The sequence below is a fragment of the Melitaea cinxia genome, chromosome 18 (assembly GCF_905220565.1).
Source record: "Melitaea cinxia chromosome 18, ilMelCinx1.1, whole genome shotgun sequence".
Classification (NCBI taxonomy): domain Eukaryota; kingdom Metazoa; phylum Arthropoda; class Insecta; order Lepidoptera; family Nymphalidae; genus Melitaea; species Melitaea cinxia.
The window spans coordinates 2,847,991-2,920,079 of NC_059411.1; the positions used below are offsets into that span (position 1 = coordinate 2,847,991).

The 72,089-nt window shown below is 33.4% G+C and overlaps 1 protein-coding gene and 1 long non-coding RNA gene across 2 annotated transcripts; one reads left to right on the forward strand and one right to left on the reverse strand.

Moving 5' to 3' along the window:
* Positions 1-19,582: 19,582 nt before the first annotated feature.
* Positions 19,583-44,063, reverse strand: LOC123662320. Its single transcript, XR_006744480.1, has 3 exons — positions 43,991-44,063; positions 26,843-26,845; positions 19,583-19,594 (listed from the first exon to the last, which is right to left on the reverse strand). It is a non-coding gene; the product is annotated as an uncharacterized LOC123662320 (long non-coding RNA).
* A 19,733-nt stretch (positions 44,064-63,796) lies between these two features.
* On the forward strand, positions 63,797-69,317 carry LOC123662447 (dynein regulatory complex protein 11). Its single transcript, XM_045597289.1, has 11 exons — positions 63,797-64,108; positions 64,734-64,957; positions 65,239-65,452; positions 65,686-65,911; positions 66,577-66,769; positions 67,029-67,239; positions 67,311-67,614; positions 67,722-67,997; positions 68,160-68,384; positions 68,966-69,093; positions 69,198-69,317. The coding sequence occupies exons 1-11, from the start codon at positions 63,797-63,799 to the stop codon at positions 69,315-69,317; spliced, it is 2,433 nt and encodes an 810-aa protein (XP_045453245.1).
* Positions 69,318-72,089: the final 2,772 nt, after the last annotated feature.

A 72,089-nucleotide genomic window follows, 5' to 3' on the forward strand; every position in this document is an offset into this window, starting at 1 on the left:
TACCTCAGACCTTCCCAGGAGCTCTGACCACCTTATTCACAAATATTCAACATTACTAGAGAGCAGTATTATTTAGCTGTGATCTTCTGTAAGGTCGAGGTACCCCAGTCAGGCTGCTCCAGATTTTGAACAGGATATTATTTTTTTTTTTATATTGTAAAACTTTTATTTTTATAAAACATTTAAAAGTAATACTTCAAAATTCATATAGCATATTTGATATCAGTACTAGTAAACTTAAATTTAAATAAACTTAACAGTCCTTAGCTCAGATTTAAACCATTCATTACGATCTTCTAAACAAGCTTATTATAACTTTAATCTGTTGTGAGATTTAACGTGTATCTAATTTAACTTAATAAATACGCTCTTTGTACCGTAAAAGTTTCGACTTTAGGAACCAATAAAAAAGTTATCGACGTCCAAACAAAGGGTGAATTCTTAATCAGGCATAAAATGAATTGTTCCTGATACATTTAATTAGTTAAGTTCCGTTACCTTGAACGACCCCATGTAGCGTCGTTAGGGTTAATTTCATTTTATTGTTACGCTTGAAAACTTTATTTGATTAAATATCTTTATAAATAATAGCCTGTGCGCGATTACCTCTGTACTTAGGAATTTGATGAATTTATCTTATGTTCTGTATAATTGATTGGCAAAGGGTTTTTCTCTGATATAGTTCTGATATATTGAGGTGTTGGTATTGTATGTAGGCGCTCACACACCGGCGATTGGGTGTTCGATTGCCACTAGGGATGGATATTTGTGTTTATATACATTTTTCTTTGTGGTCTGGTTGTCTGGCCTTGTGGGTCTCCCCCAACACTCATCGGAGAGTATAGCAGTTATAGAGTTAAGCAGTCGGTCCAGTTGTTATCATAGATACCTGATAACGATCGTTACTCATAGTAGGGAACATATCCACCAAACCGCAGCGGAGCAGCGTGGTGGATTAAACTCCGATACTTCTCCTACAATATCAAGAAAACCATAATATTTGCGATCTACACTAGAAAGTCTGGATTTCAGTAATGCTGCTAAGTGTTACTAAAGCCGAAGATACAATTACACTTTATATTGTAATTTTGGTACCCCACTGTAGTCGACTTTTTATTCTGAGATGTTCGCATAAAAATTTAATTGCTTCGTCTGTACTCTTCCATAAAAAATAAAGTATCTTTGTTGCTATTTTTGTTATCACAGGGTCAAGGAAACGGGATAACATCTTATATCTTTGTAGTTTTAAATATTAAAGTATAATAAATAAATAAATAAATAAATAAATAAATAAGTTAATTTATTTAAGATACTCGTACGTAGCCATTTTAAAACACAACAGATACAGTTCCGTTTTACGTATTACTGTACTTTTAAATCCGAAAAAAAACTACATCATTTCAAAAATACAATATCAGATAAGTATTTTAACATATAATAAACCCAACAGCGCAATTTCGTATGCATAAACACAATCAGTACTATTCATGTACCCCAACAATTATAATTAACGGCACTCCAGCCAAAGAGTTCTATTATGCGACCCTATCCCTAGGGAATCTGGAACCCTTCTAGTACTGTGTATGGTCTTTTAGAACGTATACTTGTGTTATACATTGCCGTTATGATAGTGCCGTTGAAACGTCAAGGCGATTTAGTTTAATGCGTACCTACGTTATCGTTTTTAAGTCGAATTTTAATTAATTCGATAAGAAAATGATCCTTTTTCGTTTTGGTTGTAACGTTTTGCTTCAAAAAGGCAGAGGTTCTTAGTTAAATCTAAATTAAATATTACAATGAATGGGAAGAATTTTTTGAATTTATTTGAATATCCAAAGCAATAGCATCAAGGAAATGTACCATAAGTCACTGTTTGTGTTTAAAAAGTCCAAATATATATATATTTATGCGATATTTATTAAAGGTCTTTTAAAACTCACGAGATTCTTCAATGTGCTGCTGTTTCACTATTAAATGTTTTTGAATACAAGTAGAATATTATCATTTCAGCCTATTACAGTCCACTGCTGGACATAGGCCTCCACAAGTTCACGTCAAAAATGGAGTGAACTCATGTCTTTTGCCCATAGTCACCACGCTGAGCTGACAAGTTGGTGACCGCAGGCATTGTCGCACCGAAGACGCTGCTGCCCGTCTTCGACCTGCGTATTTCAAAGCCAGCAGTTGGATGGTAATCCCGCCATCGGTCGGCTTTATAAGTTTCAAGGTGGTAGTGGAACTATGTTATACCTTAGTCGCCTCTTACGACACCCACAGGAAGAATATATATATCATCGTTAGAAACCAGATTCAAAGTTACAAATTAATTTCTCACAGTGGTGAAGTACCTCTACAGATAACTCTGAGAAAAAAATATAGTTTCTAATTACTAATTATGTCCATTTCTTTGATTAAGTATTAAAGTATTCAATAAATAAATTTTGTTTAACCTTATAGTCGCCTAAAATCGTACGAAAAACGGATGGTTTTAATGCATTGTAAAATAATCCATTACAGCGCTAATCTGAAAACCATTAACTAGTTGACTGCTTAATATTGAGTCGTAATAATTAATCAGCTTACACGGTAAGGCTTTTACGCTGACTTTGTTTGATATATTTGGATTTTGATTAGAATACGTATTAGCTTTCATTGACAATGACTTACGAATTTAGGTTAAACTAAATAAAATGATTATGATAGTGGACGATTTTGTATCAACCCAATATATATATATGTCTTAAATCTTCTACTTTATATATATCTATAAAGTAGAAGATTTAAGACCTTTTTTGGTAACGACTTTCTTTCGTTGACAATGCAACTCGATAAGAATATTTTTAAAATAATTCTACCTTACTTGATGCTGGACGTAGGCCTCCCAAGGTTGCACGAGCAATACCGGTTTTCCGCAATCCTCACCCAGCCTATAATGGCAACTTTACGTAGATCGTCGGTCTCGACGAAGACATTTGAGTATTAAACAAATATACTAAATATTTTACAAATATCAACAAATAATTCAAAGTTTATATTAAAAGTTATTATATTAAAAGTAGTTATATCTAAAACTTTATTTATTTATTTACACTTTCGCACACTAATACAAGGTTTTAACAGCATAACAAATGAAATATAAAAATAAAGTTTGCATCAGCTGCAACAGGCGGCCTTATCGCTATTACAGCGATCTCTTCCAGGCAACCTTTGGGCAGAGGACTAAATAAGAAGTGTGGGATAGGGCGCAAAAATGTTATGTAACATACATATGTACATAGTCACAAACGTACATGTACACCAAATACATTTACTTACATATACATAATACTTACTTACATATACATACATTCAGATATATACATATACATATATACATACATACACATACATATACATACACATACATACACAAATACATATATATCAATAATAGTAAAAAAAAAAAAAACAAAAAACTTTGTATTGTATAACCATTTATCCAAAGTTTTATTATTGTTTCATTCCGTGACAATTAGAAGTAGTTTCCTTCTAAGTCAAAATTTAAAACGACGATTCAAAGTTACTTTGTAAGATTTTTTTATTAATTTGCTATCTAAAGACGCAATTTCAATTCCTTTTAGATTCTAACAATACCTAATATATTTTTACTAGCCGACCAGATTTATACTAATTCTCGCAGCCATTATGTCTACTCCAGACCATCTAGCACCAAAGATTTATGATAATGTCCCACCTACTAATAAAGTAGATTAGAATTTAAATATAAAATGTTGATTTTTAATATGAAGTTAAATAGTTCGAAGTTAAGTTTTCGATATGTGTTTGTAATAAAAAGTTATCTAGATATTGTTTTTTAAGTGCAAAAATTACTCGATTTGCTTAAATAATTTTTTATTGATGTGTTTTTAACTTTGAGTTGATTTTAATTGCAATTTTGATTGAATTTTAATACTCAGTGATTCGATTTTAATTTTAATTTTGATTATAATTGTAATACACACAAAAAAAAAAAAACATTTACACAAAATAAAAATCACACGTGTTACAGTGTGTCATACTAACAGTAAGTTTTTAAGCTATAACATTGTTACTAACTGTTGGATTTTGATTTTGAAGTATTACTTTTAACTATGGATATAAATTTGAATTAAATAAATTATTATTATCATTTTTATTTAATAAAAGACTTATAAAAAATTTGTAGTAAGTAATACGTAGTTTGTCTCTTAAAATAGGATCAATAGACATACTAAATATTTTGCATACAGATCTTTGCCGTGGTCTGGGTGTTTGTGCAGACCTTGTGGGTACCCCCATCTTACCTCGGAGAGCACGTTAAGCCGTCGGTCCCGGTTGTTATTGTACACCTGATAACGATATTTACTCATAGTAGGGAATATGTCCGCCAACCTGCATTGAAGAGTTGTGGATTAAGCTCTGATCCTTCTCCTACATGGGGAAAGAGGCCTATGCCCAGTAGTGGGATATTACAGGTTGCAGCGTAGTATTTACGTAGTAAGTAATGATTTGATGATGCATTATTAGCATTACTATGCAAGGTTTTACCTTAAACACACTAAAAATAAGGAGTTGTTATGGGAAATTAATGGGAAAAGAGGCATATACCCAGCAGTGGGACATTACAGGCTGAAGCGCGCGCGTCAAATATCACAAAAACAATTCAAGCACAATTGCCAGTGACCTCAGTCATTTCAAAAACAACATCACAACAAAAATAGAACATTCCAGTAATGACGAAACTGTTACTCGTTTACGAAATTATCATAAAACAAATAACTTTGTATAATAACTCCGGAATAACGTCAAAAACGGCTCGATCTCAAATTGCCCTGTTAATCGTCTATTCGCAGCGAATTGCATTATACTGGCATAAAACGTGTCACCTGAACTGTTGAAGGATTTTTCATACTTAAGACGGTCTTAAAATGTCTTTTATTCAATAAAATATACGTTAGCAGTTTATCGTAACAATGATGTTTATTTTGTTTCTGTCATAATTTTGTTAGTGATGTTACAATTTGGTATCCTATTAGTAACTAGCGACCCAACCCGGCTTTGTACGAATGCAACGCTGATGCTATTAACAACAAAATATACATTAGAAACCTCCAAATTTATCAGTGTTTCTCTACCATATTATGCATGTATTACCTGACTCTAGAATCACTCATCACCATCATCTTTAAATAAAAAAGAGTGCGTGAAAAAAGAAAACTTCTTTGGCAAACTAATTTTTAAGTCTCGTTTATATTTATACAAATCTAAAGCTTTAGATTTCCGTTACAGCGCCATCGGCAAAAACGTTGCAGTTTCATCAAAACGTTGCCGTTTCATCTGTAAAAATTTTACCCTCATGCGCCTAAAAAAGTTTAACTTCGAAAACCGCATCAAAGTCCGTAGTTATAAAGATCTAGGGACAGACAGCGAGAAGCGACTTTTTTTTATACTATGTAGTGATTACAAATAGTGTTGGATATAAATTGAAGGAACTATTACTACAAGTATATATCTGTACAATGATATTTATTATCAACTCGTAAAATCGATTCACTCAATCTGCTATTATTATTTTTTAAATATAATATTTTGAGAAAATTCATACACCTACATAGCTACACTATTTTTTAAAGTGTGTTTTCTTTATTAAGGAGTGTGCTTTAGATCACACGGCTGAAGTAAGATTTAACTAACGTAATTCTCTCTCTTTCTATCTTCACTAACTTACATCTCCCTCTCAACTTTCGTTCCCCTCACCCGATCAAAGTTTTCGTAACGCTCTCGTCACGCATTCACCAGCTTACTTCCCAAGTCAAGCGTACGTAAAGAAGTTTTACTTCATAAATATATAGTTAAGGTTAATTACATTTAATGTAACATATAAGTTAGCTTATCTTATTTAAACAAAAATTAATTTCGACAGGTTAGAATAATACTCGTATATATAACAACGAAATTGCAGTTAATTTTATAGATTAAATTAGCAACCCAAACTAGACATGTTCCTCTACTATATTGGGCATGTATAATACATATAAACTTTCCTCTGGAATCAATCTATTTACTAAAGAAAACCACATCAAAATCCGTTGCGTAGTTTTAAAGATCTAAGCATACATACAGCGGAAAGCGACTTGGTTTTATAGTATGTAATGATAACACTCTGCTTATAACCAAAAATGAAAAGTAGACTAAGTAAAAATATATGAAGATTTACGTAATACCAATAATTATTAAGTCACGTCACCTTAAAGCATTAACATGCATTTTAAGTTCATCTACAATGGTTCTAATCAAACACTCCACACCTCTGTCGAGGCGTTTGAATCTGTTTGATCTCACGACGGTCTTGACTTAAATTTGTACACAACCTTATACAAACGAGGATGGCAATAAATATGTAAATTTAGCACGCTTACCCGTAAATACGCGATTTTAGTATCTATTCGCATAAGTTTATGTCCAATTTCCCATGAAGCATGGTACACTATTGTTATTCTTGGTGAGTTTTCGTTTTCACGTTTTCATAACTCCTTGATCAATGTTATTGATGTTTTTTGATCAAATGACGTTTGTTAGCTTCGAGTGAATTGTAAGATATACTTCGTGTTCTTTTTTAAGTTTTTAGCAGAATTGGTAAGAATAATGTGTACGGATACCAAATGATATGTACTAATGGAAATATTGGGATCAATCTCTCTGCTTTTGTTTCAGAACAAAATCCTGAGATTTACGACTATTCTTTTATGAACACTCTTAAAATTATCGCTTCAGCCTGTAATATCCCACTACTGGACATAGGCCTCTTTCCCCATGTAGGAGAAGGACCAGAGCTTAATCCACCACGCTGCTCCACTGCGGGTTGGCGGATATATTCCCTACTATGAGTAACGATCGCTATCAGGTGTACATGATAACAACCGGGACCGACGGCTTAACGCGCTTTCCGAGGCACGGTGGGGAGACCCACAAGGACTGCACAAACACCCAGACCACGGCAAACACCTGTATGACCAATACGAATGTTTGTCATTTGCGGGGATCGAACCCGCAACCGCCAGCGCAACAGGTACAATCCATGGCTGTGACCGTTGCGCCAACGCGGCATCTTAAAATTATGGCAATTTAAAAAGTAATAAATATTTTATATATATTTACTAGTTGACCCCGCAAACGTTGTTTTGCCATTTATGTTATTAACACCTTTAATCACCTCTCCCTTATAGCTTAGCGGTATAAAAGTAGATATTGGCCGATCCTCAGATCTATCCGATATGCACACAAATTGCATAAAAATCGGGCCAGCCGTATCGGAGAAGTTTGTTAACTAGCACTGTGACACGAGAATTTTATATATATAAATATAAGACTAGCTGTGCCCGCGACTTCGTCCGCGTGGACTTTAACATAAATAAATAAATAAATATCTACACAATACACACACGGTCGTCTATTCCTAAAGTAAGCCAATGCTTGTGTTATAACTTATAGGTAACAGCCGACTGGTATATAACTACATGTATTTTTTTTCGATAAATACACTTATAAATAATACATAATTATATAACTGAGGTAGGGCACAGTAGGAATTTCCTGCTCAAAATATGGAGCAGCCCGACTGTGATAGTACCTCCTTACAGAAGATCACAGCAAAATAATACTGTTTTCAAGCAGTACTGTGTTCCTATTGGTGAGTAAGGGGACCAGAGCTCCTGGGGGGGTTGGGGATTGGGTCGGTAACGCGCTTGCGATGCTTCTGGTGTTGCAGGCGTCTATAAGCTACGGTAATCGCTTACCATCAGGTGAGCCGTACGCTTGTTTGCCGACCTAGTGACATAAAAAAAAACATATATAAATATATAAATAAATATGTATATTACACCCAGACTCGGGATGGGAATCGAACCCACAACCCTCGGAGCAAAAAGCAACAGAGAAAACTACAAACTGCGCCAACGGGCTAGAATAACAAGAAAGTTATTGTTTAGTTCGCAGAATAATGAAAAAAATCTAAAATAAAAGTAGACTAAGTTACTCCTTGTTTCATCAGCTATCTGCCAGTCAAAGTCCCGTTAAAATCCGTCCAGCTGATTCAGAGATTAGCCGGAACAAACAAACAAACAGACAGACAGACAAAAATTGTAAAAAATGTTATTTTGCTATATGTACCGTGTATATCCCATCAGATCCATGTGCATTTAGTAAAAAGCGATTATTTTAATATAGCAAACAGACGCTCCAATTTTATTTATTTGTACAGATAATGAAATTCCTATAAAATCTCTTTAGTTTAATTATGCCAAGGATGTCAATAACTTTTAAATTGAGATGGATAAAACGATGTCAGACGGAATGTTGTAAAATTTATTTAGTTATTTTTAACCGACTTCAAAAAGAAGGAGGTTATTCAATTCAACCGTATATATAGGTACATATATATTGTATATTAATATATGTTCGGGGATAACTTCGTCGCTTTTGAACCGATTTTGATTAATGATAATTCTTTTTTTGTTGGAAAAGAGATATCCCAAGGGCGGTACCATGATAAGGAAATCAGGATCTGATGATGGAATCCCAGAGAAATCGAGGGAAACCCTCGAAAATCGCAATGACGACTAGTGTGTTTGTTAATTTTTTTCGTCCACGTACGTTGTATTATAGATATGTATGTCTATGTAATTGAAGTCGGTTTTTTCGTTTGCGAGCAAAAACAACTATTAATTATTTTTAGCATATGTGAAGAAGAGTAAAATCACGCAAGTTTGTTTATTTGTACTTTCACAACAATATACAAGTAAAATCTTATATATTTATTAATGAGTTCTTTTGATAAAAAGAAACATTTAAAATTTTAATACACGGAACGAGGTGCAAACAAAGTGTGACGATATAGAATTAAAATTCCCATAAGTACTGAAAAATCTCTTAAAATTATTCGCCTCAAAAGACGCAAATTCCAAAACTTCGACATACCGAACTTTCCAAAGTACGTCCCACCATACCTCTTTAGTTTATTGTACACGATTTCACCCAGTATATTTATATTGTTACACCCTATTCAAAAACTTTGTATTCTGTATTGTTCCCCCTAATTTACACGACATCGCTTGCCAAACTTTGTGTGTAAGCGTTTCCCGTCTAATATTTGACTGTTGACGAAAGACAATTTCAAATATATTTAGATTATCATTTAATTTTGTTATACTTCAATGAAGTTAAAGTGTTTATGTTAGATGAGATTACACTTCAAAGGTTACGTTAGATCAAATTGTTTTAACGAACTTTACTTAGCGAACCTCGAATGTTCTAGATATAGAACACTTACAAATATTTTGAAGATATATGCCGAATGTTTTATGGTAGAGTCTAAATTTTTTTATATACTAGCTAGTATAGTGCCTTCGACTTTGTCTGTGTGGAATTTAACAAAATAATTATTGTCACAAAGTTATAAAATAAATTTAAAAAATCTAAAATTAAAGTAGCCTAAGTTACTCCTTATTACATCAGCTATCTGATAGTGAAAGTCCCGTTAAAATCGGTTCAGCCGTTTTAGAGATTAGCCGGAACAAACAGACAGACAGACAGACACACACACAGACATTTTGTCTGTCTTTTTAAAACAAAGACAAATTAAGCATTTGAAAACTTAGCACTACTAATTCCTATTTTTACCTAGTCTACAAACTGGGCTATATTACAGCTGAATTACAAATTACAAATCGTCTACTTTCATATAGTCTTAAATAATTGTTAATTGTCTTATATGTGTGAATACCCTTAAAAGACTCTCGTTTCACACTTTCGTTAAGTAATTGGTAAGAAGATTCAGCTGCAACTTCTCAATTATGGTTATTAGACCGGAGCATGTTTTCAGTCTTGGAACTTAAGACAAATTCACCCACAATATATACAAACACTTTTCAAACGTGTATTTGCACATACATAGAACATTTATAAGTTTCATTGACTTTATAACGACTGTATGAGTGATTGGTTTATGACATTAAATATGTGTAAACATATTCTTTATTGTATTTGAAATATAAGCAGTTTATGAGTGTTTATGTGTGTGTATATGTGTATAAGTTGTTGGACTCAACATGTATTGAATCTTTTATCTAATAAAATCATAGAGTTCAATTTTATTCACCACATGGGATGTCATACACACACACACACACACACTATTCTACTAGTGTAGGAATTTCTTTCGAAACTTGCATGACACCCTAAAATGTTTTCGTTACTTTTATTTTTTTTAGTTCAGAATAAAGAAATATTTAAGTTAACCCAACCTAACATTATATGTCGAGCACCAAGAACTAACTATGGTGCAAAAAATATCTTGTTTGAAGGCATGAAATTATATTATAATAAATTTACTAGTGATGTAAAGAACTCACAATCATTACAAACATATAAAAAACGTTTAAAAAATTATATAATAAACAATTGCTGAATAAAATAAAATTATTAGAAATTTTAATTATAATATTATATAAAATAACAAATTAACTTAAGTGCCTTGAAATGCCATGTCACTTCTGGTCTGTGTTTGATCTATGTATATTCCACGCATTCGATCGCTGTGTAAACTGAGTGTTGGATTTCTACCCACTTTAGTTTTTTTCTTTTGTGTTGGACTCGCAGTAATACCACGAAATACTATGTTATAAATTACAAATTGTTTATATAGTTAAATTTCTAATGTAATTGAATTTATTGTATTCTTTATGGAAATAAAGCTTATTTAACCATAAGTTATTCGAATTTGGTTCTGTTAACAAAATTTTAATAACCGACGTAGCTCGGAGAATAAGCAGTGAGCTGCTCACTTCTGTCACAGGACCGATGGCCGTTGGAGTCGACGTGTCCTGGAATAGAGACTGCGTGTTGGCAAACGCAGTGTAAGACTTCCTTCGGCTCGCTGGACTGACAATCTAGGAAAGATTGCCAGTGGAGACTGGATAAGGATTGCAGAAGACCGGGATGTTTGATGTGAACTTCGTGAGGCCTATGTCCAGCAGTGGACTGCGATAGGCTAAAGTGAACAAATTTGAACTTATGACCGGTTTCGGTTAAGACCTAAATTTTATCACGTATCTTTCTTGGATATAACATAAATAATATAACTGATAGAGTTAGTTTTTTTAGTATAGCGATAAATATAGTTGTATTATCAATGTGTACAATCATTCATGTGTTTACACATTTACAAAGTAAAGTCCTAGGCAATAAAGTTTATTGCTAACTTCGCTGTGTCTATTTCTTCAGTATTTCTCAGTCACCGTGAAATACGGTTCGTTGCCTCACGTAGAAACAGTATTGTATTGTAGACATTGATCGCAGATATTACGTAACGAGAACTGAGAGAAAATAATGACTGGCTGTCCTGGAAAATTATTGCCTCTGACTATTTACTAGGAAAAATAAGTGATGTCTTAATTTTTTTTTCATGTTTACCGTACAGTTTAAAGGATGATTATATTAATTTTTAACTTAAGATCGAAATTTGTAAAATAAGACGCTTTTTAAAGCTTTTTTAAGTTTGTTTAGCCGAATGTCTGTGCCTCCTGTGATTAGTGATATAATTTGAGTTATACTCTTTTTGTGGTGTGATCATGGGCATTATTAGAATCACATCAGCCTTTTGCAGTCATCTACTGGACATAGGCCTCCACAAGTTCACGCCAAAAATGGCGTGAACTCATGTGTTTTGCTCATAGTCACCGCGCTGGGCAGGCGGGTTGGTGACCGCAGGGCTGGCTTTGTCGCACCGAAGACGCTTTTGCCCGTCTTCGGCTTGTATATTTTAAAGCCAGCAGTTGGATGGTTATCCCGCCATCGGTCGGCTTTTTAAGTTCCAAGGTAGTAGTTGAACTGTGCTATTATTAGAATAAAATAAACATTTTTTTTTGCCTATCACACGTTCTATCTGCTATAGTTATGGTAATAATTTTTAATTTTTCATATGGGAATAATTTTAATATTTTTTTTATTTATCGATATTTGTCAAATAGTCTGAGCATCAGTCTTCAATTACATTGACTAGTAATACAACGTAAGTAGACGAAAAAAATGAACAAACGTACTAGTCGTCACAACGATTGTCGAGAATTCGCCTCGATTTCTCTGGGATTCCATCATCAAATCCTGGTTTCCTTATCACGGTACAACCCTTAGGATATCTCCTTTCCAACAAAAAAAAAAGAATAGTAAAATCGGTTCATAAACGGTCCTCCTTTTTTTAAGTCGGTTAAAAAGGTTCTAAGCTTAAAAAAGTACTCACAACTGAGTTTAATTTTTTTTACTGAAAACTTTTTAATAATAATAATAATACACTTTATTGTACACCAAAAACAGAAACAATACATATCAAAGAAAGAAAGAAAATATTGACAATATATTCATTAGGTACAAAGGGCGGCCTTATCGCTAAAAAGCGATCTCTTCCAGGCAACCTTAGGGCAAAGGAAATGGTCTAGCGTCAGCATAGGTGTACAAGTTACAACAAATTTATTATAAATATTCAAATAATTAAACATATACATACATACATACATACATACATACATACATACATACATAAATACATACATTCTACATACTATAATAGATACATAAATACATACATACATACATACATACTTTGGGATATACCAATAGTTCACAATAATCATATAAGTTTGATGCAAAATCTTACAAGTGACAAAAACCGTGCCAGGCTTCTAGCTGTGTCAAATAAAGAGTCAGGTCACTGGTTACACGCAATGCCGTCAAAAAATCTTGGGACACTTTTAGACAATGAAAGTTTTAGAATTGCTCTCGGTCTCCGGTTGGGAGCTCCACTGTGCTTTGAACACAGATGTCCGTGCGGAAAAGAGGTCGATTCTTTCGGACTACACGGCCTTTCCTGTAACAAGAGTTCAGGTAGGTTTTCCCGCCACGGTTCCCTAAACGATACCATAAAAAGAGCTCTTGCCACCATCGACGTTCCTGCTCTTATCGAGCCAACTGGAAAGGGGACGGGCGCTTTTGTGGGACGCAACCTGCGTTGACACACTTGCTCCGTCTCATGTCAGGGAAACAGCCTTAAAAGCGGGAGCTGCAGCGGAAAAAGCTGAAACGACTAAACGGCACAAATATTCGTCACTAATTCCAAATTACATCTTTGTGCCGTTTGCAGTCGAAACACTTGGACCTTGGAGTAGCAGTGCTAAAAAATTTTTAAATGAGATAACACCTCGCCTTATTGCCTCCACTGGTGACAAGAGGGCTGGTGCATTTTTTGCCCAGAGAATCGGCATAGCGATTCAACGGGGAAATGCTGCCAGCATTCTTGGCACCATTCCACGCGGACATGATTTATACCAAAACTATCTGTAAATATTTAGTTCTTAAGTTCTTAAGTTGTGAATTGTAAATATGTATAATGTTTTGTATAAATTTTATATATATATATATATATATATATATATATATATATATATATATATATATATATACATTTGATTAATATAATATAATAAACTAATAAATGTTATTTAACAACATACATATATACCCACGTACATGCATACATACATATAAATACATATATGTATACATTATAATTATGAATTACTTGTTTATTGTTGAGTTTGAAGAAAAACAGTCTTTTTAAAAAGTGCAGGTGTTTGTACACGTCTGATATTCAAGGGCAAGGTATTCCATAAGCGAGAGGCTTGAACTGTAAAAGATTTGTCATAAAAGGAAGAGGAGTGAGAAGGAATTTCTAGAAGAAAATTACTGTCAGAACGAAGACAGCGTTCGTGAGAATCACCAAGGAATTTGAAACGTTCTTTCAGATAGGAAGGGGTAAAGGGATTAAATAAAATGGAGTTTTTAAACTCAGTTGTACTAAAATATATAATATATTATTATAATTTTAATAAGATATTCTAAGAAATAATAATTAAAAATGAGTGCACTTTAGACCGCGCGATTGAAGTAAAAGTTATGAAACGTAACTCTCTCTTTCTGTCTCCCCAAGTCAAGCGTGCGTAAAGAAGTTTTACTGCGAAAACTGTCTTTTATTGAATTTTTCGATCAAATCCAGTGATTTGACCTCTGTGCCTACGCGTCGTCAACTTACTTATATGAAAAGAAGATTCAAATATAAATTTTACATTTTATGTAATTACATAACAATAAATACAATAATATGACGTTATTACTGTATTTTTTTAAATTACTATTTTGCATTTTTCTTTGCCCGGTCGACTGGAAGAAATCTCTTTTAGAGATAAGTTCGCTCTTGCCTACTTTTTATTTGTAATCAAAACCTGTAAATACATTTTTAAGTGCAACAAAGAAAATTTATAACAAAAAATAATAAACTCATCCCAAATTATTTAAACGAGTAACACAGTATTACACACAATAAAAATGTTTTATTCATAAGCAAATTGCCAGCGAGATCAGACAAGACAATAAACTGTTACAGCTGTCTAAAACTTACATCCCAGCGGAAAACCTTCGTACATGCAAATAACTGGAAATAACTGGAATATTCTGGAAGTTGGAGACAAAAGACTAGTTCATACAAGTATTTGTATATTTTCTCTGACAATGATTATTTTATAGACTTATTCATAGAATTCATTTAGTACTTTATAGCTAACGTCATAGAAAGATTTGAGTTTTAAATGATGATAGTAAAAGTCCCAGTGATTTTAAGCTATCTTTATTTTTTTCTATTGGTCAATAGGTTTTTGCAATTTTTGTTTGTGATTAAAATATGTAATCAATTTGTGTTTGCTAAAAATAATAATTTACCTAAAAAAGTATCGAATTAAAAATATATTTATGCATCGTTCAATCTCCTTTCTTATGCGTAATATGTGACTTTGACGAATTATTTTGCCAGTATTGGAGCCTAATTAGCTTAATCTAAATAAATAAATGAAAATAACTTCTTTTTATGTAATTTTTGTTTTTAATTATTTTTATTACCTATCTAAGAATTTGTTATTAGGAGTTTTTAGTTGTTTGGTTTTTACATTAATATAAATTTAAAATAAATAAAATAATTACTTCTTAGATAAAACTGTCCTTAACCACACCGTGGCAACTTGTAAATAAAACAACTCTCAGCAAATAATTGTAAACATTTTTGTAAAATCTGTATTAGTGTTTAAGTTGTCCTACAAATAAATAAATATTAAATAAATAAATAAGATAGTGACAGTTCTAATATTCTAATAAAGCTAGCTCTGTATATTTCATCCTATACTCTGTAGTATATTATAATTATTTACATTAAAACATTATCATAAGATGCGTAAAAGATTTCTAAAATTCTACTCTGAAAAGCAATGAGCTACATAAATAGAGATGAATTTCAAAAATATTCTGTACCTAACTTTTCGATACTCTGTCAAATAAAGTTACCAATTCCTTCTTTCTAAATTCCTTTTTCATAAGTTGCTCACAATATACTATTAATACCTATTAGCATAATCACACGTTTAACGAAACCGAAATTTTCTTTAATTCGACATCAAACGTATTGAAATCAAATAGCCATAATCGCACCCCTATTTCCTCTAAAGAGGGTAGAAAAATAATACTACACAGTTATCCCCTAACGAGTGCCAATTTCACGCAAAAGATTTGTGTACACCTTAATAATCAGCCGTAGGGGTCTTTTGAGGGTCCTTCTAGCCTCAGTATTGCGTTGGGCTTATCAAAGAAGTTAGGTGTGATGAATGAAGGTTTATATTTATCGTGGAAAATGGTCTAAAAGTTGTTTTAGACCTTTGAATGGATGAGTTAATAATTTTTAAATTAAGATATCTAATTGTCATTATAAGACAGTTGGTTACCACCCAAGTTCTAAGAAAAGGGTAATTTTAGAGAGAAACAATAGTTTTATAACTTGACAGTTTATTTTCAGGCACAATAATTTATTTACAGACTTTTAGGTGTATTGATAGTCTTCAAAATATTTAACCATGATTGGATATTGTATAAAATATATCATAATCACCATCACTTCAGACCACCAACCGGTCACCAACCCGCCTGCCCAGCGTGGTGACTATGGGCAAAACACATGAGTTCACGTTATTTTTGGCGTAAACTTGTGGAGGCCTATGTCCAGCAGTGGACTGTATAGGCTGTAATGATGATCACTTCAGCCTATCACAGTCCACTGCTAGACATAGGCACCCACAAGTTTGCGCCAAAAATTGCATGAACTAATCACGCACTTTCATTCACTTCGGCCTATTGCAGTCCACTGTTGAACATAGGTCTCCACAAGTTCGTGCCAAAAATGGCGTGAGCTCGTGTGTTTTGCCAATTGTCACCACGCTGGGCAGGCGGGTTGGTGACCGCAGGGCTGGCTGGCTTTGTCATACCGAAGACGCTGTTGCCCGTCTTCGGCCTGTGTATTTCAAAGCCAGCAGTTAGATGGTTATCCCGCCATCGGTCGGCTATGAAAGTACGTTATAAAATACAAATTATTAATAATTACCTTCAAAATAGGAAAAGATAGACAGGACACTGGAAGCAATGTTAAACAGTAGGTAAGCAGAAAGCTCAACCAAATGGAGGTTCGTAAAGGTTTGTCAAAAGCAAGCACTAACAAATTTCAAATATATTTGATCATAAAGGGTTCCTCAAAACCTTAATCCGACCTTTTGGTCACCAAGTCTAACAATACTGTTCACTGTACCGTGCACGTTGCCTGCAGGAAGCGACCTCAAAACAAATGTTACACTGGCCTTACTGCTTTACATAATTCCCGCATCTATATGCCAATTTTCGGCAGACGTACAACACGGGTACATCAAGATTCACCCTTGTAACTGAATGAAATGGTACAAGCGACTTTGAATATTATACTGTTGGAAATAAAAGTGAAAATTGAATCTTACTTTAGATATGGTTGGTAATACTTCCTCGTTTGCCGTTCGTTTAGAGCTTGACTGTGATTCCGTATGCGTTTGCATCGTATGTTTCGTCGAGACTTTAAATGCGCCAAATCGTTCAAGTTGTTGCTATTTATTTAGGTTTCAGTCGCAATAAGAGAATTTGAAATTTTATATTTTCAAATAAATTTCGGACGATATTTATATTAAAATTAAAATTAAAGTAAAACTTTATTAAATGTCTATATAAATAAAAATTAAACGCTGAAATGTATGTGGACGTTTAACGTTCGAACGAATGCACCATCATTACATAGTATAAAACAAAGTCGCTTCCCGCTCTCTGTATGCTTAGATCTTTCAAACTACGCAATGGATTTTGATGCGGTTTTCTTTAGTAAATAGAGTTATTTCAGAGAAATGTTTATATGTATAATACATGCATAATATAATAGAGGAACACTGAAGCCGTGGCAGGTCGCTATTCGCTAGTATTGGATAGATAATTCATGTTTTGTTTTGTTCGTTATTGTGATAAGTAGGTTTAAATATGGTATTAAAGAAAATAAAAAAGTGACATATTCATAAGAAAAACTGATTGCCTGTCCGGGGATGTAACTTAACTTTCTCAGCTAAATAATACTGCTTTCAAGTAGTATTGTATTCCCGTGGTGAGTATGGTGACCAGAGCTCCTGGAGATGATTGGGGGTAAGGTCAACAGCGCACTTGCGATGCTTCTGATATTGCAGGCGTCATTACTAATTGCTTACAGTCAGTCGGGCTGTACGCTTGTTTGCCGCCCTAGTTGTATAAAAAAAAATATAGTTGTATATGTCGTGCCATCTAATATTAACAATTTCGGATGATCTTCAGTTAATTAGATTTTTATTTTCGCCAAAAACTGAACTATGAGTAATAATAGAATAATATTATATTCAATACTACACCATAAAAAAATAATAATAATAAACTTACAAAAAAATAGAATTATTTCGAAATGACTGACATCCACGATCTCTTTTGGATATTGACACAGCTTCTGTTATTGACACAACGTATGCGGCACATCATTTTATATTCTTCGTATTTTATTATTTACCTACATTTCCTTCATTTTCCTCGCTCTTGTTTTAACGTCAAGTAGTACTAACCGAACATTGAAGATATTTAATAATTAAAAAGAGTAACTGCGCAGTTTCTTGCCGATTTTTCTTTTGCTTACGCTTCAGCCTATAATATCCCACTGCTGGGCAGGCCTCTTTCCCTATGTAGGAGAAGGGTCAGAGCTTAATTCATCACGCTGCTCCAATGTGGGTTATTCCTTACTATGAGTAACGATCGCTATCAGGATTTTCTTTTTCTTGAAATCAGTATTTAGCTGTGATCTTCTGTAAGGTTGAGGTACTTCCCCCGTCATGCTGCTCCAGAATTTTACCAGGATATTTCCTGCTCGTGTCATACCTCAATTAGTTCAGTAGTTTTTATGGTAGTAATCTTAATTGCATCGCCCGATCATCTTCGTTTCATGATCATTGACATCATTTGACGAAATCGACCGTGTCGTTTATGTGCTATTGGTATCTATGCAAATAAATAAAATTGGAGTGTCTGTTTGTAATATTAAAATAACCGCTTTTTACTAAATTCATACTTATTTATACAGGGAACATATCGCACCTTTAATAAAACAAAGATGTAACTCAAAATTTGTGGATTTGGAGATTTTACAAGAAAACCCGTCTTCGTCGCGTAAAGAATAGGTAGACTTCGACTCCGGCGTTTTAACTATAAGATACAGAGAGATACGCGACTGTTGCTCTCTTTTCTATGAACTGGAACTGACAAGTCAGTTCTTATAAAGTGGCGTGATTTAGAGATGCACCGGCAGTGAGCGGAGATTAAAGTGCTGCCGTTTTGAGTAACATCAAATAATTCGATATTAGATTAAAAGGGATTTAAAATAAAAAGATGATTTTTGTTATACTTCATTCTCTCAGAAAACGCATTTGATAATGATGTGTAACATTTGGATTTACTTCGGTTTTGTTTTAAAAATTGACAAATTTTACAAAGTTAACGCCTAACACTTCAGTTTTATATTGAAATATATGCCTTAGTTGTTGGAGTAATTGGTTAAGTATCACTTTATTGTAATAAATAAGGCTATTTATAAAAGTCACTTTTGTTTACTTCTTTTTATTATTTAGAATGACGAAAGATAAATAAAAACTTTCAACATTAATTCCCTTTTCGTGTAAAAGTTAAGAATAACTTGTAACTGTTGTGCTTATTTTTATAGGTTTTGAAAACGGAGTCGTCTTAGAGCTCACAATTTTTGTTAAGTTTCAGCGTATCGAGCGTCAAAGTTATAAGATAAACATAATAGTGTATCATTACAACCTATACAGTCCACTGCTGGACATAGGCCTCCATAAGCTTTCGCTAAAAATAGCGTGAACTTATGTGTTTTGCCCATAGTCACCACGCTGGGCAGGCGGGTTGGTGACCGCAGGGCTGGCTTTGTCGCTCCGAAGACGCTGCTGCCCGTCTTCGGCCTGTGTATTTCAAAGCCAGCAGTTGGATGGTTATCCCGCCACCGGTCGGCTTTTTAAGTAATATAATAATAGTGTAATAAGTTATAATTTTTTTTCATCTGATTACTGTAATAAATGTGAAAGTTTATGAGGATGACGTATGGATGGATGATTGTTACTCTTTTATGGCAAAACGACTGAATAGATCATTGTCATTCAACAATGCTGCTATTTTGACGTTAAATAATTATGATTATTATTCATCTTTAAAATATACTACAGTGTTATGAATTATTGTTATTTTAGACTAAAGAAGTTATGCAGGTTGAAGAGGAAAATCAACAAAATACATATATCTCCAGAGCCCAAAAATGTAACTGCAGAGCTGACGAAAATGATGACACCGACTCAATATTTTACTGTCACTTATGAGTTGACGAGAAAAATGACACCTAAATAATACTAGCCATTTACAGTCCTCTAGTTCATCTTCAAGATCATCTTCATCTAGTTCCGATTCATCTAGCTCATCATCGTCAAGCTCTTCTAGCTCATCTTCATCCAGTTTTTCAAGCTCCAATAGTTCAATGCCTACCCAAAACCCTGCCCCACAAAACGTTACAACGAATTGTGAAGAAAAGACGTCTTACACCAATTCACCACAAGATACTGAGCAAAATATGAGCAAATTCAGCTGAGAGAGCGACGAAATTACAATAGTGTGGCCAGTTACAATATTTCTCCAGTATAATACACAGATCTAAGTGACGTCGACCTGAGTGACGACGATGCACTGTAGATTTTAATACGTTGTTTAATAAGCTTGTCAACAGAAGAAATTTTATGTTTGAAAATCAAAGTTCTTCTGACTCTGACTGCAATAATAAACCAAATATTTGTCAGTCAGTTCAGCCTATTGCAATGCACTGCTGGACATAGGCCTCCCCAAGTTCGCGCTAGACATCCCGGTTTTCCGCAATCCTCATCCAGCTTACACCGGCAATCTTAGGTAGATCGTCGGTCCAACGGGCCAGAGGACGTCACAAACTGTGTTTGCCAAGACGCGATCTCTTCTCCAGGACGCGTCTGCTCCAACAGCCACCGGTCCTGCGCCACAGATGACCAGCACACTGCCACTTCAACTTGCTAATTCTGTGGGCTATATCGGTTACTTTCGTTCTCTCGCGGTAGTCTCGTTTCTAATCCTATCTTTGAGGGAAACCCCAAGCATGGCCAGTTCCATTGCACGTTGAGGGACTTTATATTTGTGGACCAGTCCCTTCGTCAGTGTCCATGTCTCGGCTCGGTAATGTTAACACAGGCAGGACGTATTGCTCGAAGATTTTTGTCTTCAAGCATTGCGGAATCTTCGAAGTGAAGACTCGACGAAGCCTGCCAAATGCCGCCCAGCCCCACCGAATTCTCCTATCGGCCTCCTTCTCAAAGTTGTTGCGGCCTAGTTGGATAGTATGGCCTAAGTAAATATAATCCTGAACAACATAGAGAAGGGTACCATCGACCGATACCTGTCTCGGTATGACTTGGTTGTTAGACATAACTTTCGTTTTGTCCAAGTTCATACAGAGAACGACACGTCGGGAGGACTCGTTTAGACCGGCTAGCATTTGGCCTAACTCATCTAACGTGTCCGCAAAGATGACGATATCGTCGGCAAAAAGAAGGTGAGATGTATTCACCGTTGACATTGATGCCTTGTTCAAGGTCTTAAAAATATCCTCTAGCGCAGTGGTAAACAGTTTCGGTGATATTACATCTTGCTGTCTTACCCCACGCCGCAGAGAAATAGGTCTTGTTCTCTGGTCCTGGACATGAACGGTCATCGTCGTTGCGTCGTACATACATCTCAGTACCACGATATATCGCCAGTCGATATGACATCTCTGCAGAGAGTCCAGGACAGCCCAGGTCTCGACACAGTTGAAGGCTTTCTCGCAGTCCACAAATTCCATACACAGCGGCTGATTATATGTCTCTGTCTTTTGAATAATCTGTCGAACAGTATGGATGTGGTCTACGGTGTTGTAGTCATTTCGAAACCCAACCTGCTCTGGTGGTTGGAATTCGTCGAGTCTTATGGCGAGACGATTCAAATGTGCAGAAAATATTGATTCCGACGGTATTTAACTTAGGGTTTCACCAACCAAAAAAAGGTCAGTGTGATATATGTGTATCATATGATAATTCAAACAATGAGCAAAAACAAGATGATAGACAATATAAGAAAGAAGAGACTGCTGATTTTTATACTATTTACTAGCTGACCCCGCAAACGTTGTTTTGCCATATATGATAACTTAGGGGTATGAAAAATAGATGTTGTTCGATTCTCAGACCTACCCGATATGCACACAAAATTTCGTGTGAATCGGTCTAGCCGTTTCGGAGGAGTTTAACTACAAACACCGCGACACGAGAATTTTATATATTAGATTATTTGTGGTTAGTAATTATTTGTGATTTTAGGAGATATTTACTAGAGACTCATCATCATCATTACAGCCTATACGGTCCACTGCTGGACATAGGCCTCCACAAGTTTACGCCAAAAATAGCGTGAACTCATGTGTTTTGCCCATAGTCACCACGCTGGGCAGGCGGCTCGGTGACCGCAGTACTGGCTTTGTCGCACCGAAGACGCTGCTGCCCGTCTTCGGCCTGTGTATTTCAAAGCCAGCAGTTGGGTGGTTATCCCGCCACCGGTCGGCTTTTTAAGTTCCAAGGTGGTAGTGGAACTGTGTTATCCCTTAGTCGCCTCTTACGACACCCACGGGAAGAGAGGGGGTGGCTATATTCTTTGGTACCGTAGCCACACAGTACCCGTAGCCACACAGTACTAGAGACTAATTGTACCTAATTCTTATAATAGTGTATAGTTTTTGTTTTGTTTAAAAAACAATATTTGTAGCCATAAAGAGATATATAAATATCGGATGATTAATAAAAATTTGTTTAATTTAAAAAAAAGGTGATAAATTTCAGTTTTCGTTTTATAAAAAAATGATGCATTAGTACATACAACATCATAATTACAATTAAATAATCATAAAACGAAACATTGTGATTTATTTTTAAAACTTTTTGTTATGTTTTAATACTAAAGAGAATTTTTTTGAAATACTACCTAAAATATTAAGTAATTTTTGGCATAAAGAGATTTAAGTCGGAACTTTTTTTTCATCTCCATTTTACAGCTATTATAGATTTTAACACAGTTGTTTTTCTATTATTCTATTAATCTCTGTACTTTAAACTACTGATATCAATAATAAAAGTCATTAAAAGCATTACAAATAATTGGTAATTTTTAATCAAACACAATGCGGAAAAAGTGCTAAACTTCAAACGCCAATTCCCACAAATTGCGATTTTTGAGTTACATCTTTATTTTATTAAGGGTGCGATATATCAAAATAGCATTTTTTATAATTTTTGTCTGTCTGTCTGTATGCCTGTCTGTTTTCCTCCGGCTAATAGTTGAAACGGCTGGACCGATTTTGACGTTACTTTCACTGTTAGATAGCTGATGTATTGAGGAGTAACTTACGCTACTTTTATTTTAGATTTTTTTTTTTATAATTCTGCGAACTAAACAATAACTTATTTTGTTAAATTCCGCGCGAACGAAGTCTCGGGCATAGCTAGTTCATTAATAAAAATGTATAAATAATTGATTTATTTTATTTTTGTTTATATTGTACTGTTAGGGTCTAGATATCTTATAGACCGATTTTAATCAATAATTCAATTACTCTTAGATTTAAATGTTTCTTCATAGACCCAAAAAAAATTAGTCAAAATTTGCTTTAGTTTTACTAAGGGTAAGCGTTTTTAAGTAATAAAATAGTGGGCGATATAAAAAATAAATCCACAGTATACATCCATTGTAACAGCCTACTATTCAAACGTTGAAGATATCAAACAATATTACAGACATTCTGTTTATAGGTAACGTCAAATAATATCCTAGTTTTTCTAATATCAAGAGCTTAAAGGAGGTTAATATAGTAACAATATATTTATATTATAATAATAAAAAAAAGCATTACAATATAAAACAGTTTAGAAGAATGAATTAAGAAAGATAATTTTAGAGCTATTACAAAAAAATCCGCCATCGTTACATCTAAGTAATTTTAGGACGAATAAATTTGGTAAAGATTTTGTGTTTCAAAATATTTTCCTTTCGAGTTCTATAGTTCCCTATTTCCCGAAAATGGCACTAAGCTTTGAATTCATCTATACTAATACTGTAAAGCCGAAAAGTTGTTTGTTTAAGCGCTCTTATTTCAGGAACTACTTGTTCGAATGAAAAGTTATTTTTGTATTGGATATCCTACGTACGGAGGAAGGCTATAGGCATTTTTTTTGAATGTGCATAAAACCGCAGGGCACTGCTAGTATGAAATATTTATTTAATAATTATTATAGTATAAAGTATATGTCGCCGCGGACGCTAATCGGACTTCAATATTACAATTTACAAGCTTTGACTGAAATTATAAAATTATGTTTGTAATTTATTGGGTTAAGATTGAATGTTTAATGTTTGTAATTAACGAACGACATCTAAGCGAATTGATTGTCTGTTTTGTAACTTCTTGAAGTAAGTACCTGTTTAGTTACTATTTCTTTGTATGTAATACTTTTACTGTTTAAATTGCTGAATGATTAACGTTAAAATATTATTGTAATTTTAGGAGTCAATTTTATGTATTTGTACTTTGATTTATTCGTCTAATAATTTAATTTAATATTTTAACGATCCTAATGCGTGTACTCCTTCCACCAATAGGAACGCAGTATGACAATGTCTTCATATTGGCGGGAAATCGAGTTGTTGTAAGCATTTTCGGATGATCGGATCGGTAAAGGAGGCAGATTCCTTTTGGTATTAGCTAGCAAAAGATAGCCTTTGTATAGTAGCGGAAACTCTGTACATTTTCTGCCTTACATCTTAAAATTTTGAAATAATTCCTAGCTCCTGTTAAAATTTAAGGAATTACGTTTAATTTTCATACTATTTTAGTTAATTATTTTTAAGTGACGGTAGTTTAAAATAAATTATAAATCTACCATTGCAGTCTACTTTTTTAGTAAATTATAATTAAAATTATATCATATTTAAATCTTTATTTTTCATTTTGCTTTCGCTTTTAATTTCGAGTGATGGATAGTGATAGTAGAACCGTAGACCTAGCTGTGGTCGACGGTTTTGCCATTTTTAAAAATATTAATGACCCAGCAAGTCTGATATATATGTAAATATGTGTTTAGGCAAAAGTTTCACGTTTGCAAAGTCTAATCATAAAATCATCCTTTTGCTTCTATTGTCTTTTGTGGTTTCAGAAAGGATTTGCTTCAATTAAATAAGATCTGAAATAATTTGGTTGTTATTCGTTTACCGTTATGTATTGTTTAGCTGTAACTCAATTACAACAATCTACGAAAATGTGAGTCAACTCAGATGAATTAGTACCCTCAAAAAGTACTCATTAAAAGGAATTTTATATTATAAAAGGAATTCGACACACGATACGACACAGTTGATAGACAGATAAAAATAAATATTATATATAGACGTTTGTAAAGTATATCTATAATCTCCGAAACTACTCGATCGATTATGAAATTTACGACGGTTAAAAAAATATGGTTGTACGAAGTTCGCCAGGTCAGCTAGTACTTTTGTCAAATAATGTATGGAAGTTTTCAATAATGCTAACTGATAGAGGAAATCAATAACAGTTAAATCAAACGTGCGCCAGTTAACTTATCATCTGATAAATCATGAAAGGAATCTGTAATGGTAATGTACAATAAGTCTTTCCTTAAAGTAAATATATTTTCAACCGTCTAAGTCTTTCATTTCTATCAGGCACAGCCAGGGTTGCCATACTTAGAAACATTATTAAAGCATATTGTAACATCGCTTGGCAGATGTTTCGTATTAATAAAAAAATTGAAAGCCTTTTTAACCGACTTCCAAAAAAGGAGGAGGTTCTCAATTCGACTGTATTTATTTTTATTTTTGTTTATGTATGTTACATCAGAACTTTTGACCGGGTGGACCGATTTCGACAATTTTTTTTTAATCGAAAGGTGGTGTGTGTCAATTGATCCCATTTAAATTTATTTGAGATCTAACAACTACTTTTCGAGCTATATCTAATAAGGCGTTTTTACTTGACGCTTTTTTCGTCGACCTACGTTGTATTATACCGCATAACTTTCTACTGGATGTACCGATTTTGATAATTCTTTTTTGTTGGAAAAGGGATATCCCTAGTTTGGTACCATGATAAGGAAACCAGGATCTGATGATGGGATCCCAGAGAAATCGAAGGAAACTCTCGAAAATCCGCAATAACCTTTTACTGGGTGTACCGATTTTGATAATTCTTTTTTTGTTGGAAAGAAGATATCCCTAGTTTAATACCATGATAAGGAAACTAGGATCTGATGATGGAATCCCAGAGAAATCGAGGGAAACTCTTGAAAATCCGCAATAACTTTTTACTGGGTGTACCGATTTTAATAATTTTTAATTTAATCGAAAGCTGATATTTGTCATGTGGTCACATATAAATTTTATTGAGATCTGATAACTACTTTTTGAGTAATCTTTGATAATGCGTAGTTACTTGACTATTTTTTCGTCGATCTACGTTGTATTACTCGTCGATGTAATGGAAGTCGGTTTTTTTTCGTTTGCGAGCAAACACAATTATTTCAGTTAGCGGTTACTGTAAGTTAGCATTGATATGTGCTATGCTTGGTTTTTGATAAGTATCCAAATTAAATTGAAACGCTTCTAAACTTCGTTATGTTTGTCTACAAGATTGCTCCTTTTGGTTACGACAACCTTAGTCTAGAGGATTCGCCCAAATAGGCTTCTTCTCAAATTGTTTTTTTGAAATATTACATATCTGTGTTATGGCAACCCTGAGTGCAGCACAATGCGGCATCAACTCACCTGCAATCCATTAAAATGAAATAGAACGAAATCCTTAAATAATAGACTGTAAGCTCCTTATTGGGACATTGAATGAATTTTCAAGGACTATTGCTTCTGCTTTGGAGACTTGCTTTATTGTGTTATTTGAAAGTAAAAGTAATATAAGATTTTATTAGATAAATTCAATTTGGGATGATAGAAATTATAGCAATTGATATGTACATGATAACAGTTCCGACTTAATGGCGTGATTATTCAAGTAAGTATAATAGTAATTGTGTGGTCTTAATACAGTATTATTTTTATTACTAAATTAATTGAATGGATATACATATATAGAGTATGATGATAGGTTGGCAAACAAGCGTAAGAACCACCTGTAGGTAAGCACAGGCTGCAACACCAGAAGCATCGCAAGCGTGTCGTTGACCTACCCCCAAGGACTCACTCACAGGAGCTTTGGTCACCTTATTTACCATAGGAACACAACACTGATTGAAAGCAATATTATTTAGCCGTGACCTTCTTATCGAGATACTTCTCCAGATTTTTTCTCCCTGAGGTACAGTTGTAATTATTTTACACATTGCAGAAATATTAGTTAATCTGAATATTCAATATATTACAACGAGCTTAGAATATTTATTATATGTTTATAAACAGGGAGACAATAGAATTAATCCCACAAAACAGCATCACAAATCATTCTCTATCACAGGTAATCAAAATTAGCTAATTAACATGGCCGATAATTGGAACTCAAGCAAAATATACCTTATCATGTCTTCCTATTAAAATAAAAGCTGGTGACATTCCACTCAAGGTACTCGAAATAATTAAGGAAAATGCGAAGGAGACATCCTTGACAATACTGCAAAAATAGTTAAAAAAATGTATATTTTTTCAATAAATAACAATAACAAAAATAAATGTAATAGATACAATTTTTTTTTCAAATCTAATGACATTGCATTAAATTATCTTCATCTGTTGTATTTATTATAATTTTTCAAAACATTTAGATGAAATAATATTATTTGTCTTCTATTTTTTTTTTAAATATATAGACTAGCGTTTGACTGCGATTTCACCTGAAGGCAAGTGAAGATGCAGCCTAAGGTGGTGCGCGCTTGCCTAGAAGATGCCTATTCACTCTTGATTTAAAGATACCCAAGTTATAGTTCGTTGGAAAAACGGAAGCCGGAAGGGCATTCCAAATTTTTGCGGTGCGTATTAGGAACGAGGAAGCAAATCGTTTAGTGCGAGATCGTGGGATTTCAACCACATAGCGGTGCAGATTCTTGCGATGCCTTGCGGTTCGGTGGTAGAAAGGTGATGGTGGAACCAAATTGTATAGTTCTAGAGCACACTCTCCGAAATATAACCTGTAAAATACCGACAAACAGGCAACCTTGCGTCGATGTTCGAGACTTTGAAGTCTAGAGCGAACCAGTGATTTATCACCGATGAGTCTTCTGGCGCGTCGATCCACAGAATCCAAAGCAGCGAGCTGGTACTTGGCAGAGCCATCCCATAAGTGGCTGCAGTACTCCATACACGATCGAACTTGTGCTTGGTAGAGAGTAAGAAGCTGTTCCGGTGTGAAGTACTGCCTGACTTTATTGAGGATACCAAGTTTCTTACCAGCAATTTTATTAATCAATACTTCAAATCATACTTCTATGCATTATTTTAAACAAAAAAAAACCATGTGTAATATAAACTTAATAAAATATAGTATAATAAAATCTATTTTAAATTTAAGCACTTTTAAACGAAAGACGTCAATAAAGATCCATTATAACAAATTGACGCGGGCTTTTACCAGTAGTACTTAGAATTACTTTAACGTCACTATGAAGATTGTGAAATGACAGGCATTTATGCAAAAAGCAGCCCGATACTGTCGACACTTAAAGATTTAATACAAATGTTCCATCAAGCGGAAAGGAAGCGAACTATTGAACCCTAACTGAGGTACGGGACAGCAGGAAATTTCCTGGGCAAAATATGGAGCAGCCTAACTGGGGTAGTACCTCGACCTTACAGAAGATCACAGCTAAATAATACTATTTTTAAGCAGTGTTGTGTTCCTGTTGGTGAGTACGGTGACTAGAACTCCTGGGGGGGAATTGGGGATAGGGTCGGTAACGCGTCTGCTACTCGTGTTGCACACGTCTAGAACTTACGATAATCAGAGCCGTACGCTTGTTTGCCAATTCAGTTGTATATAAAAAAAGAAACCCAACTGCAACCATATGAACTACCCAGAGACACACATATACACACAACGGTAACAATTACATTGTAAAAGTTACACGCAAATTTTTTTTACTAAAAATTTCTTTGTGTGACTTTATAATTTTATACTTTTAGATTTGGTGTGATGTATAAGTTACAATTGAATCAAAAGTAGGTACTGTGGCATACTATAAATATCCTTTGCTGTGTATAGGAATCTTTATCCTTAAAAGCGAAAATCCCCCAGACAACATAGAATTACAGATAAATTTTAGTCACACACTGTAATTTCGATAAAAGGATAAGAAAAACTGTTCTTGGTATTGTCTTGACACGTTATAAATAATATCACACAATAAATGCACTTTCTTATGTAAATATAATAAAAATATTTTTTTTTAAATCTCGCATACATTTCAAAATTGAAGTTCCGTCCGGATACTTTTTATAATCTTAGTTACTTTTTAGTATTTTCTATGCAGAATTTTGCAACGCTCAACTAAAACTTCTTAAACAAATTTTAAAATAAAGATAAAATTAAGGATACCAAAAAAGACATAAACCCTTATTACTTCAAGAAGTTACAACTCTTTGAACATATTTTAATACATGAATATTCTCAGACGTAAGTCGAAGTTAATTCAACGCGACGAGTCTTGAACCTAAATTTGAGGTTAATTAAAATGTTACTATAATTAAATGTAAATTAAACTTAGCAGGTGCAAAGCTTAACAGCGCTCCCGCGGCTCTTAACTAGAAACGTCTGATCACTTTGAGTAAACTGTGTTCATTTTGCTATTTTTTATTTTGTTCTTGACGTTTTTAACGTTTAAAACAGTGTGTGCTTTCGTCTTAGAGCGAAATTAGAGATGTAATTAGTATACGGAGCTTTTTATGTTATATTGAACTAAAATGTCTATTAAATTCACGTATTATTGGCGAATCGTTTGTTGTATCAGTTATTTTGGATTTAACCGATTGCTACTCATTTGAAGATTTGATGAGTAAAGTCGATATTTTTCTATTCTATTTCTATTCCATTTCTATTCTATTTCTATTCTATTTCTATTCTATTTCTATTCTATTTCTATTCTATTTCTATTCCATTTCTATTCTATTTCTATTCTATTTCTATTCTATTTCTATTCCATTTCTATTCTATTTCTATTCTATTTCTATTTCTATTCTATTTCTATTCCATTTTTATTCTATTTCTATTCTATTTCTATTCTATTTCTATTCCATTTCTATTCCATTTCTATTCCATTTCTATTCCATTTCTATTCTATTTCTATTCCATTTCCATTCCATTTCTATTCCATTTCTATTCCATTTCTATTCCATTTCTATTCCATTTCTATTCCATTTCTATTCTATTTCTATTCTATTTCTATTCTATTTCTATTCTATTTCTATTCCATTTCTATTCTATTTCTATTCTATTTCTATTCTATTTCTATTCTATTTCTATTCTATTTCTATTCTATTTCTATTCTATTTCTATTCTATTTCTATTCCATTTCTATTCCATTTCTATTCCATTTCTATTCCATTTCTATTCTATTTCTATTCTATTTCTATTCTATTTCTATTCCATTTCTATTCCATTTCTATTCTATTTCTATTCCATTTCCATTCCATTTCTATTCCATTTCTATTCCATTTCTATTCCATTTCTATTCCATTTCTATTCTATTTCTATTCCATTTCTATTCCATTTCTATTCTATTTCTATTCTATTTCTATTCTATTTCTATTCCATTTCTATTCTATTTCTATTCTATTTCTATTCCATTTCTATTCTACTTCTATTCTATTTCTATTCTATTTCTATTCTATTTCTATTCTATTTCTATTCTATTTCTATTCTATTTCTATTCTATTTCTGTTCTGTTTCTATTCTTTTTCTATTATATTTTTATTCTATTTCTGTTCTATTCTAGCGTACAGGATGCCTCAATCGACGGGGAAGCTGCAACGACTGCTCTCGTCTCTGCGGTTTGCCTTCAGATAAAAAGAGCCATCAGCTGTTGTCGAAGCTGGCGCATAAGCGCTGCCATAAAAGAGAGGAAGCCTCGTGCGAAAAGGAGAGAATTTAGTGAAGTGAAGAAGTGAAGAATTTAGTGTTCATAATATTTATGGCACAAAATATTCTTTCTACGGCGGCGCTTCAAGTAAGCACAAAAGTTTCTCCAGCAATTCACACAAAGGTTTAACATTTGTGAATACTTAAAATGTTTTAAAATATCCGAAAAATATGTTTTGGAGAATTTTTGCATGGTTAATTTTGTACAAATTTTGTACATAATTTCCCGTATATAAAATATGAATACCAATCATATAAGACTGGTCGGGGGATTCCCTTCTAATCGCTATAAGAGTAGATCCTGCCATCTGGTATCATTGTGTATTATTATTTAGTGGTCATCAAAACATGTCACACAGTGATAACGCTGAACGATAATTGAAAAACAGTAAAAATTAGGAATGAAACAGAAAACAGGGTCGTCAATGTAAAAACAGCAAATCTACTGTCAAAACAGTAGGGTTGGTAGCACTGCTAGCGATCGTAATTCGACCGTAATTAAAAATTTAAATTACCAAAAACCAAAAACTAATGAAAATAAAGAACATTTTAAAATTCTTTTCAATTTGACTACAGACTGACAATCAACAAAATAGAATAATATGCGTGTGTGTGTTAAATACATGATAGTGTGTGTAATTAAATGTTAAGTAAACAAAAAAAAAAAACGTTAAAAAAATATTAGCATCCCGCACTCCTCTATATAAACTATAAGTGTATGAAATGTCATACTCCTCGGTCTTTGCAATTTTCATAAAAAATGGGTACAAAGTTTTTTCTTTACGTATTAATATGATTAATGATTGCTTGTAATGTAAATTTTCTTCTTTATTTAAATGTGCAATGAAGTATATTATTATTATTTAATTTTATAGATTTTTGATAATTTTTGGTAATTTCATTAAAATTTGAAGTAGATGTTAATTTAGCCGTACAATAGTTAGTACAGTACTATCACAGAGGCAATATTATTGAAATCATAATTATTTTGACAATTTTAATTCAAACGCAAAATTATAAATCTATAATATTAGCTTTGAATTTCAAGATTTTGCGTGTTCCGTTTTCTTCCGTTAAAATATTGCCTGTTTCTCATTGATCATAATCTTGTCGTAAAACTATTCTTAAAATCAGTACACTAGTGTTTGATTTAAAAATAAGCTATTGTTTTATCTATCCTCCATGGCTATAGATAAAATAAAACACAATCGCTTTAAAGCTAGTTTATTGATAAGACTGGAAAGGCACCGGATCACTTCCCAAACCAATTCTGTTTTATAATTGATCGCAGCGGTCGATTCGCCATTTGTATTGGACCTACACATTTGTGTCTCTGCTAAAAGGGTACATTCCTATTTGATCTGATATCATGTTCTACGTAAAATAATGTGTCTGAAACAATATTGTTTATGTTGTGGTTAAAAAATATATTGTTTTTTCAGACTAAATATACAAATGGATTTTTTTTTTATTACTTACTGATACACGTTTATACATTTTTAAATGTCTATTGTTGCTGTTTATGTGCTAGGAAACCTATTCGTTGATTTAAATATGATTTTTGATATCTCATAATTATGTGTGTCTTAGATGAGCATGTAGCTTCAAATATTTTAAATGACATAATTATATAGATGAATATATGTATTGTAGTAAGTAAATAATTCAAGTAAAAATAGAAAGAATCTTCACACTGAATTCAAAAGAATAGTCAATCCATTGAAGTCATCCAATACTTTAGTTCCGAAGAGAAACTGAAACTATAACAAACTGTCGTCGAACTATACTTAATCTATTCGTTACTGCAGTTCTTCGACGTTTGTCTTATCGACTGAAGTTCACCTAAATTTTTAGAACTTTTTAGTCTCGGGGGAACTAATAAACTGTCACGTGTTTTCCATTTGATATTTTAGTACGAGTATACTAGTATTTAATATGAGTAATATGCATAGTAGATAATGCATAAAAAGTTTAACATTTTGGGTTAAACATCCAGTGTTGGTTAGGAATCCAGTAAGCACCTTAGCAGCGCTGTATATTGAACACTCTCCATTTTCCATTCCTTTACTTAATAATTTTTATGAATTGTAAATATGCTTCATCTATAAGTAGGGTACATAATAATCTCAAATTAATACTAATTCAATGTCTTATACCAAGACTAGAATAAAAACTCAAAAGGTACAAAGTGAAAGATATCCACGGTACTGCGTCTGGAGGCGACCGCAGACCGCTCTGAAATTAATTGTAACCCCAATTCTCCCGCTAAGATATTGTACTGAATGAGTTTTTAACGAGAACGACTGTTTGAGTTATACCGTTGGTTTTATTATTCTTAACGTATAATCCCGTTCAATTGAATGGAATAACAGTTCTATTTGAATGAAGTTAAATCAGACATTGGTTTTTTGATCTATTAATAGTTCTATTCGTACATGTGTTTAGTGTCGATTGTCTAGTTGATTAAAGTAAGTAGTTCCAAGTAAACGCACATGACTTTACATCTTAACTGGGAGGTACATTGAGTTCTATAGTATTGTCTCAAAGTACTTTTGTCTTCAAGTCGTGTCAAGAAACAGTACATACTCTAGTTGAATTCAGGCTTGCTGGATGTATTTATTTATTAATCTATGATTGAGTTGAGAAAGCGAGGCGAGTTAGTCATAATAGAAGGAAAGGATTGTCCAATGGTGTGAAATTTACAGGATGTACGAGTAAATACAGGATATTGAGTTTACACTTTAAAGTTCAACTACAACTTATAAATTTATTGTAACTTGTAAACCTATGCTGACGCTAGACCTTGCCTTGCTTGTCTTTGCCTTGAGGTTGCCTGAAAAAGACTGCTTTTTAGCTATAAGGTCGCCCTTTGTACCTAATGAATATATTATTAAAATCTTTCTTTCTTTGCGGGCGCCAGAGGGTTATGTCAGACTCCTACTGATTAAAAAACCACTACGTGTAAGCAGTCGTCCGCCTGGGTGGGGCGAGATTGGGTCGCGCTAGCATTCGCCACCTCGCCCCGGCACGTAGGTAGACACCTAGTCTAGATATTGATCCTGTGGTCCAATGATGGTGATCCTGTCCTTTCGCACTTTGAATGGCACATAAAGCTGTAGAACTTAATTGTTATCGCAAGAACTAATATCGTTTCTCTAGTTACAATGTTGTAGTCTCCACGACAATCATTAAATCAAAGATAGACTGAAGACTTCAGATTATAATTCGTAACTCCAATAAAATAAATTTTGGTTACATCGAAGTTGTGACAAAACTATTTGTGTAATTATTATTGGAACAAGTAGAAGTTCCAAGCATTCATTCATGTCGTTTATTTTTGCACGCACCATAATACACATCGTATTTTTTTTTTATATAAATAGATCGACAAACAAGCGTACGGCTCATCCGTGGTATGCAATTATCGTAGCTTATGGACGCCTGCAGCACCAGACGCATTGCAAGCGCGTTACTGACCCAATCCCCATCCCCCCCAGGAGCTCTGGTCACCTTACTCACCAACAGGAACACAATACTGCTTGAAAACAGTATTATTTTGCTGTGATCTTCTGTAAGGTCGAGGTACTACCCCAGTCGGGCTGCTCCATATTTTGAGCAGGAAATTCCTGTTGCACGCTATTTCAGTTTTTATTACAAATTACGAAATTTTTTAAGTTATAACTTGGAATCGAATCCGAAATAAAAATATCGATTCGATTTGATTCAGGCTGTAACAACCTACTGCTGAGCATAGGTCTCTTTCTTCATGTACCGCTCTGGTGTAATGGTGCGTGTGCCATGTACGCGTCTAAACAATGACGGTTTGCGAGTTCGATTCTCACTCGGCATAGATATATGTGTTTGTGCACATATATATCTTTCCGTTTTGGATATTTGTCCTTGTGGGTCTCCCCACCGTACCTCGAAAATCATTTTTAGCTGTCGGTCCTAGTTCTTATCATATACAACGGATAGCTATCGTTACTCATAGTAGGGAATATATCCGCCAATCCGCGGTGTAGTAGCATGGTGGATTAAGGTCCAATTCTTCTCTTGCATGGACAGTTGTCCATATACTCCACTATACTTCAACTATAAATATGCAGAAAATGAAAGATAACATAATTAAGGAGCGGTCTCCTATTAGAGAGTGTGCTAAAAAATGAATAACTCACTATAAGTACTAAATTCAATTTAAATCAATTACAAAGGCTTTGTGGCTGGCATATTCAAATATAATAAAATAACTCGGTCCTGTAGTTTGAGTTCCTAACAAAATCACCTTTGTCCGTACTTTCCAGACAGTGTCGTTTGAACCACTAGCTTTTTAGTTGGTTCAAGTTACGGCATTTGTAATTATAAGTTATTTAACAACAGTGAACACTTTATAGTAAATTTAATAGTTAAGTAATTAGGCTCAAAGGAGTTTTATATATATATTGTTTTATATATACATTAGCAACGTAGCGGAGTTAAGACGAAAATTGAGACAGGCAGAAGAAACAATTAAAAACAAAAGAATAGCATTCGTAAGAGTTAATTAGTCTGTTAACCAACCAAAAGATTGTAAGAAAACTAAGATCGAAGATTTATTAAACACTAGCTGACCCGGCGAACTTCGTATCGCCTAACACAAACTTTATCGTATGGTATTAAAGTTCAAATTGACTTTTAAGTATTATCACAAATCTTTTGTATGGGAGTATAGAAAAGTGTTGTTTTTAGACTTTTTTAGGAAATTTAAATTTTTTTTTTTAGAATTTTTCTCTCCGTAAGAACCATCCTCGTACTTCAAGAAATATTTTAAAAAAAGAATTAGCGAAATCGGTCCAACCGTTCTCGAGTTTTGCGCTTAGCAACACATTCAGCGACTCATTTTTAAACGGTTTTATTTAGCTCACCCCGTTTGTTTTTTTATTTTTTTATTTTTTATTTATTATTTATTCTTGGGTCAAATTTAGTAATTCAAATTTCACCCTCTTCCTGTCAACCGATTAATCTGAAATTTTGTATACACTTTGGATTTTGGTGACAATACAATTATGTTTATTCATTATCATTATAAATTCAAGATGGCCGCCGCTACAAAATGGCGGATAACGTAGGTTTTATCAATCCCATCAATATGGGTATCAAATGAAAGGGCTCAACAAGCAGAATATAATATACTATAAAAAATTGAAATCCAAGATGGCGGCCGCTACAAAATGGCGGATAACGTAGGTTTTATCAATCCCATCAATATGGGTATCAAATGAAAGGGCTCAACAAGCAGAATACAATATACTATAAAAAATTGAAATACAAGATGGCGGCCGCTACAAAATGGCGGATAACGTAGGTTTTATCGATCCCATCAATATGGGTATCAAATGAAAGTGCTCAACCAGTATAATCAATGCACTATATAAAATTAAAATCCAAGATGGCGGCCTCTACAAAATGGCGGATAACTTAGGTTTTATCAATCCCATCAACATGGGTATCAAATGAAAGGTCTCAACAAGTAGAATACAATTTACTATGCAAAATTGAAATCTAAGCTGGCCGCCGCTACCAAATGTCTGATAACAATTTTTTATCAATCCCACCAATATGGGTATCAAATAAAAGGGCTTGACAAGAAGAATACAGTGCACTATACAACCTCAATATTTAAGATGGGCCTTGCAATAATGAAGCACTAAATGAATTAAACAGAATGCGAAATAAAAACTAAAAACTAGAAAATAAAAATAGGTAAAAAAACTTTTTAAGTTAAACGGTTTTATGTTAAACATACATTGCAATGTTTAAGATAAATGTACTGAAAACCAAAAAATAATAAAATAGATACAGTCGTGGGAATTATAAACATATGCATAGACTAGACTAAAATAAAACCGTGGGGCACGTCAATTGTCTACAAATTATCGACTTAATGTGCGATAGAAGAATCGTTTAATTCGTCGTTAAAATAGGCAGTTGGCCCGCAGACGGTGAGGAAATTACTTACTATTTTCTTGCTCATGGAAATTCCAATAGTTATACACTCCATGTAAATAAAAGAGATGTTTCAACTAGTTTATCGTTGGACATTCACACTGCTGGCTGGCGAGGAATCGTTTCACTGCTCGTAGTTTGTCTTTAATCGACAAAACATATGATAAAAGTACTACTCGCTCACCACTATGAAACCCTAAAACTCGCTTATAATCGAGCTTGCTAGCTTGTTTCCACATTCTAGCCCTACTTATCACACGTCCATCTTTGTCGGTTGAACAACTGCCGAATTATAGTGTAACATTACAAAACAAACATTTTAATCAACGATTGTAGACAATTGACGTGCCCCACGGTTTTATTTTAGTCTAGTCTATGCATATGTTTATAATTCCCACGACTGTATCTATTTTATTATTTTTTGGTTTTCAGTACATTTATCTTAAACATTGCAATGTATGTTTAACATAAAACCGTTTAACTTAAAAAGTTTTTTTACCTATTTTTATTTATATTATAGATTGATATTTTATCAATATCAGCATTTAATATTTTACTTTACCGTTAAAATTTTTCTACCGAAAATATTAAACTAAATTATTTTATGCTAGTAGAAAGCAGATTTGTATTTTTTATAATTCATCAGTTTTAAGCGAACAAGCCCACGATACATGTATTTGTAAAGTGGACTATATACCGCTCATATCTATTTATACTGAGTACATCTAGCAAAGCCAGCCCTGCGGTCACCAACCCGCCTTGAACTTGTTTGGAGGCCTTTGTCCAACAGTTGACTGTGATAGGCTGAAATGATATCTAATGATGATAATGACATGTAACCAAAACAAATCAGAATAGTTTTCTTTATAACAAATAAAACATAACTATTCAGTGTTTTTTTACGACTTTTATAATGATAATAATAATAATATTCTTTATTGCACACCATTAAAAGATAGAAACTAAAGTAGTATAATTAAAGATGAACAAAGGCGGTCTTATCGCTAAAAGAGCAATTTCTTCCAGACAACCTTTGGGTGTAGGACAGGACATACAAAAGCGGATAGGAAGTGTACAAATAGTTGTTATAGAAATAACTTTTACACTTCTGACAATTATTTAACTAAATTCTTAGTATTTTTTTCGTATGAATTTAAAAGTGATTATATTTAGCTGTTTTCAGCACAATGGACACAGTTGTTAGATCTAATAAATATATACAGTTACTATGTCCAGAGTGGTTTTACATTCCCTAAACCCTAACCGCTCCGTGGGGAGACTTTAGACCCCACAACACGGTAAAGTTCATCAGTCTCTGACGGTAACATCGTTACAGAGCTCAATCAGCGCCCATTGACGGCACAACGTAAGCACAACTCGATTATTTCACATTATTCTCGCCTTACTCATGCTGGGGTGCTTTAGACTGTGCTTATTAAATGTTCTTAAAATTGAACATGTGCTGTGTCAAGGGGTTATAGTTATACCTGCATTTTGGTGCAATATGTATTAAAATCATCTCCATCGTAAAATCGTTTTCTTAATACTACGAGTAAGTGAAGAAGCTGTCATCGCTACGAAATCTAATTTATTTGTTTATGACATAATTAGTAAAACTGAAATAATTAAAAATCAAGGTACTCTTCTTACTTTATTCAGTTTATCTATTTACGTTTGTTATAGTTGATAAACAGTGAACTTTCGAGGAATGCCCAAAATTTGTCACTAACTAAAAGGATAAATTTGGATAGAAAGGATTTGTCCTTGTGAAGAGAGATGGGTGATTGTTTATCATACAATATTAAGTTGTAGTAGCTTATTCAAAGTAAATTTTTAGTATGTCTAGAAGATATACATCCTTCTTTCGATTTTTATTCATTGTCATTCATTAAATATTCAAGATGAAAAAGTTTTACGATATGACGAACATTAAAATTAACAAAATTTGCAACAGAAATATTGGTTGGAATATATCAGGTTGTCAAACAGAGCAATAACATACATGGACCAACTAAACTTGATACGCACTAGAACATTTCCAATCGTCGGAAAGCAAATCATTCGAAGTTTGAGATTGGGGACGAAGGACCACTATTAAATGGTTCGTTCAGACTACAAACATTAAACTGGTCAATACATAGAGCCCTGAATAATTTAGATGCCACTAAATAGAGGGAACTCGGTTAATATTCAGTATGAGGACAATATTTTGCTACACGATAAAGAAAGGGTTGGGACAAAGAGAATCCTTGATTGGAACTTCTTGCTTGTATTGTGCATGTTGCAGACAAGTGATTAAAATAGGCTTTCAATATGGCTAGACATTTTATTGTAGAAAGTCCGCATATATTAATATCAAGTAACTTTATGCATTGATCTAAATCTCATTTAGCTACCGTAAGTGAAGTTTGGCTGGCTAATTAAATGGTAAATACGAACGATTTTTAACCGACTTCAAAAAAGAAGGAAGGTTACTCAATTCGACCGTATATATTTTTATTATTTTTTTTATGTATGTTCGGGGATAACTTCGTCGTTTATGAACCGATTTTGATAATTCTTTTGTTTGTTGGAAAGGAGATATCCCTGGTGTGGTACCATGATAAGGAAACCAGGATCTGATGATGGGGCGCTAGAAACATTGAGGAAAACTCGAAAATCCCCATAACTTCTTACTGGGTGTACCGATTTTGATCATTTTTAATTTAATCGAAAGCCGATGTTTATCATGTGGTCACATTTAATTTTCATCGAGATCTGATTTCAACTTTTGGAGTAATCTTTGATAATGCGTATTTACTTGACTAATTTTTCGTTTACCTACGTCGTATTATTTGTCGATATAATTGAAGTCAGTTTTTTTCGTTTGCCTGGAAACACAATTATTCAGCCTACGAAATTCATCTGATATTTTTGAGAACAGTATTGTGGGTAATATACAAATATTTTATGGAATATGACTTTCAAACAAGAGATGTACTAAGTAAGATTAGTATTAAGTACTAAAAGTTTCAGGTGTACTTATACATATGTAAGCATTTTTGACCAAAGATAAATCTAAACAAATGTAGTTTATTTTGGGTACATTATTACAGCCTATACAGTCCACTGCTGGACATAGGCCTCCACAAGTTGACGCCAAAAATAACGTGAACTTATGTGTTTTGCCCATAGTCACCACGCTGGGCAGGCGGGTTGGTGACCGCAGTACTGGCTTTGTCGCACCGAAGACGCTGCTGCCCGTCTTCGGCCTGTGTATTTCAAAGCCAGCAGTTGGATGGTTATCCCGCCATCGGTCGGCTTCTTAAGTTCCAAGGTGGTTGTGGAACCTTGTTATCCCTTAGTCGCCTCTTACGACACCCACGGGAAGAGAGGGGGTGGCTAAATTCTTTAGTGCCGTAGCCACACAGCACAGGGTTTTGGGTACAGTAACATATTTATTATTTACGGTGACATTGAAGTAAAACCTGATGCTAGAAGTGCTAACTGTTATACAATCAAAAAGCTAAGCGTAGGGTTGAGCAGCGTTATTAAATAAAAGGGCTAGCTATCCTGTTGAACGACTGTCCCACCAATCAGCTGCAACGCTCGTGCGTTGATTTTAACATTAATTTAGGTATGACGGTATAGAGTTTGACCACTTTATCAGAAATTTTTTTTTGACTTGTCTTTTATTTCCTGTTTGCTAAATAGGGGGTCATTCAAGTATTACGTAATCAGAATTTCAGTAATTTTAACCCTCTCCTCCTCCTTGTCAGCAAAAGTCAGCAAAACCCTACCCTCCCCCCATTCTCCTATGTTTACGTAAACATTGTTATATATATTTTTAATCTATTCAGAAATAATACTATTGCTGAAGTAGCCACCCGGCCCCCATGTCATCAAAAATCAGCAAATCAAAGACCCCTCTCCCCCCTCGGTGTTATAGTTATCTAGTTTTAATTGAAATGAATTTATCCTGACATTAGAAAAGAGGTTTTGTGATAAGTTTTTTTTTGTGAGTACTTAGCTAAAAAACATAGTTTTGGTTAAATCAAATATCAAGGTATCATTTAAAGGAGCATGACAATAACGATAACTATCGACACATAATAGGTGACTGCAAAGAAAAATTTGTAACATTTTTTAAATATTTTTTTTAGATTATAGTCAGTTTCGGGGTAGATAATTTGCAGTATTAGAGTAGGACCACTACCTATTGGTATAGCGAGAGGCATCATGTCCAGGTATGATTTTCGAATGAGGGGAGGGGTGGATTCGCTAAAACGGTATTGTGTCCCGGGTGCGAGTTAAGCTCGCTACGTCATTGTCACTAACAATTGGGCCGATAGTCCAATCGTATATCGTATTATAGTCGATGGACTTATAAGTAATTTTTGATACCTAAAAAGAAAAGATATAATTATTAGTTATGACTCTTCTCTCAAATTGTCGTTTCAATTTCGTTTGATCTTTAAACACGTATGAAGGGCTGTTTCTAAGACCCAATCAATACAGAACGTATAATATTTCGAAGGGTTAGATCCCTACGCGTGTTGTAACTCGTTTATAGGTTCCCTCATCAAGACTAATGAAAACATTGCATGTTTCGAATACGTAAAATATTTATTTTCAAATGGGAATATTGATTTTGCTTAGAATTATCATTAATCAAAATACATATTCACATATCTGATACGCGTTTGTTAGGTACAAATATAAAACATTACTTTATGTGTAGGTACAATATTACGAAACAATTTATTTTATTTAAGCGCCTCGTAAAAAATCATAGCAATATCATTAATCATAATAATCGTTTTCATTGCTAACAGGCGTTATCTTTCGAGAAATGAAAGTGGATTATTTTTAACTAACTTAAAAAGAAGAAGAAGATTTTTAATTTAACTGTATTTTTTATGTGTGTTATCTCATAACTTTGTACTGGGTGTGACGATATTGATGATTTTTTTTTTTACCGAAGCTGGTACCTGCTTATCATTCTGATCCAAATCTAACGAGCCTATAAGCGATAAGGCTGCCTTTGCGTACACTATTTATTTTTGTGTCTAATGGTTCTAAAATATATTTTCTTTTTTGTAGATAATGTTTAGTAAATAAATAAATAAAATACTTCTTGAGTTATCTTTAATAGTACCTCCATATTTATTTAACTGTTTTTTCGAATAGTGAATACGTTATATTAATTAAATTTCGATATGATTTCGAAAAATTGTCAATAAAAATCGAAGTTGGTTTTTTTTCGTTTCCGAGCTTACACATTTATGTAAACCTACAATAGGAATTAAGTATTCTGATTGAAGATTAAAAGTAATTAGAGTTGTACGTCAACACGTTTACAAGCAAAGTTTTGATAACGCTCACTCCCACGTTACAGGGATAGAGTAATGGGGTGTCATGGGGTGTAATTTACAAAATTTTCCCTTTCATTGTAAGATGATTTTAGTTGGAGTGTGGAGTAAGGGACCGATCGTCGTGACTTGCCGAAGGGGAAGCGCTGGATGTATTTAGTAATTGATGTGACACTTAATTTTTTAAAGGCTAGCGTTTGTAAGCATGCGCATTCTAATGTTAGATCACCATCAAAACAGCTAAAGTACAAAACGTTTGTATTCATAGCATTAGTTTTCTTAAATTGAAAAGTAATCGCTCAAGAAACTGTAGATTTATAAAAACGCACTTCAGCCCGTAATATCCCACTACTAGGCATAGGCCTCTTTCCCCATGTAGGAGAAGGATTAGAGCTTAATCCACCACGCTAATCCAATGCGGGTTGGCGGATACATTCCCTACTATGAGTAACGATCGCTATCAGGTGAACATGATAACAACCGGGACCGACGGCTTAACGTGCTCTCCGAGGCGCGGTCCCACAAGGATTGCACAAACACCCAGACCACGGCAAACACCTGTATTGCCAATACAAATGTTCGTCATGTGCGGGGATCGAACCCGCAACCGCCAGAGCAACAGGTACAATCCATGGCTGCAACCGTTGCGCCAACGCGGTGTCTGAATATAAAAAACAATACCAATAAAAAAACATCTTTTAACTTTATTACATACTATATTGTGTTATGAAAAAAAACTTCTTTTTGAGTAACAGAATAAAATAAAATAATCTTTCGTCATCTTATCTTCTTTCTAAAATAGGTTAAAAGAGCTTTAAAACAAAGAACATTCAGAATGAAAATTACCGAAACGTACAATAAACTGTTATGGTGTATGTAAATTACTATTCTGTGTAGAGAATTTAGGAAAAGATTTCCGAGAACAAGTGTTCAACAAAAGTAACTTTGGTGGCAAAAGTTACCTAAGCCTTAGGTATTCGAGTTTGGAAAGACTAGAATTATCCGAAAGTTCGTATAAGCAATAACAACATGTTTATGAAAGGATTAGACTTTAACAGGGCTGACTACGTTCGGCTTAGTCCTATACACATTGTATAAATTTTAATTAAATTTCCGAAGGCTGAATTGTATATATAATAATTTTATTATTTACGAAATTAAATCTAAAGATATAATGAAATGTTGCAGCTCATTGCTTTAGAATTGATTTAATTGGACTGTTTTTTTAATGTTTACGCGAATTTCACCCATTACAATGAAATAACTTTTTCGTATTTTATCACGGCTTATTAGGTTTCAAAGAGAATGTCTTATATCAAGAGGAGATAAGGCGGTAAGTATTATGTTTAAAGTAATATTTTTTTTGGTAATATATGGTAATAATTAATTGAATAATGTAAAAATTAAAAATATCGTAAGGAAAACGACACATTTAACTGTTATCTGAAAGAAGCAATAAATATTTTATATAGTTAATTACTTTTAAAGGTGTCATAGATTATTTTTATAAAAGAATACCTTATCCGAAATTTCTGAACTCCCAAGCGTCGAGTTAGGGAGTAAGCTTAATAATACTCAAGGATAAACTGATTTATTGTCGTAAAAGCGGATAACATTCGCACCTTTGAGAAAAGATTTCATAACAATATTGAATTATCGGCGTCTTGAAAAGAACTCGTATTTTTGCATATCTAAAGTTGATTATTTCGACTCTTCGCTATCTTATAAAATATACGCTCGCGGGTCTGATTCTCTCATAGAGTGTGGGTGTATCTAATATTTACTATGGCTACACTCATTAAGCATGTGTATGTATACGTATGTAACTTGGTTTTGATTAATATAGGCATATCTATGTATTAATACGTGAAGCAAAAACTTTGTACCTCTTTTTACGAAACTTGCGCTGACGGAGGAGTTTGAAATTTCGCATACTTATAGCTTATGTAGAGAAGGAGTGCAAATTGTAAATTGTTGTTGAAATTAAAATTAAAATGTTGCATAAAAAATACATTAAATGAATAAAAAACATCACACGCACTACGATGTATTTGACACACGTATAAAAAAAAAAACCTGTCATTGTATAAAAAAAAATTATTTCGTTTTTCAAAAATTATTTTTCATTTTTTTTTTATATTTTAAGCATAGTTTGTAGTTGGATTAAGTTAAGAGAATGTCATATTTTGCCTATTTACAATGTCGTTATGTGTTAAATAAGAGCGTGTCTCGCCGTCAAACAGCAAAGTTTGGCGAGGACAATCAAGCTGTAAGACCATTGTAATTATTTTTGAAATAAAAAAAAAAAAAAATATACTTTTTTGTTTATCATTATAAAATATAGTCTTTGACAACGAAACGTTGATAACGTTCAAACTTATAATTCAAATTTTTTTTTAACGATTCACACTCAACGGCCCCCAGTAGGATTTTCTCCTGTGTCGGGGGTCCGGAAACACACAATGCACAAGCACAAACGCCCAGACCATGACAAACATCTATATGGCCAATACAAATATATGTCGTGAGCGGGGATCGAACCCGCGACCGCCAGCGCAACAGTTAGTACTGTGGCTGCTGCGCCAACGCGTCGTCATTATGACATAAGTACTAAACATACTGTCTATGTGATATGTGCATTTAACTCATTATTTATTCTTTTATAAGTTTTCCAAGCCTTCAAGTAACGGAGGTCATTGACACTGGATGTTGTCTTTTGATATTTGTATTTTGTTACACAGATAATTATTATCTTCTTAAGCCGCACTACACCTGGTAATTATTTGTGTTATTGAATCCCACGACACGGGCATTGCCTAGTGCGGGAATCACTGTTCCTTCCAATATTTAACGTGTCTTTATACTAATTAAATAAACTATTTTGATTTTTGATTTTTTTTTTTTTTTGATGAAATTCAGGACTGACCGCTGATAACCTGATAACAATCTTTACTCTTATTAAGAAAATTATTCTAGTCTAAAGGTTATTGGGATGCCGTCATGTATTGCGGAGGTCAGATGGCGATAGCTCAGCGTTAAAAAACCAATAGTCGCTCAAACTCGAGTTAGAATTTTTATCTATAAATTATTATCTATTTTGTTTCAATATATTTCAATACTACTAACGGATAACGCTACGCTACACTACAGCATCACAAACAAAATAGATTGCTCGAAGCATTCGCAATATAACAAAATTCGTTTTCACATTTTGATTGGATCCATTCAAACAACGCATTATCACGAACACGAATAGAACTGTACAAAATTTTCCGAAACATGGGTTATTAAACGCAAAAACATTTATCCGGATAGACCGCAAGTCAATTATACGGAAATGGAAAAAACAATTACATATATGTCGGTTCCGAACCGCGAGCGGAAAAAGAAATACGAATTTCAACTGTTCCAATACAAAACTTTATCACGCTAGTTCCCTAAAAGCTATTGAAAAACGTCGAAACGTACTTTTGTTATTCACTTTGCAAATATTGTGAATGCGGTTGCGGTAAAAACTAAAATTAGATTGAAAAGCTTGTAGACCATATTTTTATGCGTTGTGTAATTTGTGTTTGAAGATTTGAAACGTTCAAATTTTTGGCATATAGGATGTCGTTCTGAAGTAAAATTTTAGCTTTGGGCTTTAACGGTAACGTTTTTAGTTTTATTTAATCAGAACAAATTTGCAATGATTTATTTTTTGCAAATTGAAATTTTTCCATTCGTGTAATGTTTTAGAGTAAAATTTGGCAAAATTTATGGTCTATAAGAAATAGCTTCTCTAGTCAATATAAGAACATTTTTTGTTAGAAAATTGACTAGATATCTGCGAAAATGCAATTTATTACTAGGTATTTGGTATTCCCATAAGACATAATATTACATTTATCAGCCCTCTTAGAACGAGGATTGATAGGGTTGAAAAATGTTGTATAAAATACAAAATTAATCACAAAATTAATCACAAAAATTTTTCAATGAAAACAATTGTGTTAATATATATTTCAATTTGAATTATTCTATCAAGAGAAACATATATGTTTTTATCACATTTCAAATTCATTTTTTTTTGTCTTTCAGGATTATAAATCTGTTTAAAGTGTTGGTATTCCTATTATTTTATTCACACTTTGTCACTGCTCTATTTGCTTGTTTGATATAAAAAACTTAACAAACAAGTTACTGTCAAACTTCCTTTTCTAATAAAAAAATTCCAAAATGGATACAAGAAATAAATAATTAAATGCTTAGTTTCAATAAACCTATAAGAATGAAACTCTAAGTTTGTAGTTCGGCAACTCGCACAACACAATTACAATAGTTTATAAAAACATAGTAGTCATTACTATAAAATACTTACTGCATCCATACGCTTAGTAGGTACTTGGAAATCTAATCTCCAGGTGTAAATCGACAACTACTTGTTCATGCCAATGTTCGTTGACGAGTGACCGACGTTGCAATTTGGGTTTTTAATTTCGACTATTGACAACCGGCAACAATCTACGAGTATTCGTTACATTTTTTATGTTAACCTAAAGTTAAAAATATATCCAGTTGCAAAAACGGTAAACAAGCCAACTTTTGTTCCGTCAATTTAAATTGCTATACGCATCACCTGAGAATCGTATCATCAGGAATAGTAACATAAAAAGCAATTTCTCTTTTTAAACGACTTCCAAAAAAGGAGGAGGTTCTCAATTCGATTGTATTTTTTTAATGTATCTTACTTCAGAACTTTTAACTGGGTGGACCAATTTCGATAAACATTATATTAATCTAAAGGTGGTGCGTGTCATTTGGTCCCATTTAAATTTGTTTGAGATCTAACAACTTCTTTTCGAGTTATATCTAATAATGCGTTTTTCCTTGACTATTTTTTTCGTCGACCTACGTTGTATTATACCGCATATTTTTTTACTGGGTGTACTGGGTGTACTGGGGGATTTTTAATTTAATCGAAAGGTGATATTTATCATGTGGTTACTTTTAAATTTCATCGAGATCTGATTCGACCCTTACTCCTTAAGGAAGGATTCTCTTCTCCTTAAGGAGAAGGATTTCTCGGGGCCGTTGAGTGTGAAGCGTCTATTTATTTCTTTTCAAATACCAATAATGTATACGAAACAAAATACTTACTTAACTCGTATCCTAATCGCGTATTTTACAATTCACGAAACAAAATTATGAATGAAAATAAACAATGGCACTTAACAATCCCAATTTATTGACTTAAAACTAAAACATTCCTGTTACCATTTCGAGGTGTAAATGCAAAGTGGTAGCTATAATTTTACATTGTTCTCGATTGTGCCGGTTAAGGCAGTATACTGTATTTATTAGTGTTCAACAATGGGATCGAGACCAACATCTGTTTTGCTACCAGTAATATAGAATGGGTACGTGATAAGGCATTATTGCTTAGTTACTATAAATTTAAGATATGGAATAATTTCTGGAATAATAAAAATATTCTAATTTAAGGTATAAAATACATGTTTATGTTTAGTTTAAAATTTGCAAGACGACAGCCTTTAAAAATCTAAATCAAAAATAACTTTATTTAAAATAGGATTCAAACTATCTTGGAATCGTCATCTTGTAATATAAATAAATGTTATAAATTAAATTTTTAACTATAATTAAAAGTGAACCATCAATTTGGAATTTAGATTCTACAGAGAAAAAACGGCAAGAAACTCTGCAGTTACCCTTTAAAAAAGTAATTAAGTAATTACAATTTATTATTTTAATGATATACTTTTTCCGTGGCAATTTCTCAAATTTAAGTCTTAAGTCCGAATAGTTCATGTTTCTAGATAAAACTTAGTTTGTAGTTATAGTTAATTGTAAAAGAAAGCTACAGTGAAAAATTGAACGAATAAAAAAGATATAAAATGAAATGCTAATGATAATGGTACTAGTATTCATAAAGATGTTAAAAAAGCGTGCTTTTTTACTACGAAAGAAAAAGCTTAAAAGTCTTACAAAAAAGTGCTTTTCTATTTTCACAAGAATCTTCAATCATAAAAAAACTTATTTCGAAAGCTTAGACCTACTAATCCTAAGAGATGAAAAATTTAAAAACATCATTAAATGATAAAGCATGTTCGTAGAAACAGGCAGTTAGTTATAACTGTTTCTATCCTAGAACACCAGTAATAAATACCATAGCAATATACCATATTTTGCCACACAATAGCATCGCATCCAATGATATATAGAAGCTAGATACAGAACAGTTTATTTAAGTTGGCACGAATTATTGTCATCGTAATCTAATATTTAAAATTCTCGTGTCGCAGTGTTTGTAGCTAAACTCCTCCGAAACGGCTTGACCGATTCTCATAAAATTTTGTGTGCATATCAGGTAGGTCTGAGAATCGAACAATATCTATTTTTCATGCCCTTAAGTTATAAGGGGGGGGGGGTTAAGATGGTTAATAAAATATTATGAAATTTTGTGTGTACATCGGGTAGGTCTGGGATTCGGCCAACATCTATTTTTAATTCCCCTAAGTTATAAGGGGGGGTTGTACTGTGTGGCTACGGTACTAAAGAATATAGCTACCCCCTCTCTTCCCTTGGGTGTCGTAAGAGGCGACTAAGGGATAACACATTTCCGCTACCACCTTGGAACTTAAAAGCCGACCGATGGCGGGATAACCATCCAACTGCTGGCTTTGAAATGCACAGGCCGAAGACGGGCAGCAGCGTCTTCGGTGCGACAAAGCCAGTACTGCGGTCACCAACCCGCCTGCCCAGCGTGGTGACTACGGGCAAAACACATGATTTCACGTTATTTTTGGCGTGAACTTGTGGAGGCCTATGTCCAGCAGTGGACTGTATAGGCTGTAATGATAATGATGATAAGGGGGGGGGGGTTGAGAAGGTAAATAAAAAATATGGCAAAACAACGTTTGCGGGGTCAGCTAGTTGTCATATAAAACTAATGTTGTCTGTGATATGGTTCTATTGAATTTAGTAGCAATTAATGTTTAATGTACTTCTTAAAATGTGTTTTATAAGACTAAGAACGCAAATAATGTAGTGATTGGGCGAGAGAATGTAAGTAACCGACATAGCCCACAGAATTAGCAGGTTGAAGTGGCAGTGGGCTGGTCACCTGTGTCACAAGAGCAATGGTAAGTATGGGACGCTCTCCGGCTCACTGGACCGACGATCTAAATAAGATTTCCTGTGGAGGCTGGATGAGGATTGCGGAAAAGCGGGATGTTTGGCGCGAACTTGTGAGGCCTATATCCAGGCAGTGAACTGCGATAGGCTGAAGTGTTATTTACAAGAGAGAACACATTTACTATTATTAGAGAGAACATATTACAAAGAAATGAGTAGACATAAATTTCAATATTAACGTAATATAAAATAACCAAGGAAAAATGTTGTAATTTCTGAAGGACAAATAAATTTTAACTAGAAAATCATATGTGGCACTGGATAAATGCATCCTTCCTTTGATCTTTAAAAGGTGCATTTAAAAGACATTTCTTGTGAAAGCTTTCAATGTAAAGAGCCTGAAACAGACGCTTTGAGCCGAAGATGGCACCTCAAGATCAGAAAAGAGCAAATAAAAAGTGTTTTAATTCCTCGCCATTGCTGTGAACTTCTTTGCAGGCGTTTAAAGAAAGTCTTTAGTTCATTCATATTTCGATAAAATAATTTTATCCTTAGAAACATTTTCTCTTTTAATAAAGTTGGTTTACTTTATAGAGAATTTATTATAACGGAATGGTCTAACATCAAGGGATTTTTTTCCATTTACTTATGTCTACAGTTACTTAGTTAATGTAAGTGAAATATATTCTTATATATAAAATTCTCGTGTCATAATGTTAGTTACCATACTTCTCCGAGACGGCTGGACCGATTTTTATGAAATGCTGTTTATGGTAATGGTAGGTCTGAGAATCGGCCAACATCTAATTTTTATACCCCTAAGTTATAACGGGAAGGGATTAAGGGGGATTAATAACATATATGGCAAAACAACGTTTGCGGATTCAGTTAGTTTTATATATAAAGAGATAAAATAATCGAGTTTTTTTTATTTGGTTAAATTTATTTTATATGTTTGCGTTTTGAATAAATATGAACTTGTAAGCGTAACAAATCTGTATGAGTGGTTCGTCCATGTGCTCACTGTTTGTTGCTATACATGTAATATCTTAATACCTAAACGATTTTGGGTGTCTGAGAATAAATTTAAAGTTCGTATTAAAAAGAAATTAATAGCTAGAGCTTATTTATCGGTTAAGAATTACATAAATGATAAAGATGTGTAGATGAAGTGACATTGTATTTCATGCAAGACATTACCAATTTTGTATTAAAATAATAGTTTTTTATTTTTTTTCAAAAGAGCTCTGGAGTTTCTTGCTAGTTCTTCCCTGTAGAATCTACATTCCGAATTAGTGGTAACTTCACTTTTAACAATAATAAAAAATTTAATTGTTAAAGATGCTTTTGAAGCCTATTTGAATAGGGCTATTTTGATTTTGCTACAGCCGACATTACTACTACTTAACTACGTTAACACTATTAATCTGTAGAAGTATTTTCTTTTAACCTTACTCTAGAGGTAAAGTTATAATCAAATATTTCAACAGATGCGATATATCACTGATTTCCTCACAAAAAATTTCAAAAATTTCATACGGTATGACAATAATTTTACAACACAAGCGACCTAAAAGTCAGATTTTACACAAAAAAATTCGAGGCCGCGATTATCAATTTCAATCAACGTATTTATTAATCACAATGAATCAACAAATTGTGTATAAATTCTCTGAAAACAAGCTAAAAGTTATATTGTTCCCATCCCCCTAGAATACAATATCCACACGATCACTCGGTAATTATAAAGTCATTTTTCAGCCCATTGTTTTAAGTGTCTACAAAATAAAGTCGTCTTAAAGCCTACATAAAATAATCAAGAAACCATTCAAGATTTCAGTAAAGTTTAGCATCAACGGAATTTCATTAATGGCCCGTCGCGTCGTGAAGACGTTGAAACGATCAAACTCAGTCTTATTTCGTTAATACTTTGTCTTTTGAGGTCTGAACTCGAAATTTAGGCCAATGTACCGAACTATAGACCGAACGCTGGCTGTACTTTACAACTAATATCGATGTTAAAAGGCTGTCTGAGTTTATTTATTCAAGTTGTATAATCTTGATAGAAATGCACTTAAATATTTAAAAGAGTAGAGTGCTCATCTAGAATTAATTTTTACTGACATAGGAAAACAGGACAATAGGAAATATTCTGCTCAAAATCTGGAGCAGCCCGACTGGGGAAGTACTTCGACCTTACACACCACAGCTAAATAATACTGCTTTTGAGCAGTGTTGTGTTCCTGTGATGAGTAAGGTAACCATAGTTCTTGGGGAGGGTCGTGGGTACGGTCAACAAAAGGGTTACGTCTACAAGCTACGGAAATCGCTTACGGTCAGGTGAGCTGTATGCTTGCTTGTATTAAAAACAATTCTTGTAATACATACTTGATACCAAAAAATTACTTTTTTTAATATACTACACGGACTATTTTCAATCATAATATATACAAAAAAATAAAATTGGAGTGTCTGTTTGTAATATTAAAATAAAATAAATTTACTAAATTCATGTGGATGTATACACGGTACATATACCAAAATAACATTTTTTACAATTTTTGTCTGTCTGTCTTCCTGTCTGTCTGTTTTTTCCAACTTTGATGGGACCGATTGGATGGACCAATTTTGATGGGACTGGCAGATAGCTGATGTAATAAGGAGTAACTTAGGCTACTTTTATTTTAAACATTCATTTATTTTATAACTCTAAGAACTGAAAGATAACTTTTTTTTGTAAATTCCACACGGACAAATCGCGGGCACAGCTAGTAAAGAATGAGATCTCAATAGAATCACAAAAATTTTACTGACATTTACTTTTACTTTTGCAGTTTTTTTTTTTCATATCGTCACAGATTTTTTTTTACATTATTTATTCTACCTTATTTAAATTTTAGTAAAATTTACTGCAATTATAGTTAACTGTCCAGGAGCTCTGTACGCTTTAGTATAAGGTAAAAAAAGTTCTGGCAGACACAAAGTGTCACAAAAACTTTGAACTTTACTTCAAGATTTTTTCATTCAAGTTACTTTCTCAGAAGACGTTCAGTGTGTTGAAAGCCTTAACAAACTCTTAACCAAGTTTAAGTCTGTTACCGCAGCCTGTAATGCCTGTGTTAATTCCTAACAGGCTCCGCCGAAAGACATTCAAGAAGTTATTTTATTGGGTATTTTTAGGCTTTCATTGCGAAAAGGGTCCGATTCATTATTTATAATTAGGGTATACAATTTCTTAGAGACGATAACTCGATAAAATTCATTAGTAACTTTAAGAAAAAGATTTTATTCAGAGAAAAATGAACTTTAATTGACTCAAAAAGGAGGAGGTTTTCAATATGACTTTATATTTTTAATATGCATTATTTCATCGCTTATTATTTTTTAATCGACAGCTGGCACTTATCGTGTGATCCCATTTAAATTTGATTGAGATCTGGTGAGAAATTTTTGAGCTATCTGCAAAATAATAATTCGTTTTCAATTGACTTTTTTTTTTTTTTTCTGTTTTGGGTTTTTTTTCGTTTGCGGACCAGCACAATTACATTTGATTTCAATAGTTGACACAACAAATTTATACAATAGAGTGAAGTGATAACGGGAGTCATATAGTTCAAAGTTTCCATGGTATTTAAATACTGAAGTTGCCGGAATGACGACTATGTACCAAGAAACACAGAGTAGGCTTCCAGGTGGCCAAAAGATTTAAGAAGAGTCATGACAAGTTTCATACTCGTACTATACAAAACTTAAATTCCCTAAATCATTAAATTCGTATATACCAACAATCACAGTTTCGAGCTTAACCTGTTACACGAAAAATCATACTAATATTATAACAGTGAAGGGGTGTTCGTTTGTTTGTTTGCTCCACTTTCGCAGCTCAACGGCTTGACCGATCAACGTGAAATTTTGCATAGACATAGCCAAGGGAGCCGGAACGGAACCTTTCATCCTGGAAAAATGCGTACTTCCCGACGGATAGTGAAAAAACATCACGAGCGCAATCATCACTCTAAAATTAACGATGATTTAAAATATTTTTAAAAGACTATAGAAACTTAATGAGAATATTTGGCAAATGTACGAATTTATGTACATATTTATTTATTTAATTTTTTAATATTTTCTATTAACTTAACAAATTTTAGCAATTATTTTTAAGCTGACCTTGATTCTTAGAACCTTATGATTTATTGTCTCCAGATAGATCTAGATATTCTTCGCTTTTAAACCCAGACCGTCGCGGGCGAAGCCGCGATAAAAGCTAGTAAAAAATTAAAAGAAGTTGCGCGTTTAACATCTATACAAATTAATAAAATTGGAGTCTGTTTGTAATATAAAAAAAGAACACTTTTTACTAAATGCATATGGATCTATACATGGTACATATATCAAAATAACATTTTTTACAATTTTTGCCTGTCTGTTTGTTCTGGCTAATCTCTGACACAGCTAGACTGATTTTGACGGGAATTTCACTGGCAGATAGCTGATATGATAAGGAGTAACTTAGGCTACTTTTATTTTAGAAATTTATTTATTTTATAACTCTGCAAACTGAAAAATACCTAATTATTTTTAAATTCCACGCGGACGAGGTCGCGGGCACAGCTGCTAGTTTAATAATAAAATTTTAAAAAGAATTTTCAAAAGAAATCTGCTACGCTGTAAAAGTGTAATATTCATAAATCCTCGGCTCCTTTACAACACCTCACATGTGGTCCTTTGTTTCATTGAATTTATGTCCTGCGGGAAAACTAAACTCGTTCTACAATATTACAAGACACACTAAAAGAATTCTACAAGAACGTTTCGACGCTATGTGAATAGAAAAATTCGTTCTGTAATTAATTTTGTTCATGAATTCTTTATATTGCTGACTTTAATATAACTTTAATATTTTTATAGCTTACATACAGTAAATAATAAGCGCTTTACATTCAACGGCCCCTAGTAGGATTTTCTTCTGTGTCGGGGGTCCGGAAACACACAATACACAAGCAAAAACGCCCAGACCACGACCAACATCAATATGGCTAATACTGGAGATCACGACCAGATCACGACCAACATCAATATGGCCAATATGGTCTGGAGTGAGCGGGGATCAAACACGCGACCGCCAGCGCAACAGCCAGTGCTGTGACCGCTGTGCTCACGTATCGTCGAATGTATTATGTATAATTATAACCTTGTTAGATTATCTCGATGATACTTCAAAACATTCTTTTACAATCTTACATAATACTAGAATACTTTGTTTCGTACATCATTCTACAGCAAAGGTCAATAAAATTAGTTTTTAGTTTTAGGAATACGTCATTCCTAGTTAACATAAATATCAAGTACCAACTTTTCTTAAAGAACTTTAAGTATAATACAGTCAATTTAAAGTTTTGAATTTGCGCATGACGCTTCCTAGTAACTGTACCAAATTGCATTTTTAATGTTTGTTATCGTCAGAACAAGATACCTATTATGCATAAAAGAAAAGAAAAAAAAAAAAAAACGATATATTCACAAAAAAAAAGCATCGATTTCTGGGTGCCTTTAAAATAGGTTGTAAGTGCCTTCCAAGAGAGATAATAATAAAGCTGTTAACATTGAAATAATTATAAAATATAATTTCCAAGACAAGTTCGACGCGAATGTATAATTTAAAAAATTGCCAACTAGTCTATAATTGAAACATAAAAATAGAATATAATTCTTATGATTTTGCGTTCGGTACATCCCACCCATCTCGATGGAATGTAAGATACTTCGGACCGGTGGAATTATCTCAAATGAAGACATTATCCTGTCTGCGCGCGCGCATGAGCGCCGCCATATTGAAAACGAGTTCGAAGTTGAAGGTCACGTACGCTCGTCGGTTTAATAATGTGTTATTACTGATGTACTTTGGTGTATTGTGTGATTACTTCTTTCGATTTTGCTTTATCGATTAGGTGTTTAAGTTTTTATTATGTCCGTTTAATCTTTTCTTAACTGTCTCATTTATATAAATTTTCGTTACCAACTTTGTCATTAATACTGTACGGTTCAGCCGCACATACATATCGCCCGATCAGCACTTTACGTTAGTTGAAGGATTCATTAGCTAGATACATCAGTTCACGTTCACATATCATCATCGTACAGCGCGTTCGTGAGCCCATTCATAGCAATTAAATAGTAAAAAATATATTTACATTTTAACTTTTATTTTTATATCTTTTATCTACTATAATCAGCAGCAGCAAGTCAGGTATAACATTTTGTATGTTATATATATATATATACCTATTTATTAAAATACAAAATTTAATTTTTCTGTACTATTATTATTTACTAGAAGCCACTTTTGATACATATGAGTTTGTCATCGTCACGTAGAATGGAAAAGACGTGATAAAATGGTCTTTGTTTTCGAAGACTGAAAAAATTTTGGGTATTTTTTTTACCCATAACTTATGGTTATTTCCCAAAAAATTTTTCGTTATCTGTTTTTTTTCGGACGACTTAATAGCTCCTAATTCACATTTATGATAATTATTCGTTTTTACATTTCTGAATAAACTAATCTATAAAGTCATGAATAATTTCACTATCAAATTTTATAATTACTGCATTCGAAAGATACCTTTAGTTTGTGCCACAGTTAGTAGATGTGGTCGTAATTCATAACAAATATTATAGACAATGCAAATATTTTACATGATCTGATTGTTTGGGTTGTGTCTTTTTCTTGACTCTCCAACAGAAGATTCTTATCCTGCTGGATGTCGATTAAAAGGTGTTTATTTATCTATCTCCAAAAAACAACAGAGAACTAGATAATTTTATTACCATACTATTTGTATCACCAAGTTGGCAAAAAAGGTGGCCTATAGATATGTAGTATCAGGCGTCAAAATCTCATTCAAACACCAGTCTTGTGCTTGCATTAAACAGATTAAGAAAATCAATTTCTGAGTATAACTTTCAACTGATTCTACCAAACACTTATAAAACCTCGATTCCCACTTGTGACAAGTATAACTCCAATATCTTAAGCTCAAGCTTTAAGCCCGGTGCTAAGATTTCATTGAGAAAACTTCAAATACATCAAGACGCTATATCAAGACGGCGTGGTTTATTCACATCTCTTTTTATATATTTTTTACTTAAAATAAAGCCGATTCCATTGGAAGTATTGGATTTGTATTTCTCGAGTTTTCATATTTTGATATTCTTTTATCGTATAGGCAGAATTGAGTAAGATTTGGCGTTCCACTTGGTTTGGTGGTAATATAATGTTTCACAATAATCAAACGTATGTTATTGTTACTATTTTATTTATAATTATATTCTTGGTATAATCATCATTACAGCCTATACACCACTGCTGGACATAGGCCTCCACAAGTTTACGCCAAAAATAACGCGAATGTGTGTTGCCCATAGTCACCACGTTGGGCAGTTGCGAAACGCAGGGCTGGCTTTGTCGCACCGAAGACGCTGCTGCCCGTCTTCGGCCTGTGTATTTCAAAGGCAGCAGTTGGATGGTTGTCCCGCCATTGGTCGGATTTTTAAGTTCTAAGGTATACTGTGTGGTTACGGCACTAAATAGCAATAAATAATATAGCCACCTCCTCTCTTCCCGTGGGTGTCGTAAGAGGCGACTAAGGGATAACACAGTTCCGCTACCACCTTGATATAATATTACTATTTTATTTATAATTATATATATCAAGACTGATATAGTATTTTCTTCAAATGTTTGCATGTTATTGTACCTTTTCGGGTGCGCTGGAAGAAATCTCTTCTAGAAATAAGAATACAATAATACATGAGTGTGATTGACGTATATCAAGTACACATATCTAATATAATAAAAATGAATGTATAAATAATAATTGTGTTTGCTCGCAAACGAAAAAAAAAACCAACTTCAATGACATCGACGAGTAATACAACGTAGATCGACGAAAAAATAGTCAAGTAACTACGCGTTATCAAAGATTACTCAAAAAGTAGTTATCAGATCTCGATAAAATTTAAATGTGACCACATGATAAACATCCGCTTTCGATAAAATTAAAAATTATCAAAATCGGTACACCCAGTAAAAAGTTATTGCGGATTTTCGAGAGTTTCCCTCGATTTCTCTGGGATCCCATCATCAGATCCTGGTTTCCTTATCATGGTACCAAACTAGGGATATCTCCTTTCCATATCAAAATCGGTATATCCAGTAGAAAGTTATGTGGTATAATACAACGTAAGTCGACGAAAAAAGCGTCAAGTAAAAACGCATAATTAGATATAGCTCGAAAAGTAGTTGTTAGATCTCAAATAAATTTAAATGGGACCAATTGACACACATTTCGATTAAAAAAAAAAATTGTCGAAATCGGTCCACCCGGTCAAAAGTTCTGATGTAACATACATAAAAAAATAAATAAAAAAAACAGTCGAATTGAGAACCTCCTCCTTTTTTGGAAGTCGGTTAAAAATGAATATCGGTTCATAAACGACGAAGTTATCCCCGAACATAAATAAAATATATATACGGTCGAATTGAGTAATCTCCTTCTTTTTTGAAGTCGGTAAAAAGAAACACTTTGATAATATAAAAAAAAACTCAAAATACTGTAACTCAGCATTACCTATGTCTATTATTTAATTTAGCTTCGTGTTTAAAAACTATAACGGCGTGTAATACAGCGTTTCGCATCATTATTATATAATTATGTATGTATGAGTAACGATCGCTATCATGTGTACATGATAAAAACCGCTACCGATGACTTAACGTGCTCTCAAAGGCACCAAGGACTGCAAAAACACCCAGACCACGGCAAACATCCGTATGGCCAATACAAATTTTTGTCATGTGCGGGGATCGAACCCGCAACCGCCAGTACAACAGCCACAAACCAGTGCTGTGACCATTGCGCCACCACGTCAACGTCGTACAAGTGTGATATCAATTAATACCAAGGGCGAAACTTGAAATATCTTGCATGTCATCGTAAATTTTATATTAAGGCAACAAGCGAAGTCTTATCAGGTTAATGTAATAAGGTTCTATAATCCAGTGAAGTATATATTACATGGCTGAGAAAGGCACAATAAACTATTAAGGCGTTCAAAAACAAAACCAATGCACCCAACTGTTATCGAAAGCACACAGATGTATAGACACTGGATGTGACAACGGGTAATATCTATTTTGCGACTATTCGACCTATTAACTGACGAAATATGACTCAAATGATTCATTTTGAAAAATATATGATGTATGTGTGTATGTTGGTGTGTGTATGTGGGCGTTACAAAAAAAGAGTGTGCTTTAGACCACACGATTTAAGTAAAAGTTTTTTAGTTGCCCTTACAGTAACATATATGTATGAAAGGTAACCCTCTCTCTCTTTCTGTCTTCACTAACTTATATCTCACTTTCAACTTCCGTTCACCTCGCCCGATCACACTCTTTAGTAACGCTGTCATCACTACTTTTAATAGTCATTTATTTTGTTTATTAAATTTTGTCTAGGGTATTATTTATGTTTTTATTTGAAAAATTATCTTCGATGTTTCATCCAGTACATTTTGATCATGTATAAAATGTAGTCCTTAATGGTCAATGTAGGCGCCTGGCGACTATGGTCGTTACCTTTCATGCGCGTAATGACTTTATTATAGGCTTACAATGTTCTGAGCTGAAATGTTAACCGATAAGCACTTTGATTCTAATTTAAGACACAAATAACTGATGTTTATTATATTGAATTGAAGTATTATTTTGATTATATACTTATTTTGAAAGAAAGAAACATAAAAATAGCACAGTAGTACGATTCGGGACAATAATCGCATTTTTATATAAAATAAAATGTCCCCACTAGAATTTATTCCAGTGTCAGGGGTTGAGGGTCCGAAAACACACACAAAACACAATCACAATCGCCCAGACCACGACAGACCAATACAATTGTTATTATTTGTGACAGTGATTAACATATCGACCTGGAGCATGGACTATAATCTCAGTTTAACTTGATAGCTGCACTTATTTACACATTTCATTACATAGCATTATATAAGTACATTTATGTAATTTAATAGCCTATTTGTAGAATTTAATAGCCTGTAAAACAACATGCTATAAAGCATCCGAGCAAAATAGTAAAATTAGTGCATTTTAATAGAAGTTTGTTGCTTTCATCGCGATTAGCTTATGGAGTTAAAATACAGTTAAAATGTCATGTTTCTAGAAATTTTGCGTTTGAAACTTTCTTAGAGGAAAAAACTTAGAGAGATACTTGAGACTTGACCACTTGCAAGTGTGGGAACCCTAATCGTTTGTAGAACACTAATATTTGGATGTGGTATTTCTACTTGCGTTGGCTATTTATTTACATAAGGTAAAATTTTATAAGTACCAACATCGGTTTTTAAATACTTACACGTATTATAAGAATATTTCTTTTAATTTAAATGTTTAAAATATTTTTTTTTTTGAAATATAATATATATTTAGAATACAAAGCCAGCCCTGCGGTCACCAACCCGCCTGCCCAGCGTGGTGACTATGGGCAAAGCAAATGAGTTCACGTTATTTTTGGCGTAAACTTGTGGAGGCCTATGTCCAGCAGTGGACTGTACAGGTTGCATGATGATGATGATATTATATATATATATTTGTTTTGTTACTCATCGAAATCAATTTTAATACATTTCACTTCAAATCCGTATTGGAAAACATGATCCTTGCACCAAAAAAAAAAAAAAAAAGTGTGTGTCAGTTCCGACGCATGACTGGAGTTTACTCCTTCAGATCGACTGTCGATCTGAAATTGCCGAAATCGGTTCACCCATTCAAAAGTTCTGAAGTAACATACATTTAAAAAAAAACAGACGAATTGAGAACCTCCTCCTTTTTTGGAAGTCGGTTATAAAGTGCAAGCAATTAAGCAATTTTTAAAATTCATCTCATAAAATACCTACAAATTACACCGTCCTCAACTGTTCCATATTGCTTACTCGAGCCGGATATTATATTCTTGAACTTTAGCAGCACAAACATTGATCGAAATTGCTTTCAGAGAATTATCGTCTGTATAATCCCGTCATATAGAGGTCGATTTTCCATAAATTATTGCGTCGATTTCATGTATAATGCGGTAATAGAGTTATGAACAAGACGGTGCATTAAGATAGCTCGAACGAACTTGTTTTAAATTTGTTACACTATTATCATGTTGATAGAATAAATTGCTAACATTAGTGCCTTCACTTTATGGATATATTTTTTTTTTAATTATAAAATGTAATTTTATGAGAATGTTACATGGCTATAATTTGCGAGTTTTGCTATTTAGTAAGACGTTATTTATGTAGCGAGATTATCATAAGTGAATGTCAAGAGTTTATTAGTAGGTACACATGTATACTGATATTGTAAAGGTGAATAATTTGTTTGTTCGCTCGTTCGTTCATTTGTGTACTTTTTTTTGTATTTTGTCTGTTTGTTTGCTTGTGTAAGCGTACTAGTTTTAGGTACTACTTGTTCAAATTTAAAAATTTGTTGTTTGTTGAAAAGTCAATTTACCGACAAAGGCTGTGTCGAAGGGGTGAGGTAGGCTATATAGATTTAAGGTGGCGAATGCTAGCGCGACCCCATCTCACCCCACCCAGGCGATTTTTTTGGTCAGTAAAAGTCTGACATAGCCTCTCCGGTGCCCCTACGTTGGAGGGGTATCCATGAGGATTTTCCCACTTAAAAAAAGGCTATATAGATTTTAGTACGCTATTTCCTCAAATTAACGCGGATGAAACCGCAGCAGAACTAGTTGATTATATAACGTAATTGCAGTTCGTCGTATTTCTCTTTGCTTTTTCTGTTAATTTGTTAAAATTAGTATGATAGGATAAATCACTTTCAACTATCAAGTGTTCATAGTAATCATAATTAATAATAATTAGAATTTAATACAAACAGATATGTTCTTATATCATTTTTAATGTTTTGCTACTTTTTTGTAAATGTTATTTTTATGGTGTTTTAATTGAAATAAATGTTATTATTGACTTAAAAACTTGGACTTCTTTCTTTTTTCTTTTTTTCCGGCTGAGTTTTTTAATTAATATAAAAAGATTCGTTTCAAATCTTTTATATTTTTTTTACATTTTCGTACTTACAGGTTTATTTTATATATATGTTATAAATAAATAAATAACCTCCTGTGTCGGGGATCCGAAGACACACAATAAATAAACATAAATCTCCAGACCACGACAAACATCATATGGCCAATATCGATCACCAGATCGAACCCGCGACCGTTAGCGCAACAGCCAGTGTTGTAATCGCTGCGCCAATGCGTCGTCAAATCGTATATTAAGCACTTGATTTCAAATTGTTGCTAACATTAATCCCTTAGTTCATCGAGGATGAAATTTTTTTACATTAGTTGAAGTGATCAACTAAGGCATATTTAAGTGAATATTCATGAAGGATCGCGTCAGATAGGGTTCAAAGATTTTGAAGTGAAATTGAATCCAATGTTGTATTGTCGAATACCAATGTCGTATTTATTTACTTGAAAATGAAATTAAAGAACTTCATTTTATATATTTATTTCAAAATGAAAATTACATTTACATTTTATATAATTTTTAGGCTTTCTCACTATCTCCTTTCAAGTAAATTGGTAAAAAACTTCGTAAAATATTATTTAGTAAGTGTAACAACCGCTCTTGAGTAGTGGTGCGTGCGTCATGTACGCGTATAAACATCGACGAGCTTTGGGTTCGATTTTTTTACAAATATTTCTTTCTGATTTAGATGTCTGGCCTTATGCGTCTCCAAGATTCTGAGTTTTTTACTGCCATTTTATATAATTAATTAATTTTTTGTACGTGTTTGTAATAAGCAAAGCATAAAATGAACGCTTCCTTATCTATTTACTATTTAAAGATTTAAAACTGCCTTAAATATTTAAAAATCAATTTGCAGTGAAAAAATAAGTAATTTCTTATGATAATAATTAGAACAGAAAATTTTCATATGAATGATTTTAATAAATTTTCAATTTTTTAAATTAACAATATAAATAATTTAAGAGTCATTCGGTTAAAAACTTTAGATAAGATAAAATATACAGCTATTGTCCGAATATTTTGACACAGTACAGTGTAGCTTAATAATAACAAAAATAAACACGTTAATCCAACTGTAAAAGTGATAGCAACAGGTGTTTACCCCACTCGACTAATTACTTTATTATAAACTAGCTGTGAACTGTTGTACTGCGCGTTAATTTGAGGGTAAAAAATATTCTTATATTATAACCATATATAATATTTTTTAAGTTGAACCAGCAGCTCCTGGTTTTAGCAGGCTTAAACGAACAATCTTTTCAGTTTTATAATATTATAGATATATTTGCTTCGATAAAGCCTGTTTAGTAAAATTATAGTTATAAAGACACTTATTAAATGCATTTGCAAATGTCACGGTCACGGTTGAGTGTATCGCAAATCAATGAATATTTCGAACATTATGAGATATCTGATTGTATATGACAATAATTACTTGATTATTGCAAACACTTAAAAATAACTAATTGAGTCTAGACGTGGGTAAGCTAAGAGTAAGCGATTTTTTACTATTTTCTTAGCGAAAATATACTATAAAGTTTATATCTTTACTTTCAGTAGAGCATAGTTGATATTAACATAAGCTACAGTTAATCAGTTCAATAACTATTAAATATTAGCTGCCTGGATAAACATCGTTCTGTCAAAAGTTTTTGACGACGCGTTGGCGCAGCGATCATAGCACTGACTGTTATGCTGGCGGTCGCGGGTTCGATTCCCGCTCACGACAGACACTTGTATCGACCATATAGATGTTAGTCGCAGTCTCGGCGTTGTGTTTGTGTATAGTGTGTGTTTCCGGACCCCCAACACAGGAGAAAATCCTACTGGGGGATCCGTTGAGTGTGAAGCGTTTAGTAATTCAAGTTTAATTAATTCAAAAAATAATAGTAAAATTAAATAAATGTAACGTTTTCCGAGTGATCGCAATTTTTGTTTTTAATATATATATTTTTTTGCATATTGAAACCTTCCGCGAGCCTTAAGAAACATACAGAAAAATAAATTAGCTGAATTGGTCGAGCCATTCTCGAGTTAAGCGCTTAGCAACATTCATTTTTATTTATATAGATAATAATTTGAAGGGTGAGTAAGTAACAGACCGAGAACCAAGCAACGTTGTTTGTTCAATAGCGCCGCGCATATTTGTAAAGATTATACACAACGTAGGTGGAAAGCGTTTATGTCCGTATTATTGTATTTTTAAATTAGTATTAAAGTAATTTTATCTAAGATTATATATATATTTATGTTAACTTATATAAGTTAAAAGATATAAGCAAGTTTCGAAAGAATTAATCTTAGGCTGCTAATAACGAATCATGTAGAATAGGAATTTTAAAACGTTGTGACACCGGAAATTAAAATAGCAGTGATACGAAAATAAAGAAGTTTTTTTAGTGCAATAAGTAAAACTATGTCTAATAAAACTTACAACGACCTACTCTGTGATACATCTGAGTTAATAGTCGAAGCGACGCAAGCAGATGAAGCTGTTTTTGAAGCGGGAAGCGCTGAAAGATCAACGCTTCAACCACTATTATCAGAATTGCGTATAAGATACACAGTATTGTTATCAAGACTTGATGCTGTGTACGATCAACTGTTGCAGCCACAAAAGCGCTTGATTGTAAAGAGGTTGCTTGAAGCTTGCTTGGGAAGACTTTTGGAAATAAAACACGATTTGGTAGAGCTTCATCTTTCTGATTTTACATATGACGATGACGAGGTAAAAAAATTTAAAAAATGGATCACCATAGCAACATATTTATACTAGTTGTGCCCCGCGGTTGTACCCGCGTTATATAGTATGTAGCCTTACTCGGGAAATGACTAGCCAACACAAAAATAACTGTTCAATTCAAACCAGAGGTTCCCGAAATAACCAGTTTGTACAAATAAAATTTTCAGCTTTATTATATTATTACACTACAATAACAAATAATATATACAAACATTTTGAATTCCTATTTTTTGTCAAAAAATTTAAATGCTAATATAAATACTGTTTATTTATCCAATCCAGTTAAAATGTATTATTTTAAGCTTTTTGTGGGTGAGGTGTGATATGTTTCATTTTTTGTTTTCAAATAAGTATCAGCAATTCCTTAATTCATTGCTATTTTTTTTTTGCTGACCTACGTACTTTAATATTTTTGTCAAAATTAAAGATGAAGTTTGTCTTTATACAAATCAATACTATATTATATTTAATTAATAATATTTAAAGTGAATTTACTACTGATTCATAATATTTTAGATCCCGCATAAAGGGATCGGTAAGAAATACCGCGTATATAAGAGTAACTACTCTTTTTAAAGACTGTGTGTGTTTATATTACTTATAATTACAGAGTCTAAAAAAATTAGCAGTAACTCCACAAGAAGCAGAACCTTGCATCCCACAATATTTTGTAAGAGAAAGAGAAGAGGAAATAGAGAAAAGGAAAATTTTTATAACTGATACATTGAGGAAACTTGGTTATGAGACTCCAAAACCAAAGCCCTTAGTGCTCACTGAGCAGCAAGCTGTCACTATCATACAAAGTCACGAAAGGGCAAGACAAGGAAGACTAAGGTTTGATTTGACATAAACCAAAAGTATTCTCGGTTTGAATTTCGATTCGTAAGGTTCTCTGATTTTTATGAGACTGTCATAAGCAAGCTGCTGAAAATTTTTACCCAAACTTTTGTATATAAAATAAATGTATATCTCATGCTCATATGTGTTTTTTGAAATTTAATGCCAAACATTTTTAATTTTTTGCAACCTCCGTATTTATTCGAAAATGCCGTTGAACTCGAATTGTTTATTATTTTTAAACAGATACAAATCGTTTTATAAAATAATATTTTCAGAGGACAGTTTATGAAAGAAATACGTCTTTTGAAAGAGAAAGGTCGTGATCAAAAAGGTGAGATGTCAGCATCAGCGGCTACTGCTATTCAAAGGGTTTGGAGAGGCTTTGTCGCAAGACGCGACACTCGGAAAAGAAAAAAACAGGAACAGCTTTTGATTGGAATGGTGTTACCGCCATACTCCGAGTCAAAAGCGATAGCAAGATCTGAAGAGGTAAATTAAAGAAAAAAAATTTGCATATAATACTTCAATGCTTTTAAAGCGTGTAATCAAATTAAATGAATAACGTATTTAAATATTCATTTAAAACTAAGAATCCAACTTTCACCTTCTTATCTTCCGTTTAACTGTCTTGTATTTGTTTTTTTACTGATTTCTACTGTATGAACAATATTTAATGCTATAAGCTTTTATGCTAAACATGAAAGTAAATGTTTTAATAATAGATAAAAGATATTCGACGCAATCTTCAAAAAGAACGAGATAGTGAATTTCAAGAGGCTTTAGTCAAAATTGAAGAACAACTGAGGGCCCAAAATGAAACCAAGATAAATGAGCGAATTGGCGATGAATTGAGAAGATGGATATCAGAATACTATGAAAGAACAGGGAAGTTGCCAGAGTTTCCTACAGAGGAAGCTGGTGGCAGTAGAGCAATGTATAGTCGACAAGGTAACATATATTTTTATTTATAATATATTATCATTTGCTATATATAGAGATCGAGATATCGTAGGTACAAATTAATCATTAAAAATATATTAATAGCTCACCCCGCAAACGTTGTTTTGACATACAAATGTCTATAAACCCCTCCCCCCTATTCCTTGGGGGTATGGAAAATAGATGGTGGTCGTTTTTCAGACCTACCCAATATCCACACAAAATTTCATAAAAATCGGTCCAGCCGTTTCGGAGGAGTATCGTAACTAACATTGTGACACGAGAATTTTATACATAAAAAGATTTATATTATAAGTGTAGTAATAATGGTACTACACTAAATATCAAATCTATATGATATCAAATTACAAATTAAAAGTGTTTAATACTTTTAGTATTAAGTTTTATCGATATAGATATATAAAGACGTCTCAACTATGTTTGATCTAGACTTCAACTAGAACTCACCAATACTATTAAAATGTTTTATATATTACATTGTTATATTACAACATTTCTCTTTTAACTCGTTTATATATACTATTCCAAAGTAATGATCGATCCAAAAATAATCCTAAATATTTAATACAATCGACTTTCTGAAATATGGTGCAAAATAAGAGTTCTTTGTGTGTTTTTGGAAAAGTGTATGTTATAAAAGTGTGTATCTTTAGGAACTGGCGTCGACAGTAATCTTAGCAAATCGTCACCAGTATCTTCGAAAGATTCTAAAAAAAGCAAAGAAAGTAAAGATAAAAAGAATAATAAGTTCGAGGAAAACAAGAATAAGTATGAAATAGACGACTTGAAGAATTTCAACTGCAGATCGTCTTCTTTTCTTCAAGATATGGTTAATGCCAATGAAGAGTAAGTTATAAATTATCATTCAATATTTATAGTAAACTGACTAATCTTACCGATATTGTCCTGTCGTGTAAATTTTTGCAAGCACGATGTAATATAATAATCTTTATGATGTCTGAAGTTTTTATATTTTTTTAAATTTTTATTATTTAAGATCTTTCTATAAAGTATATATAACTTTAAAAAATAGCAAAATCGATCTAGTCGTTCTTCATTTAGCGCTTAGTATTTAAAAAATGCTATGTCATTTTATACTTTACAGATATGAAGATATTTGGAAATTTAAAGATGATGAGGCAAAACATGAGAAATATGATAAAGATATGATAGAAAGAGAAAAAATTGTAAAAATCGAGCAAGAAATACGAAATATTGTGGATGAATTGATGAGAAGTGAGTTGGAACTCTTGCAAGCAGCGTTCGACAGAGACAGAGCTCATAAGGGCAAAAAGTCTAAAAAACCACAAAAAAAAGTAGTTATTTTTTACTTATTCAATTTAGAAACTTATTTAAGAAAAATTGTTAATTCATTATTATTTTTAAGGTACGAAGAGGCGGCAAAAAAAGTAAAAAGAAAAAGGAAAAAGATTTAACACCCGATAGAACAACTGAATCTTTATTTGAGGAATTAGTGACGAACGGCATCATACGTCCTTATCCTTTTGTCAAAATAGACGATTTTATAGGAGAAAAAAGCTATGTAGGGTCTGAAATGCGAAACCAAGGTCAGGAACCATTGCCGTGTCTCGGTGATATCCGGCAATTGGTTAAAGAATATTGCATACTTCCATTAGGATCTGAAACTGTGAGAGCGAATTCTCCCCTTGTTCGTTCTGTACTTCTCTCAGGTTTATACCTTTTTTTATTGTAAATAAAGTCCCTAAGTATATATTTTTATCACGTGGACTTAAAAAAAAATCATTTTGGTACTGTTAAGGTATGTTGTTGCTTCTAGGTCCTTCTGGAAGTGGCAAAAAAATGTTAGTTCACGCGATTTGCAGTGAAACAGGCGCCATGCTTTTTGATCTAACTCCTGCAAATATAGTAGGAAAATATCCTGGAAAGTCGGGACTCATCATGTTAATACATCTCGTTATGAAAGTATCGAGACTTCTTCAACCATCGGTGATTTGGATGGATGAAGCTGAGAAACCATTTGTTAAGAAAGTTCCAAAGACTGATAAGACTGATCCTAAAAGACTTAAGAAGGATTTAGTTAAAATTATAAAAGGTAGCATATTTAAAAAAAAAGGATTAACTTCAAATCCTGAAGCATGTCTAATATAAATTAAACCTGTTTCTAAATTGTTTTGAGTTATTGATTCCTATACTCTTTATTATATCTAAGTAGAAATATTGGGACAAATTTTATATTGTCTTTACACTGTTTCAGGAATTTTCCCAGAAGATCGAGTCCTATTTGTAGGTACCAGCAGAACTCCTTGGGATGCCGAACAAAAACTTCTGTTCCAATGTTATTCAAAAGTAATACAAATACCAAGAGCAGACTATGGAAGCATATCGCTTATGTGGCGTACAAAACTCCATAAGGCTGGTGCTCTATCACCGAGATTAGAAGTTTCATGTTTATCAAGAGTTTGCGACTCTTATACTATAGGTACATATGTAATTATTAACAAACAACGATTTTATTGACAGAACTGTTACAAATTTTCACTAAGAGGAAATAAAAACAATAATTAATTAATAATAGTTACTGAAATAAATAATTAGAAATAATAATAATAATGTAATCTTACTAATTATTTCTTCGATTTTTAAAGTGAAACTTTTATTCTATTGCCCAAAAAAATTTCATTCATCTATTGCATGTCGCACCGTTTCGCGTTATAGCAGCCGAGGCTAACATGGCGACGCTCATTGCTCGCATCGGCTGACTGTGTAGCATTTATATTTTCACTTATTTGTGCAACTATTCCGCGGTATTTGTGTGTTTTGATCTGTGTATTAGTGTCAATGTTTCTATTAACAAAGTTCCACTTGCATCGTGGTTTCATAAAATCACACAATTCTTTTTATTATTTTTCATTTTACTCAAAGTCAAATCACACTGCTCTGCTTAAATAACTCTTTTCCTAACATAAGTCATAAACGGAACCAAAATCAACCAAAACACTTTGTTCACAATTTTACATTGAGTATCTATAGTTTTGCCTTATATGGCTTGTTGATTTTTAGGGACCTTACATTTAGCATTGCATTCAGTACTAACAACCAAGAGAAGGCTCCAGTTACGCGTACGAGCTTTGACTGCTCAAGAAATTGCTGTACAACTCAGTTCACTCGAACCTGTATATGCTGAGCAGGTGAATATTTTACCAGTTTACGTCTTAAGATTAAAAGTAGCATTTAGCATGGTTGTTTACGAAACTATAAGACTTAGTGATTATTGGCATAAATTTTATTAAAGGATGCAGCAGCTGAATCGTGGTGGCTAAAGACTCCGATGGAAAGGAAGCGCCAAAGACATTTGCAAAGAGTTTTAGAATTAGAGCAAGAAAATGAAGAAAGAGCTGCAGCTGGAAAATAAAAATTGAAGGCGTTTTGAGTCATAACTTACTTGCTTTTTAGTAAGATTTGAGTGTTAGAGTTGCAATATATAATTGCAAAAATCTTATATTTCTTTTGAAATAACATTTCAGACAAAGTTTCAGGTAGTACGTTAAACGAAAATGTATGTAATGTAGATTTAAAGTCATAGAGACACTATATAATAATATGTACGACGCATTCCTGGTGTAACAAATAGTATTTTTAGATTTTTTTATGCCTTTTATGTAATCAATTGTATCAAATGAATAAAATTTACAACGTTACTCGTTGTAAAAATTTTTAGCTCATATTTTTTCGATTTTAGAATACGGTAAAATTTTACTCGTTAGCTATTAAATAATAATAATAATAAATATCTTATAAGATTCATACACAGTCGTCTGTCCCTGTGGTAAGCAACCTAATGCTCGTGTTATAGGTAACCGCCGGCTGGAAATAAATTTACTAAATAGAATCGAACCTACAATTCGCGGAGCAGAAAGCAGGGCTACAAACTGCGCCAACGGGCTAGTCAAATGTAAAATATACATAAATACATAATAAATACTAAGTAGACTACAACTCTATTACGCTTAAATATTTACGGATAGTATATTTATTATTTTGCAAAGTTTGTCACGAGAATACTGTTTGTTCATATTAAATTTCATTTAAAAGTGGACCGTGTCACAAAGGAAAGTTTTGCGGTTTAAAAGTTTATCAAAGGCAAACGTTCAGACAGCTACGATGTTGTAGAAGTAGGGCATGTGTTTTATATTAATTAACATTTGTGTGACATAAGAGAAGTCGAAGTTTTACAATTTGAATGGCTGTGAGCTTTCTGTTTGTGCTACGTTAAATTCTTTCATCATTACAGCCTATACAGTCCACTGCTGGACATAGGCCTCCACAAGTTTACGCCAAAAATAGCGTGAACTCATGTGTGTTGCCCATAGTCACCACGCTGGGCAGGCGGGTTGGTGACCGCAGTACTGGCTTTGTCGCACCGAAGACGCTGCTGCCCGTCTTCGGCCTGTGTATTTCAAAGCCAGCAGTTGGATGGTTATCCCGCCACCGGTCGGCTTCTTAAGTGGCTTTTTTAATAATAATTAATTACTAAAAATTGTTATAAATAATAATAAAAGCGATAATGCACCGCGAAAGTCCAAAACAAACAGTTGAATAACAATTTTTTCCTACATAAAGTTTCACAAACAAAATCTTTCCTTGAAAATTCCTTACCCTTACTGTTCCGTTTTACGTGTTTTCGTAAAAGTTTTCGCAAGGATATTTTCCTTATTTCACTCCTTTAAGGAGCTTAAAGAACGCTCAGTTTTAAGCTAACCGTATGTTGACATATAGCCAAAAATTTACCATAGCCAAAAATTTACCACAATCTTCACATAACTATCTGCACCACACGTGTCTGCTTTAGATGCGCTTTCATATGGCCAACTTCACTAGATATAATGACGTTTTATACAAACCGGTATTTTTTGTAAGTTATCATCCGCTTAGCCTAAGCGAGTTAAAGAACGCCGCAAAACCTTTTGCGAAAGTTACATTTATGAAAAAAAAAACTCAAAAGCAAAAGAGGTGCACTAAGAGGACCGAGAACCACCTGATAATTCTCACGGATATTTTTAAGGATGAGTGAAATTAAAACAGGATCCGATTTCAACATTTCCGCAAATAGAGTCCTTATTTATATAGCGACAAAATTCAAATTCGTGTGTAAGTTTCTTGCAATCAACATCAATGCATGTGACTTGTGGAAATCCCCCTAAAATTTTTCATGACACCGCAGCTTAGTTGGGTATTTTCGCTTTAATAGTATTTTTTGTTTTTATATAAGTTTTTAACGAATTTTGAAGTTTTCTTTTCATGTCTAATAATACATTTTATAATTTTTATTACGCTTTATTTATAATCACCTCCCATACAGTGGTGTAGTGGTGCGAGTCGCCTAAAACACCGACGGTTTGCGGGTTCGATTCCCGCTCGGGATGGATATTTGTATTTGTACAAATATTTCTTTCCGGTTTGGATGTCTGTCTTAGTGGATCTCCCCACCGTGCCTAAGTTAAGCCGTGGGTCCCGGTTGTAATCATAAGTACGTTCGTACGCGATCGTTACTCATTGTAGAGAACATATCCGCCAACACGCTCTGGAGCATCATGGTGGATTAAGCTCGATCCTTCCCCTACATAGAGAAATAGGCCTATACCCAGCTGTGGAATATTGCAAGCTGAATGCAATGCCATATTTAATTATTTATGTTAAGCAGCGTAAAACATTTAACAAAAAGGTCTTTTTATAGTACCAACCGCAGAATTTCAATAAATGGTAGTTAGGTAAAGGGTTTACTTAAAGCATATTTTTCAATAGATGCAAGTACATTTATATCGCTCGCTCGCTTCAGCCTGTAACATCCCACTACTGGGCATAGGCCTCTTTCCCCATGTAGGAGAAGGATCAGAGCTTAATCCAGCACGCGGATCCAATGCGAGTTGGTGGATATACTCCCTACTATGAGTAACGATCGCTATCAGGTGTACATGATAACAACCGGAACCGACGGCTTAACGTGCTCTCCGAGGCACGGTGGGGAGACCCACTAGGACTGCACAAACACCCAGACCACGGCAAACACCTGTATAGCCAATACAAATGTTTGTCATGTGCGGGGATCGAACCCGCAACCACCAGCGCAACAAGTACAATCCATGGCTGTGACCGCTGCGCCCAACGAACCGTAGCTACATTTATA

Excerpts from the sequence above, each read along its gene's own strand:
- LOC123662447 (XM_045597289.1), top strand. The coding sequence starts at position 63,797 with ATGTCTAATAAAACTTACAACGACCTACTCTGTGATACATCTGAGTTA. Across the intron at positions 64,109-64,733 it reads TTACATATGACGATGACGAG|AGTCTAAAAAAATTAGCAGT; the intron begins GTAAAAAAATTT and ends TTATAATTACAG. Across the intron at positions 64,958-65,238 it reads GCAAGACAAGGAAGACTAAG|AGGACAGTTTATGAAAGAAA; the intron begins GTTTGATTTGAC and ends TAATATTTTCAG.